Here is a 72,089-nt window from a genome sequence, read left to right as displayed (position 1 = left end):
ACGCATCAAGGCAACTCAAGGTTCATGAAAAGAATTATACAACTCACGACCTCGAGCTTGGTGCAGTTGTTTTTGCCTTGAAGATCTGGAGACACTACCTTTATGGTACTAAGTGTATCCTCTACACTGACCATAAAAGCCTTCAGCATATCTTTGATCAAAAGGAACTTAACATGAGGCAACGCCGATGGAACGAACTCATCAGCGATTACGATTGTGAGATCCGGTATCATCCTGGTAAGGCTAATGTGGTAGCCGATGCGCTCAGCCGAAGACCCTGCCAGCTTAACTGTATCTTGCCGCGCACCCAGCTTCACTTCGCGCCGATTCAAAGCAACCTTGAATCGCGTATTCGTGACGCGCAGCGCGCATCCATCAGTAATGGTAACCTTCGCGCCGAGTTAGCGTGTGGCGCGGAAGCACTCTTTGTCCCTAATCTGAGTGGAATTCTCTGTTATCTTAATCGCATCTGGATTCCCTTTGATGAGAATCTTCGCGCTGATATCCTGAGTGAAGCGCACAAATCTCGATATTCTATTCATCCTGGCGCTGATAAGATGTACAAGGATTTGCGCATTACTTATTGGTGGCCTGGCATGAAAAAGGATATTGCTGTGTTCGTAGCTAAGTGCCTGACTTGTTCTAAAGTTAAAGCTGAACACCAACGCCCATCTGGTTTGCTCGAACAACCAGAAATTCCTACGTGGAAATGGGAAGGTATAGCGATGGACTTTATTACCAAGTTACCTTTGACAGCAAGCAAACATGATAGCATTTGGGTAATAGTGGATCGATTGACTAAATCTGCTCACTTTCTGCCCATTCGTGAAAACTACCGTGTTGAGCATCTCGCGCAGCTTTATGTCAAGGAAATCGTCTGCCGCCATGGTACTCCTTTGAGCATCATATCCGATCGCGATGGCCGTTTTATATCTCGCTTTTGGAAATCTCTCCAATCTGCGCTAGGAACTCGCTTAGACATGAGTACGGCATATCATCCTCAGACTGACGGTCAGTCTGAGCGAACTATTCAAACTCTCGAGGATATGCTCCGATCTTGTGTTCTTGATTTTGGAGGTAATTGGGATTCACACCTGCCTTTGATCGAGTTTTCTTATAACAACAGCTATCATTCCAGTATCGGTATGGCCCCATTTGAAGCACTTTACGGTCGTAAATGCCGCTCCCCGATTTGTTGGAGCGAAGTGGGTGAAACTCAAATCACAGGACCCGAACTTGTTCAAGAGACAACCGATAAAATCGCCAAGATCCGTGATCATTTGCTGACTGCCAGAAGCCGACAGAAGAGTTACGCAGATCGTAGGCGAAAGCCTCTCGAATTTCAAGTTGGTGATCTTGTTCTCCTCAAAGTGTCGCCTTGGAAAGGTGTTGTCCGCTTTGGGAAGAAGGGTAAGCTTGCTCCTCGTTATGTTGGTCCATTCAAGATTCTCGCGCGTGTGGGAAAAGTTGCCTACAGACTTGACCTGCCGCTCGCGCTCAGTAATGTGCATCCAACGTTCCATGTTTCCAATCTCAAGAAGTGTTTAGCTGACGAGAACCTTCACATTCCACTTGATGAAGTTCAAGTTGATGAATCCATGCATTTCATTGAGAAGCCTGTTGAGATTATGGATCGCGAGGTTAAGCAAACCAAGCGCAGTCGTATCCCTATCGTGAAAGTTCGCTGGGAGTCCAAGCGCGGAGCCGAGTTTACATGGGAAAGGGAAGATCAAATGAAGATCAAGTACCCGCACCTGTTCTCTGCGCAACCTACTTCGAGATAAATTTCGGGACGAAATTTCTTAAAGTTGGGGAGACTGTGACATCTGCCCCGATCCGACCCGACCCAGGTACCCGTTCTCTGACCCGATCTCTCTTTTATTATTTAATATTTATACTTATATTTTACTTTTAATAATAATATATATTTTCCTTCCCGCCTCTCTCTCTCTTTCTTTCCGCCGTCCCGTCCCTCTTCCTTCTCTCTTTCCACCTTCTTTTCCCTCTTGTCGCCGTCCCACCCTTACGCTTTGTTTCCCTCTTCTCTTTGCTTGTCCTTTGGTTCTTCCCGCCTAAGGATGTCTGCAGCTCCACGCGCCAGACTCCTTACATGGAAGCCTGCGTGAAGACATCTTGTTCCTGCGATGCGTGAAGAGAACTCTTCTCGCAGCGCGCTAAGAATGCATGTTCTTCCCGCAATGCGCTAAGAATGTATGTTCTTCCCGCGATGCGCTTAGAATTCTTGTTCTCACGCAGCACGCTAAGGATTTGTGATTCTTCCCGCAGTGCGCTAAGGATTGTTGTGCCAGCCTTCGCGCTCGCGCACTCAGCCTTCCCGCGCTTAACCCTTGTATCTTCTGTTTAAATCTAGCCGTTTGCTTTTGTGTTGTCTTATCTTCTGTGCTGTTGACCTAACCTATCTAATGTCTGAATAGTTACTTTCGGCGCAGCATGCGTACCAACCCCCATTGGTTGGTAGAAAAAGTGACTGACATTATCTTTTGAGATCTGCTTTTGCCAAGCTTTATCCAGTACCTTTATCTGAACCGCCCATGCCTGTTACTGTTTCCCTGACAGCTTTATCTTGCCCCTGCAGCTGCCATATCTTTTGATATCTTTTGCTTTTGGATTCTTATGCTTTTTGATATCTTTTGTTTTTTTTAAGATCTTTTCCCCTTTTCTAGGGATTATGTCTCCTAGGGTTTTTCTATAAATAATAGTAGTATTTTCTTAACACTTCACACACTACACTTATTATCTCTTCCTCCCTTTTTGCTCTCTGCCGTTGTCCTCCTGCCGCCCCCCTCTCTGCCTCCGTCTTCCTCCTTGTTCTTCCTGCTTTTCCGGTAATATATATTATATATAATAGTTTACTTATTAATTATGCTAACTTATAATCAAGACTTAAAACCAATCGTTAAAACAATAATCTTATTTATAGGTTAACTTGTGCTTGTTTAAAGTTGGTTCTTGCTTTATCTATCACCGCATCGTTTATCATGTGAGTTATCTCGTATCTAATCCCTTTTTATTTTAAATGCTTTGGGATGTTCATGTGTTCATACAAAACTTGAGTCTTAAACTTGTTTATGAACTTTAGTCGCGCAGTATCCCATGTGTTGAGGACGTTTACTTGGCTGTTTATTTGTATGTGTGTATCATTAACCGCTTTGTTCGGCCTATTCCGCAGTTCCGTTGGTACCATTAGTTGAACACGGGAGACCTATCGTTTACGGTTTTCTTTGTTTACACTTGCACAGATGTTTTCTCGTTTTTATGCTCAATTGGGAGCATGGATTGAACTATGATCTATGAACTATCTTAGGCTTGATCACAATCTGATTACACCCTTGTTAAACTCTAGACATACACGTGTTGCGCGCAGATTTACTGTGATTATCTATGATTATCTATTAAACTTGATTTCTCACCAACACGCAAGTGTTTGACGTTTATTTTAACACATGTTCAGGTTTGCAGTAGCTGTTTTGGAGCTTGTGGACACGTAGGACGTTTTTACTTTTGGACCTAGAATTAAAATGTATCAAGACAAGTTAATGTTGTTTGAATGTTATAATTTATATTATATTGATTTATGTTTGATTTATGTTCTTTATTTTCCCCGCTGCGCGTGCGCGATAAAATGTGTATTAATAAATATTGACACCAATAGTGTCGCGAGTAATGAAGCAATATGTGGCGCCCCGATGTATAATCCGCCTTTGGTCGGGGTGTTACAGTAAGGCGGCGGTGGTGGCTGCGTGTGGCCGGAGATGGGGATACGGAGGACGACGGTGGTGGCCGTGAGCATGGAGAAGAAGAAGATGAAGAAAAAGATAATAGGAGGAAAGGGTTGGGTAGGGTTTTTAAGAAAGGGGGTGTTTGGTTGTTGGTTATAATAATAATAAAGAATAATAATAATAATAATAATAATAATAATAATAATAATAATAAAAGTAATACATAATAATAGTAAGGAGACTAGAACTTAGACGGAACACGAACCCGAGACTCGACTCGTCTAACGACCCGCGAACCGCCTCAAACGAAGGAATGATAGTTGAATAGGAACCCTCCCGTTAAGGAAACATATTTATTAATGGAGCTAAGTATGGACCCGGCACGACCCGGACTCGCTTAAGGACGTTAACTTACAAACACGTTAAGAATGTGAATTAATAATAATGAAGTGAGTGTAACATAAATAATGGAGAAACAAGTATAAAAAAATATATAATTATATAATAATAATAAATATGAATAGTAATGAAATAATATAATAATAAACACGAATACGATAACAATAAATATCTTTAAGAATGCAAACTAATGAATTCGGTTCGTTAATGAAATGAAGTTAAGTATGTTAAACTAATACGATCGGTTTTAGAAGGTTACCTGTCGGTTCAGTTAACTTAAAAGTTAACCCCGTTAACTTTAGAAAGGAATAACAAGAGATTATAGAGGATTAATATGTGTACATTATTAACAGTTAGTCGGGCACAGTTGAAGAAATGAATTACTATTAACTGTGAACGCAACAGGATTCAGGTGAGTTCTAGCCCCTTACACTGTGACATTTTTCAGGGCTATGTACATACTCCTATGTGATAGTTAAATTACTTATCCTAAGCGATAAGTATAAGATACGTGTATGACTGTGCATTGAATGTTATTATTATATAATGATTATATGAATGAATATGTATATATATATTATATACATAAGACATGTAAAGTATGCACGTATGATGTGAAAGTATGGATAGTTGACGGAACATGTATGGTTGTATGGTAAAGTGAGACAAATGGACCAGACCCTAATAATATCTGAGATTGTGATAGAGGGACCAGACCCTAACAATATATGAGATTGTGATAGAGGGATCAGACCCTAATAATATCTGAGATAGTTGGGATCAGACCCTGATAATATCTGAGATTAGAGGGACCGGACCCTATTAATATATGGGATTGAAGGGACCAGACCTTGAAAATATCTGAGATTGAGGGACCAGACCCTGGTAATATCCGAGATAGTAGAAGTAGGATAGTTACGGTATGCCATAGGAAATTAGGAAAGAAAATGTGTAAATACGCATGCATGCATGTAAAGTATATATGAATGAGTAATAGCAGGTAAAGTACGAAATACGTATCTTCGTACGCGTATAAGTATGGATGTGAATGTATTGTATGTTAATTGATTAACTAGAACTCACTCAGCGTAGCTGACTTTTAGTATGCACGCAGGTGAGTAGGATGAGACAGGTTGCATAAGGGAAACACGTGGCAAATAAAAGAAGACTAGCATCGTAGAAAAGAAGAGTCACGGCTTATTTATATTTAATGTTTAGAACTTATGTTATCTTCGTTTAAGACAAAGTATTTATGTTATGTAAGAATGGTTGACTTTTATTCCGCGAAATGTTTTAATTAACTCTGATTTTCTGAATTATGTGAATGAGTAAATCCAACCAGCGAGAAAGTAGGGCACCCGGGTCGGGGGCCTTACAGGTTGGTATCAGAGCATAAGTTCGAGAGAATAAGCATCCTTCATGCTTAGACTCGAACAGAGAATGGAACGGAAAGAAGAAAAGAAAGAAGATGCCAGTCAGAGAATGCTATGTGTCACTCAAGCAAGCTTAATACGAGAATTTCCTTAAGTATAACGTAGGGATAAGTAAGATGTTTAGATGAATTGTTAGAGATAGAATTGTTTGCTTATATTTGAAATGTTTGACTGTTTAACTGCCTTAAGTAGAACCGAGCACAAGTGGACTCACGAAAGGAAGTGTATAGGACACGGAGGGTAACGTGAGCAGCTAATCCAGCTGGCCACTGTTATTACCTACAGCCTTACTATCCTTGTACTAAATAGTTCCTCACATAACGATGTTTGTGTTTTTCCTTTAGAATTCAAATGGCTGGTACTAAGACTACTGGTCAAGGAAGACGCAAGGGACGCCGTAGTAGGCCACGTGCTACCGGAGTACCCTCCGAAGAACCGATTACTGAGCCCAGTGTAGAAAGATGCACGATTGTGAGAGAAGAAGAGTATCGGCTAGATCCTACCATTCAAGCCACGATTACTCAAGCTGTTGCTGCTGTAGTGAAGAATCTCCAATCAGACAAGTCTACTGAAAGCCGTACTAAGACTGTTGAGAAGACTGGGGAGAGTAGTAAGAAGGACACTGAGACTAAGAATGAGGTATCAAGCGAGGATCGTTATGTGAAAATGAATGAGGGAAAGAGAGGCCGAGGTGGTTGCAACTACAGAACCTTCAAAGGTTGTGACCCAACTAAGCTAACTGGTACTGGTGACGCAATTGCTACTCTGTAGTGGATAACCGCAATGGATAAGGTTATCCGCATTAGTGAATGCCGTCCCGACCAAGCTGTGGGCTTCGCTACTCAGTCGTTCGGTAATGAAGCCATGTTCTGGTGGGAAACTGTTGAACAAAGAAAATCTGCTGCTGGGATTAAGGTTATGAGATGAGGAAGTTCTGTGCTGATGCTGAGGTTGAACGTGCAGAGATGAAGTTTCTGAATTTGAAAGCGGGAAACATGACGCACCGTGAGTACACTACCGAGTTTAACGTACGTCAAGACCCGTGCCCGAAATGGTGAATACTGAAGCTAAGAGAATTATGTCAGAGGACTGCCACCGAACGTCCGCACACTGGTCAGTGCAAGTAGACCTGCTACTTTTGATTCCGCGGTCGAACTCGCGGAAGTGGTTTACGAGGACCTAGAAGTGAATGAAGCAGTGGTTGAGGTGAAGAAAGACAAGAAGTGGTATGCTCAGGGAAAGAGGCACGGTACTCAGCTGTGGAACCCGAAAGACAAGGAACGTAAGGTGTGGGAGAAGAGGCCATGTCAGACTTGTGGGAAATTGCACGATGGTGAGTGCAAGTGGGGAAAAGGTACTGATTTATGCCATAAGTGTTTAAAGGCTCATGGTGGAGAATGTAGACTGGGATCGAATGTATGCTATAAGTGTGGGAAGATGGGACACTATGCTCCGGAGTGTAATGCTAAACCCGCGTGTTACAAGTGCGGAAAGACAGGTCACTTCGCGAGGGAGTGTAATGAAGGTGAAGTTGGAGGTAGTGGAAAGGGTGATGCTGAGAAGAATAGGCCGAGGACCAGGGAATACAAGCTGACTCAGGAACAAGCCCAGTAGATTTCCGGCGAAGTGACAGGTACATTCCTAGTAAATGGTATTTCCGCTTTTGTTTTATTCGATTCAGGTGCTAATAGAAGTTTCGTAGATGTAGCATTCCGTAAGTTAGCCAAAATGACATGTTGTCATGTGCCTGAAACTTTTATGGTAAAGGCGGCTAGCGATTCCTTTGTTAGGATAACGAGAATGGTCAAGGACGGTAAGGTAGAATTAGGGGGACGTGAGTTCTCTGTTACTCTTTTGTAGTGACTATAGGAGGATTCGATATGGAAACAGAAACACATCACCATGGATTTCATAACTAAGCTACCGCGTACAAGCTAAGAACCATGATGCCATCTGGGTGATTGTGAACCATTTAACTAAGAGTGCTCACTTTCTGCCTATACGAGAAGCTGTCTCGTCAGAAACGTTAGCGAATGTGTTCATTAAAGATGTCGTAACGAAGCGTGGAGTGCCATTGTCGATCGTATCCGATAGAGATACCAGTTTCACTTCCTGATTCTGGGAGAGGTTCCATGACGCAATGGGAACTAGATTGAACATAAGCACGACGTATCATCCTCAAACAAATGGGCAGTCTGAGCTGACTATCCAAACCCTTCAGGATATGCAACGTGCATACGCATAACATTATGGAGGAAATACGTAAGTCCTGCACGCAGTTGTTATGTAATATACAGGTTTTGGGGATGAAATCTCTTTAAGGGGGAGAGACTTGTAACGTCCTAGTTTCGTTAAGTAAATAAATAAAGTAAGTCGGTTTATTTTAATAACCGTGTCGCGAGATATCGTTAAATTAATTAAATATTATGTAGAGTATGGGTAATATTAGTAGGAGGTTAATGGACTTGGGTGAGATTATGGACCAAAAGCCTTTGGGCCTTGCCTATTTAAACCCCTAAACCCTAATTTTATCTTATCCTTATCATTCCATCATCATCCACCTAATCATTGGCACACCTAAACACACAACACATAAATCACTTGCACACAAACATTCCAAATCCAATCTCATCCATCAAGATATTCAAGATCTAGTTCAATCACCAAAAAGGTAAATATTATATTCATCTCGTTCTTTGACTCGTTAAGATTATTAATTTGAAACCGAGCCAAACCGACACAACAATAACGATAAACAAATGAATCTTTAAAAGTCGAACATAAACGAGCCAAGAATAAATGAGTTTCAATCAGATCTAACAAGGTAAACAATAACATAAGTTCAGTCAGTACAAATAATAATAACAACCAGATACTGATGGATTCAACAAAACCCGATTCCCAAACCAATCCGCCCAAAAGCGAACGGAAACCGAGTCAGAAGCTTGAAACCGAACCCAAAGAAGAGTCGAGCCCAGATCTGAGCAACGGCGGGATCTGGACCTCTAAAAGGCTCGGACCCAACCCGGAATGAAACCCGAACCAAACCCGTCTCCGTTGAACAACGCAGACGCAGAATTCCGGGCATGCGAATTCCGGCGTGCGAACTTGGTATGCGAAGTTCCCTTCATGCGAATTGATGGTTTCGCATCTCAAGCGAATCGACGGTTTCGCGTCTCGTGCGAAACCCCATGCGAAATATTGGAACCTTTATGCGACTCCTTTTCATACCCAGCTCTCCTTTCCCGTTGTCACGGTCGCCAGAAGAAGAAACGGCGGCGATGGGTTGCCGTAAAGTAATAACAGAAAGGAGAAAGGAGTAAGGCGGCGGTGGTGGCTGCGTGTGGCCGGAGATGGGGATACGGAGGACGACGGTGGTGGCCGTGAGCATGGAGAAGAAGAAGATGAAGAAAAAGATAATAGGAGGAAAGGGTTGGGTAGGGTTTTTAAGAAAGGGGGTGTTTGGTTGTTGGTTATAATAATAATAAAGAATAATAATAATAATAATAATAATAATAATAATAATAATAATAAAAGTAATACATAATAATAGTAAGGAGACTAGAACTTAGACGGAACACGAACCCGAGACTCGACTCGTCTAACGACCCGCGAACCGCCTCAAACGAAGGAATGAGAGTTGAATAGGAACCCTCCCGTTAAGGAAACATATTTATTAATGGAGCTAAGTATGGACCCGGCACGACCCGGACTCGCTTAAGGACGTTAACTTACAAACACGTTAAGAATGTGAATTAATAATAATGAAGTGAGTGTAACATAAATAATGGAGAAACAAGTATAAAAAAATATATAATTATATAATAATAATAAATATGAATAGTAATGAAATAATATAATAATAAACACGAATACGATAACAATAAATATCTTTAAGAATGCAAACTAATGAATTCGGTTCGTTAATGAAATGAAGTTAAGTATGTTAAACTAATACGATCGGTTTTAGAAGGTTACCTGTCGGTTCAGTTAACTTAAAAGTTAACCCCGTTAACTTTACAAAGGAATAACAAGAGATTATAGAGGATTAATATGTGTACATTATTAACAGTTAGTCGGGCACAGTTGAAGAAATGAATTACTATTAACGGTGAACGCAACAGGATCTAGGTGAGTCCTAGCCCCTTTCTCTGTGACGTTTTTCAGGGCTATGTGCATACTACTATGTGATAGTTAAATTACTTATCCTAAGCGAGAAGTATAAGATACGTGTATGACTGTGCATTGAATGTTATTATTATATAATGATTATATGAATGAATATGTATATATATATTATATACATAAGACATGTAAAGTATGCACGTATGATGTGAAAGTATGGATAGTTGACGGAACATGTATGGTTGTATGGTAAAGTGAGACAAAGGGACCAGACCCTAATAATATCTGAGATTGTGATAGAGGGACCAGACCCTAACAATATATGAGATTGTGATAGAGGGATCAGACCCTAATAATATCTGAGATAGTAGGGATCAGACCCTGATAAAATCTAAGATTAGAGGGACCGGACCCTATTAATATATGGGATTGAAGGGACCAGACCTTTGAAAATATCTGAGATTGAGGGACCAGACCCTGGTAATATCCGAGATAGTAGAAGTAGGATAGTTACGGTATGCTATAGGAAATTAGGAAAGAAAATGTGTAAATACGCATGCATGCATGTAAAGTATATATGAATGAGTAATAGCAGGTAAAGTACGAAATACGTATCTTCGTACGCGTATAAGTATGGATGTGAATGTATTGTATGTTAATTGATTAACTAGAACTCACTCAGCGTAGCTGACTTTTAGTATGCACGCAGGTGAGTAGGATGAGACAGGTTGCATAAGGGGGACACGTGGCAAATTAAAGAAGACTAGCATCGAAGAAAAGAAGAGTCACGACTTATTTATATTTAATGTTTAGAACTTATGTTATCTTCGTTTAAGAAAAAGTATTTATGTTATGTAAGAATGGTTGACTTTTATTCCGTGAAATGTTTTAATTAACTTTGATTTTCTGAATTATGTGAATGAGTAAATCCAACCAGCGAGAAAGTAGGGCACCCGGGTCGGGGGCCTTACATTACTTGCGTAATTATCGAAGTGCGTTGTTTGATACAACTGGAAAGGACCTTACTTGCTCGTTTATCACTTGTCCATGAATTGTATGATTTTTATTTATTATATAAAACTGTGTGAACTCATAAACTATTTCTATAGTTGACATTATTTTATGCATATGCTACAGGCATAAGCATTAGTGGATGATCCTTGGAGAAGACACAAGACTTAGGACATTTAATTAAATGGACAAAATGTTTAGTTGCGTTTATTTTTCTTGTATTTTTTGTTACAAACTTGTGTACTTGACTTGTAAATTAATTAATGATAATATTGTCACTTAATAGTGTCACATGTGTTTTGAACAATTTGTACGTCACACTCGGACGTTTCCGCTTTAGTCAGGGTGTTACATATATGTTTATTAGAACTCAAATTATTTGTATATATAAAGTATATCCTTGTATATATATGTATATATGTAGTTGTATATAATATATATATGTCGGAAAAATGTCCGAAAAGTAATAGCCCGGAGTTCGGTTTTGCTAAAATATTGTTTATTTATCCTAACATAATGGTTAAAACAATAAAAAAAACAAGGAAAAAAAATAAGAAAAGCTGGGCCTGGGGGGTTCGAACCCGCACCCCATGCCGGTTCTATGTATTAAAGGATTTTGCACCTACCACTGGGGCAGGTGTCTAACTCAGGTATAATGTCTATCAAAATTAAATATAAACCAACATGAATGTTCATCCCCAAACCAATAAACCATAGAAATCCGAATTGGTTGATTCATTATTTTATTTGACTAAATTCAGTTAGGGTTATTGTTCTTCGATTAAAAACGAATTAGGAGCATATAACAATTACCGTAAATCTTAACGAATTGAAGATGATTGGCTAGCTAGGGTTTTGCATAAGAATGGAGTTCATGAAGAAACTTAACAGCTTTGTAACTAGAAATTACGTTAGGTTTTAGTGTTGTGATAGTGAGTGTATGGTGAGCGCAAGTTGAATTGTAAATTGATAGAGTATATATAGTGTTTAAGGGATGGATTAGCCACGGTTTGTTAGACGCGCCATTGGCTGTCAATTTAACATCGATTCTCTAATTAGATTGTCGGTAGGATCGATATTTAGTTGCTAATTGATTTGGTGTAATCAATTTCTCGAATTAACCCGTGAATTATGGAACAAGCAAGGTGGGGTGTGTGGGGGGGGGGTGTATTACCGCCGACGGGAAGGAGGGAGAGGAGGGAAGGAGATTTGTGTTATTTTGGTTAATTTGCAATTTAGTCCTTGAATTTAAGCGGTGGGTGTAAAAGTGGCAAAATGTTAGTTTAAGGGGGTGTCTGTACATAATTCATAGTTAATATCAATAAATAAATAAATAAATAAAAGAAATACCTATATTTATTCAAATGCGAGATTTCGTTAATAACGAAAGTTCGAATAATGAAAGAGAGAGAAAAAAACAATAAACAGGTCGGGTCTTGAGTTTTTGAAAAAATCAACGAATGTAGTATTTACAACTTTTTGGAAACTTCATCCCGAAATTAAAGGAAAATCATAACATAAAGAAAAGAATAAGTGCCAAGAAGAAATCATCATCATTTTTTTAATAAAAAAATAACACATATTTTCAAGTGACCCGAATAACGCTACAAACGGAAAATATGACGAGGACACTTATATATAGGATGTACCAGCGGCGTATCCACCATGCCCTTATCACATCGATATTTGTACCGTTTCCCAACATCACCCTAGGTTCTAGGTTATGACACACCACCGTATTCACTATGTGTCTCATGAGAGGATTTTGATAATTATGCTTGCACTCATAATTATTTAGATCGTCGCATGATGCACATAGTTCGTCCCATTGTGTGGGTTCGAAAACAAGGTAAAAGGAAACTTTTAAATCAATATTTTTATGGAATTAATTTGATCAAGAGAATGAAACTAAATAAATGAGTGAAATTTGATGATCACAAATTATTATCAAACAACTTGCAAAATATAACGAATGGTTAAAGTTAACAATCAAAAGTAATAACAACGAAATAAATAAATAAATAAATAAATAAATAGGTGGGCGAAACTTTGAAATTAGATGAATAATTTACACATTAAAGCATAGGAGTACTTGGGATAACAACAAAAGGAAATAAATTAGATGGAAGGAATTTTGAAATTAGATAAGTAATACACATTCGATGTATAGTATACTTGCGATGACAATAATATTCACAAATATGCATTCACATAGATAGGTTCACACCACAAACGAATCACGTGATTAAAGAAATATAATAATAGATGAGACTTAAAATCAAGATTATAAAATCAGATGAGAAAAGGGTACCATGAGGAGGAGGTGAGTTTTGGGGGATTTGGGTAGTCATGTATTAAATATCTAAATAAAACTTGTATATGTGACTTCTATTAGATAACTATGTACAACACATGTTCATAGTTCCAATTTCTAAAACAAAATGTTTGTAGGAAATTGGTCATAGGTAGTTCATGATACAAATACGGTACTATTAGATAACCATGAACATCACTAAGCACATAGTCCAGGTAAATAACCGATCATAGACCACTTGAAATGTGATAATAAATTGTGTGACAATAAATAGTACAATAAACGATATAATGTGAATAGATGAGAAATCGAATTCAATAATAAATAACCATGATTCTCATTCATAACAAAACTTTATTTAATTATTCAGAACAATACTTGAGATTAATTCATTACACTAGGTTTAAAACAAAAAGAATTCGATAAAATAAACATCTCTTGTGTAGCATGTATTCTTGAAGGGTGAGGTTTAGACTTGGGAACCGTTGGTGTAACACGCATGTCCATGAGTACCTTGAGCAACTTGGTGATATTGAGGTTGGTCGGGTGGGTTTTGGTTGGCTTGGGTATTGGAAATATGTTGGGCTTGAATTACTTGAATGGGTTGGGCTTAGATTGGTTGGGGTTGATTCACTTGGGCTTGGTTGAATTGGGTAAAATGGGTTGGATGAACTTGGGCTTGATAAGATTGATATTGAGTGGCTTGGGTTGGGTAAGATTGAATTTGGTTCATGTGTGCGAGTCTTAGGCATGCATTGAGGAAATGGCTAGGATCTCCATAATTGTAACAAGCTCTAATAGATGTTTGGGTTAACGGTTGGGCATAAGGTATAGCTTGGGGTTGGTTAAGAGGTGAGTAAGATGGTTGAATTATGGGCTGGTTGAGTTCACGACATGTGGTAAAGAGGTGACCAAAACGACCGCAATGAGTGCATTGATGACACTTGAGGTTAGGCGAATGGTGGAATTTACACATATCACATAAAGGATGGTGTCTTGTGTCGGGCTTCTTGGTGGATTGGGCTTGTTGGGCTTACGATCGGGCCAAGACATAATTTTGGGAATTTGACTTTCTTTTGTTGTTGCGGTAATGGGGTGAGTTGTTGTTGTTGTGTTTGGAAGATTCAGGCTTAGAGGATTCGGTCTTGGATTCTTTGGCGGGCTCGGATGCCGGCTTATCATTGGGCTTTTTGGAACTCTTTCACGTCAAGGTCCCGGCCTTAACGTGGTTTTCGGTGAGAGTGCCGGCTAGGGTAATGGCATCATGAAGATCCTTCGGGTCACGGCTTAGGACGGAATCTTGGATTTGTATTGGCAAACCCGTGATGTACTTGGCACGCTTCAAGGGAGTGACCATGTGTGGGATGGGGAAGCTCAATTCGTGGAACCGGTCGTTGTAGGTGGTCTTATCACCACTGTCTTACTTTGCGTTCGAGCGGGGTGACCAAGTGAGGAACAAGAGTGCTCAACTTGTAAAAACGGAGTGAGTTGGTGGCGTTATCACCACTTTCTTGCTTAAGTTCCCAAAACTCGACTTCGAGCTTTTGGAGCTCGTGTTTTGGGTAGAACTTCTTTATCATAAGTTCTTTAAGCTCGGTGCATGGGAGAGCCATGGCGATTTCCGCCCCTTGGAGATGCATAACACTACCTCACCATGTAAGAGCGGTTTCCTCATATATGCTCGAAGCGAAATTAGTTTTCTTCGCTTCGAGGCACTCGGTGTGTCGGAACACACTTTCCATCTTTTCAAACCATTGCAACAAGGTAGTCGCACAGTTCGTACCAAGGAATTTGGTTGGGTTAGCACCGGTAAATTGTTTGTACAAGTAGGGAGCGGGTTTGGGTTCAACGGGTGCAACAACGGGTGCTACAACGGGTGGAGGTTGGTTTGCTTACAAGTGAGTTAGGAGTTCGGGAATCACAGCGGCGACTTGTTCGGCTACTAAAGCGGCCATCTTGCATTTGGAGTCCTTGCGGTAGTGGCGTCGTAGCGGAGGCATTCTATAAATTATAAAGAATTGTAGTGAGTTTGAGGGCATTGAGTTTAAAATAGAAGATGTATGTAACCATTGTTTTTACGTGAATCCTAGTGTCATGAGGATGAGAATGTTAGTAGAAATAAAGTTTATACATAAACCAAATAATAAAAACGTATATATAAGTATATGTTTCAAAGTTTTGAGAATTTAAAATTTGGACGTTTTGAAGTGTTGAAATTTGTATACAGTCGGAAAAATCGTACATGAACCACCATGATTTGATATTCCGAAAAAAAAATAACAAAATTTCTTGTAAACATATATATAGTTGGGAAAATCGTACATGAACCACCATGATTTGATATCCCGGCAATAAAAACTTATGTAAAAGTAATATATATGGAGTCGAACATGTGCACGTATCACCGCGTCTTTCATGTTGTTGACTCAAATCATGATACTAACATACAATAAAACGGAGATACAACGGGATGTTAAAAACACTTGTCCACGTATCACCGTGGCTTTTATGTTTTCAACACCAAAAATAAGGAGGCGACTGGAACGCTCGCATTCGACAACTTAAACTGTCGGTTCATATAAATCGAGTTGCTTGACCTAGAAACCAACACTAAACCCAATCATCCCAGGTAAGTAAATCACCTTCGATTCTTGGAATCTTTTTGTCAAATGATCAAATCAAGTGTTTCGTTCCCTACGGTCATCACAAAACAAATTATAGAACCTAGCTTTAAGGAGATTGTAAACAATGAGATCCAAGTTAAGTTTGTGATCCATAAAACACAATATAAATACTAATGTTTTGTTTTAAGGTAAAAATACCTTAGAATACTATTGAAAGTGTGTGTATGTGTACATTTATGATGCGATAGATTTTTAAACAAGTTTAAATAATTAAATAAATGCAATAAATAATCAAGTAGGGTAAACACGTATGAGCACACATATAGGGAACCCTGGAGCGTAAACTATACTAGGCTGTTACGTCTAACCACCTATCCTATAGTCGATGGCTCTGATACCAATCTGTCACACCCCGACCAATGAAGGCGGAAACGTCGAGGCGCGACAATATTGCTCATTGCACAACGACACTATAAAGTTATAATATTTAAACAACTCATTTAAATCCATATCATCATAAATAACACAACAATTGTTCATACAAAATGCCAAATAGATAGATAAACAAATAACTTGTTCTTTCATTTTCTAATATCCTAAAGCCAAGATGATAAGTTTCTTCAAGTAATCCAATCAAGCTAACATCAAACCTGTAACATTTGCATAAAATGGAGTTTGTCAACACAAAGGTTGGTGAGCAATTTTCATAGTTTTGGACAATAAGTATATAGTATGAAATCCACAACTAGTATATGAAAACAATAAATAATAGCAACAATTTAAATAATAAAACCGTCAATAAGAATACATTGACGAACCGTCAATAAGAATATATTGACGATAATAATGAAATCGTCAATAAGAATACATTGACGACACCTTTCTATATGGGGATACCATATATACTCGGAATTAACGTATGATCGTACGTTGATGAGGCTACCCGCCTTAGCATTCAAGAATTTGCATATAATCATGTAAAGCATATAACACCAAATCGAGCATTTATTTAATTAAACCTATACAATAAGTGTTGTGGTTTAAGACTCAAGTATAAATCATTTGAATTTGAATAAGTATGCAATGCCACCCCCAAAACGAAAGAGGAAAAATGGGGGATGAAAAAGTACTCACATTAACAAGTAACTTGAAAGATAGTGTCGTGAATAATCGGAGAGATCGGTTTAACGAGCAAGACCTATATTAAACTGGTCTTGTGTTAGTAAGTAGTCTTGGAAGGGTTTAAAATAAAATACATGACAAATAAAGTAAATAAATAAAGTTTAGGATTTAAAATGTAAATATTTGAGAAATTAAATAAACGAGTTTTGTAAAATAAGTTTACTTGAAACCGGGTCTCGGTATTCTATTCATTAGTTCTTTTTTCTTTTTTTTTACTCAACCTATGTTATGTAATAATGTAGGTTAAAATGCAATATTGCAAAACCCTTGGTTATAAGAATACCAAAACGAGGTTTAAACGAGTGTTCGGTTTTGTCGGTTCGAGACTTGATAATTGACCAAGCTCAAAGTTAACTTCCCAAAATAATAAATGTTATGAGATAACTCAATAAAATCAAAATAGACTTAACCAAGTATGTAGTTTTATTGTGAAGAACCTTAACGTTCGTTAAGCGAGTACGACTTTATCGGTCCGAACTTGTTATAAGATCAAGTTGGTTACCGACATGCTAAGTATGTTTAGAAATTAACTAAAATTGATTTAAAATACAATCTTGAAGAAAAATATGAGTTTTGGTGGCTAAAAACACACTTGTGTGTCTTAAGCGAATGAACTCGGTTTAGTTCGGTTTTTGGTTCGGTCCTTGACTCGGAATAAGACTGAGGATGGTTACCACATACCCAATTACCATGGAACTTGTAAAATAACTTATAAATAATAATACTCAAGTTTTACATTCAAAAAGTTAACAATAAAGCTTTTAAACGAAAGTTCGGTTTTTGGTTCGGTTCTCAACTCGGGATGAAACCGAGGCTAGTCACCACATACCCAATACCATGAAACTTGACAAATATGATCAATAAACTAAAATATGCAGAAGTTAAGCAAGTATAACAAGTTATATGGTTAGATTTGTTAAATATATAAACAAGGACTACAAAGTCCTCCATGTAACCTTGCCTTACTAGCCCGACATTTCAACCGGCCGAGACCGGAGAAATGAAAGACCGAAGGTAAACAAGGAGTGTATATTATATATATGTTGTAACATCAAGCTTTAAGTATTAAAAAGTTAGTTAAAATGAAAGATTAGCTTATGAAGAACAACCTTAGAATTCAAGAATTTGAGAGAGAAATGAGGAAATGAGCAAGCACAAATTAAGAAGATGGGTGTGTATATATAGGGTAAGTTGAATGGGTCTTTCATAAAGGGTGTTGCATGAAAATGGGTTGGTTATAGACCCAAGAAAGAACAAACTACAAATGGGTCCTTTAAGTCTCCATTTTGGTAGTTTTAGTCCCTGGAGTTCGTTTTGAGTGTTTTCGGGGCATTTTAAGAACCGAGAAGGGTGTTTTTTTAGATCCAACAACTATAAAACAAATATGTAACATAAAATTCATCATTTTGATAATATCGAAAGGTTCGGGATATAAAACGGGTCGGGTTTACATTAAGAATACAAGTATAAAATAACCCGAAATTGACAAATGTCACACTAAGCATGCTACTAGGTCGTTTTATCTAACCACATATCTTATAGCCTTCGGCTCTGATACTAATCTGTCACATCCCGACCAGAGGTTGAACATGCCGGGGTGTAACGTATTGATTGGATAGTAGCTCAAAAGACACTAATTAAAGCGACAATAATTATTTAATTTCATTAACATTAAACAAGTACACAAATTCAATAAGTAGAACTAACATATATCATAACTTGTAATTTGAATTAAATATCCTAAGGTAAAAACTAATCTCTTCAATCTTGAGTAATATTAATTACTTGTACATGTAACATGTATGAAAATAAAGTTTGTCAACACAAATGTTGGTGAGAATACATAAGTTTTAGTTGTGTGTGTGTGTGTGTGTCTATATATATATATATATATATATAGGTAAATCACAATTCATATGTAAATTGTGAGCATTACAAAACTTGAGAAAATGTAAACAACTAAACATATGTGGACCTGTTCCTGTTGATACGAAATCAATATACTTGGGTAAATGTATGATCATACTAGATAAGAATAGATGAGGATGAGATACCAACCACCAAACATAAAATAAACACTTAAAGCACATAGATCATAATAAAAAAGCATGCAATAATCACATATAGACATAAATTGAATTGTGTTTTGAATAGATGAGGAAATAAAATATGAGTAAAGTTAATAAGGTATACATGCTACCCCCAAAATATAAAAGATGGAAAAATGGGGTATGTAAACTCACTTTGATGAGTGGATTAACGGAGATGAGATGACGATAAAATTAAGATAAAAGCGGTTGAGTTCCTCGGGATACATTGACAAAAGTTCCTAATATGATGAAATTTATCAATTAAATGAAATAATTATAAATGAGACTTGAGGTGGGTTTTAGGCTTCGATCGGGTTAAGTAAAAATTTGACTAGTTTAACTATCAATATTACTATAACTACTATATTTGTTAATGTTGTTGTTGTTACTATTATTATTATTTAGCATTTATTATATTTATTTATTATTATTGTATTTATGATTGATAAATAAAATAAGTGTCAAGATATTATCTACATGTATGTATTTATAAATAACCATTATAAATACTTAATTAATATTAATTAATTAATTATTATAACATCTATATATATATATATTAATAAAAAGCATAAATGTTAATTATTGATGAAAATGTTATACACATATATATTAACAGGAAAATTGTTTAAATCTTTAAGCTAGTTCGGTTTGTTTTTATATAAGTGGAATATATATGTTTATTAGAACTCAAATTATATGTATATATAAAGTATATCCTTGTATATATATGTATATATGTAGTTGTATATAATATATAGATGTCGGAAAAATGTCCGGAAAATAATAGCCCGGAGTTCGGATTTGCTAAAATATTGTTTATTTATCCTTACATAATGGTTAAAACAATAAAAAACAAGGAAATAAAAAAAAGTAAGACAAACCGGGCCTGGGGGTTCGAACCTGCGCCCCAGGCCGGTTCTATGTATTAAAGGATTGTGTACTTGCCACTAGGGCAGGTGTCTAACTTAGGTATAATGTCTATCAAAATTAAATATAAACCAACATGAATGTTCATCCCCAAACCAATAAACCCTAGAAGTCCAAATTGGTTTATTCATTCTTTGATCAGTTAAATTCAGTTATGGTTATTATTCTTCGATTAAAAACGAATTAGGAGCATATAACAATTAGCGTAAATCTTAAAGAATTGAAGATGATTGGCTAGCTAGAGTTTTGCGTAAGAATGGAGTTCAAGACGAAACTGAACAGCTTTGTAACTAGAAATTACGTTAGGGTTTAGTGTCGTGATAGTGAGTGTATGGTGAATGCAAGTTGAATTGTAAATTGATCGAGTATATATAGTGTTTAAGGGATGGATTATCCGCGGTTTGTTAGATGCGCCATTGGCTGTCAATTTAACATCAATTCTCTAATTAGATTGTCGGTAGGATCGATATTTAGTTGCTAATTGATTTGGTGTAATCAATTTCTCGAATTAACCTGTGAATTATGGAACCAGCAAGGTGGGGGGGGGGGTGTATTACCGCCGAAGGGAAGGAGGGAGAGGAGGGAAGGAGATTTGTGTTATTTTGGTTAATTTGCAATTTAGTCCTTGAGTTTAGGCGGTGGGTGTAAAAGTGTCAAAATTTTAGTTTAAGGGGGTGTTTTGTACATAATTCATAGTTAATATCAATAAAAAAATAAATAAAAGAAATAACTATACTTATACGAATGCGAGATTTCGTTTAATAACGAAAGTTCGAATAATGAAAGAGAGAGAGAGATAGAGAGAAAAATAATAAACGGGTCGGGTCTTGAGTTTGAAAAAAACAAACGAATGTTACAGTTACTGCAATGGAGAAGGATATAGATGACATGGTTGTCAGCTTGGTTGAGTTCTCCTTTAGGATGTACTGTTAAGGATGGTATTGGGTTCTTGAGAGGAACCGGTTTTAGGAGAAAGGAGACACACAAAATTGTTATGTGTGTGTGGTTAAGTTATGATTTTAATCTTTATCTCTCTTTATATACACCTAAAGGGAAACCCTTTATTAGCTAGCAATGGTAATATGGCACATTAACAATTACCAAACTAACATAATAAAGTATAATTTAATATTTTGATCTATTATTATATAAATAATAATGATAACCATATAAATAAATAGATAACATATAATTATTCTTACATTTATCTTATTTGGGTTACCCTTGTAATTCTTTCTGAATGAGCCACATAATATTTATAGTTCACTTTTTTCTTTATGGTGAGTCTAACAGCATGAAAACCCAAAATTAGATGCTACAAAAGAACAAGTAAAGTTGTAAACTCTTAGGCCCTGTTTGGTTGAAAGGAATTCAAGGGATTTCAATGAAATTAGAATTTAAATTTCATTCTTTAGTGTGTTTGGTTGGATAAAAAAAGGATTTAAAATTAGAATTAATTCTAACCAAATCACACACTTGATGGAATTCAGATTCCTCCATTGCTTTTAAGGATTTCATTGGAATGCGTGTGAATACCGAAAATAACCCTGTCCCATACCAATAAACCGAAAGCACTAATCAACACTACCACCCGTCACCTACCACCAACCAACGTAGTAGCCAAGTCACCCGCCACCGCCCGTCGCAGCCCCTCCCTCCACCAAGCAGCACCGTCGCCATCGAGGTCGATGGCAAACGGCCGTCGTAGATGTCAGCAACAATTTCTCCGGCCCCTCACCACCACCAACAACGATATTCCGGCCACCTCCACCTCATAATTATGATGATATATCTGTCACATGTTTCGGATCAAAATATTCAGACGACAATCGATTATGAGATGAGAGAAGAGAGAGATAGGTTGAAGTGAGAGATGGGTAGGTGCTGGTGGTTTCCGGTGATGGTGGCGGTGGATATTATAGGAGATGGTGGCTTGAAAGATGAAGAGTGAAAGATTGGTTGAGATTTGAGAATATAACATCTAGGTTTTTTCTTTGATTCATATTTATTAATTAGAGCAATTGTGTCTTTTTTAGCTATTCTCATTTCAATTTCATTAACAAATGTATAACCAAACACATAAAGGATTTGCAAAGGATTACTTAAATTCAAATTTCAATTTCAATTTCAATTTCAAAACAATCCATGAACCAAACGCCCCCTTATCTTATTCTTCTTCGCATGGTAGCTGAAATGATAATAAATAAATAAACATAGTAGGGTCGGATAATCATCACCGGAAAAAAAAAGGTTTCAGCTTCTGCATCTCTCTCTAATATTGAAGAATGAGTTATTATTAAAAGAAAAAACCATAGTCACGAAAATCTATTAGGTACATTCTATATACACGCAAAAATTCGCTGTAGTCCCTCTCTCCAATATTGAAGAATAAAGTTATTGTTAAAGAAAAAAACCATAGTCACTCGAAAAACTCTTAGGTACACTCTATATACACGCAAAATTCGCTATAGTCCTTCTCTCTAATATTTGAAGAATGAGGTTATTATTAAATGAAAAAAACCATAGTCACTCAAAAAACTCTTAGGTACATCTCTATATACACGTAAAAATTCGTTGTTGCCCCGTGACTCTGTAGTGCTACGTAGGTCCACCCCCTGCGCATACCAAGTCATATAATCAAATTAATAAATCCTTGATCAATTAACTTAATGCATGTCAACAATCTAACATTGCATATAATTCGTTAAGGAAATATGGTCAACAATTAACATTGCATAGAATGCATGTTAAAGTTTACAACACTCGTGATTGTGGACAACTAGACATCCCTTAAACATAACTACCGAGTGTTGTAGACTTTAACATGCATTGTATGCAATGTTGATTGTTGATCATATTTCCTTAACAAATTTAAGCAACCGGAAATCCTTGATATTACGTTGGTTGGCCATATATCCTTGAACAGCCATAGGCATGCATTCATTGTATTCTTTGTTGATCATCTAACAAAGCATGACTGAACGTATATCACAATTTTAGCTCACTAGCATTGCTTCTCTATATGGTTGGATATCCTAATGACTTGTTCCTTGATAATTTTGCTTTGACAAAGAAACAGGAGTAACACCCCAATTTAGATTTTTACGTTGTGTGCTGCTTATTTTGGGGATAAATAATCTTTCCCATTTATTTTACTTAACTAACAGATCTTTTGGGGATAAGTGCTATTTTACTCAATGAATAGCTTGAATTTAATAGTGTTATGTTTGAGTATGCGTACATTGTTTAAAGCGTGGGCATAAATTAATTAATTTGATACCGATAAATTTGAGTATAATCTAAAGGAGGGTTATGCTTTAAAATTATATAACACCAATACACCATCCTTAAAGTTTTATATTGGGCAGCTTATATGTGTGGGTGCTTTTTATATTCTTAAGTCGTCTTATTTTGATGTCATGTTCCTATAAATTATAAGAGTTGCTCACTTACCCCAAAATATAAAAAATCTAAAAAATTTATGGAAGTACATTAAGGTTTCGTCACGCATTAATAAAAATTTTTAGCTTTTTGTTTAACATTGTTTTGTAACAATAACACGATGATAGAAAAATTAATTTAAATGATGACAAAATCGTTTGTATATAATATTTTATCACTTACAAATTCCATAAAACTACCAGATTTACAGTTTCAATCATGTTTCAACTTCAATCTTATTTATGATGAATTTTCTAAGAAAAAGTGTTTGCTTTTCGATTACATTGGTTATAGTTTTAAAATTAAAAAAAAAAGGATATTGGATTTTAATAATCCAAATGATATTTATCCCAACTTAAAAAATCCCCTTTAATCCCAGTTTTTTCTTCCTATTGGCCTCCACCATCGAACCTTAACAGAGACTAGCCCAGCTACTCAAAGAGGATATATCCATGCTACTCAAGAGGATCAAGAGCTTACACGGACTCTTCCACTTAAATTAAGTCAACTCACCTTATGGCCGAAACAACTCGCTCATCGTACTCGCCCAACTCACCACCAACACCTTCTGCCAGCCTAACCCAAACTACCAGATCATGGCGTTCGATGCTATTCCTATCCGCCGTTTTCACCATTCTGGTAGCTTTACTTCTGGTCCAGCTCGATAACTTCGATGCGGCTCCTTATCCCGTTGATGAGTTGGCTAAGAAGCCCATTCTCGTAGCACCTAAGACCAACCCACAGGTGCTGCATGGTTCTGAAAAGATTGGGGAGGGTCGGTTGTTTGGACCCGAAGACATCGTGCTTGATGCAAAGCTAGGGGTTATTTACACGAGCTGTGGTGACGGGTGGGTTAAATGTGTGAGGGTGAATGACTCGGTGGTCGAGGACTGGGTTAACACTGGCGGCCGGCCTCTTGGGATCGCTCTTGGTTACTCTGGGGAAGTTTATGTCGCTGATGCATTTAAGGTTAGTAATTTGTAAAGTTAGTAAACTAGGAATATCAGTTGTTAATTATATACATTTTTTATTTTATTTTACCATGAAGAGAGTTTTTGAAATAACATATTTTAGAAAATAATTGCAAAAAAGAACACGGGAGAATTTTATAAATAAGTTAAGTTTTGACCAAAATTTAGTGAAATAGCATACTGAATTTTGGAATTACAAAGAGAATGATATTAAACATACTAGTTTAAACTATAAAGTCGAAAAGTAAAAACAAAGACTTATAGTAATCTCACAGATCTTGCCAAAATTATATATACACGATTTTGTATCTTTCAAGTTTGTTTATATTTTGTGAGCTTTTTAGGAATTAAGTTGAATAGATGTTACGAATATTTTCTAGCTAAACTCACATTTTGTAAGGATTTTTTCTGTAAAAAAACTGTTTAAAATAAAATAAATACAGAGAAAAGAAGAAAAATATGTTTTTTCTAAAACATGTTTCGTGTGTTCAAGTAATGAACGAGCGTTGTCTAAGAGGATACAACCGACAATATGAACTTGTGAGCCCGAAGTAGATGTTGCACATTGCATGATGCTACAAATTCTTGTGAGGTTTATATGGTTCATATAAAAACAACTGTGTAAAATCATGTAATTCTATCAAGTGGAAAATTTAAATTGCATTAGCGAATTTAAAATGCAATTTTAGCAGTTTAAAGGATGGTTACAAGCTTATTTAAGCGCCTTTATCCTTTAGTTGTTCGGGCCTAAACTACATCGGTTCATGGTATTTAGCCTGTTTTCTAACAACGTGTTCCAACCTGAACTACACCAGCTTAGGTGGTCTGTTGAACACTGCATAGGCCATTGCGGCTTTAATGCATTAGAACCAATATGAACCAACAAGACTTAACTAGTCAGCGGTACAAGTGTTGGCCAACAAGGCTTCACTTGCTAGCAACTCGATCACCTTAGTTTAGAACAAAGAAACTGGTATGAAGAAACACTAATCGACCCTGGGCAGATTACGGATAATCTGGGGGTTAAGTAATGTTTCCCACGAGGATGAGGTCCAGCAAAGAAGGTTGTTCTTCAGGTGACCTGCAAAACAGACACCGTAAGCTCGTCACTGAGAAGGGGGGGGGGGTTCCTCCTTGTGACCACCCTCCGGCGTGAGAATCAGACTAGATTGCTCTGAATATAAGTGTATATTAAGAGATTGCTAGAGAAGATAAGATAATGATATATCAGATGATGTCCTTACCATTCCAAGGTGTTGGAGTATTTATAGCCGAAGGTAGGTTTCCTAGAAGGTACAGCCGGCTGAATAGTATTCATGTTCTACCAACAGTGGGCTACGCACAAGCCATGCTGGTTGGTGGATAGGCTGCGGCCGATAGTGACAAGGTCGGCTGTATACTGTTCCTTTACTGCCGGCTATGCACTGTTCCACCAACTGTAGGCTGCGCACGTCCCATAGTAAGGGTTGGTGAGTAGGCAGCGGCTAATAGTGACAAACAGTACTAGAGGGTGCTCCTCCTCGTACTGTTGTCGGTGAGCTGTCACCCTGTGATTGGTTCATGGGCTGTTTTGGTCAGATCGTCTGTTTTGCCCCTACCTTGGCAGGTATAGTACAAAAGATCTTCCAAAAGCATACGGACTGGCTCATTGGGCGGGAGTATTCCCGCCTTGCTCATTCCTTCAGGTGACTACTGAAGTAGCAAGAGTTAGTGCCTTGTGCGTGTAGCCTTGCTATTAGTGCGGGTAGCCTTCCCTGATGGCTTGTATCCGCAACTGCGGGAACAAGCGGGGTACTTCACCATTGGGAGGCTTTCCCTGCGGGTACAGCTGGCGTACTGCGCGTAAGGTCTTCTCTGAGCATGGTGGGTCCTGCGGAAGCAGTTGGTCGTTGCGCAGACGTCCCTCTTCAAGGTGAGTCTTGCGGGTCCAACTGGGCTCTGCTGGGACCTACCTCTTCAAGTCCCCCCAGTCCAATGTTCTTCTCATGAATTATTAATAAGTGAGGTGAACTTTTGGACTGGCAAGGGGTTTTGAAAAGGGTTTTTAGTTTTAAGGTTTTCCGTGGGGATTCTTCCCGCGGTTTTCCTAATGTCACGCAGAAATTCCCGACTTTTCTGCTTGATCTTTGGGTATGAAGCGGGTAGGCCTGTAACCTCCTCGCAAGTCAGGAGCGTTGAGTCCCACTTGTTTGGATTCTCCATGGGGTTTTGGTAGTTTTCAACATAGTGATCAATTATGTTAAAACCACCAATTCCATCTTGGAGTTTCAAACAATATAGTTCTCGACGTTCCCGCCATGCGGGGATGTTATTCCCGTTTCCGCAAGCATGGCCCAGAAGATCCTTCTTGGTTTGAATTCCCTGCGGAGCGCTAAGTATGTGAAGGGTTTTGCCTTGACACTGTACCGCACTCGTCTTACGGTTACTTTACTTCCAAGGTATTCCTGGCGTCAATTCCCTGCGGGTGCTAAGTATGTGAAGGGTTTTGCCTTAACACTTTACTCGCACCTGTCTTATAGTTACTTGGTTGCCAAGGTAAGGGGTATTTTCCCGCTTTTGAATCTTTTTAAAATTTTGAAATTCGAAGAGTTGGTGAAAAGATAAGAACAGTCCAAACTATTGAAACGTCGTCCGACGGTTTCTTCTGACAGTGTCAGGACGTGCAGGAAGTTATGGCGACGTGACAGTATATGGTCATTCCAGGCGCTTTTTCAAGCGCGTGGGCGCGAATTTTCGGGCGCGTGGTCGCGAAATTACTGGCACGCGTCCTTTCAACAGCTGTTGCCAGCTTGCTTTTTGCCACGTGTCATAGTTTCATTGCACCTGCGATTTCTCTCTCTTCCGCATAAAATTCATCGCATTAATTGCGATTAGTATATAAAGGGGGAGAGGGTCATTTGTAATCCACACTTTCACTTTTCTTTTCATCTTCAAAACGATTTCCGGCGAATACTCACCTTTTCAGTCGAGCATTCTCTTGAAATCGTTCTCTTTTTCATACCTGCAAGATGTCTTCTGTTCACGATCTTGAGGCTACAGCCCAGGAGGCTGGGGTGTACGCCGAGAACCCGTCATCCACGTCCGACAAGGATGACAAGAGTACTGCTGGCGAGTGCCAGTGTGCTCTGCCTGTCGATCTATATCAGTACATCGTCAGGAAGTTCATGCTCGAGTCTCTCGAGCCTGAGTTTCCTGAACCTCATCAAACGGTGTATGATGCCCCCAGAGGCAAGATCGGGGTATATGCCGCATTCTTTGTCTATGGGAATCTTAGGTTCCCTTTGACGAAGTTTGTGTACCGTGTTCTGGAGAGGCACGGTGTACACCTGACCGAGGTACACCCGATGGTGATCGCAAAGATTCGCCACTTCGAGTGGGTGTGCCGGATTCTGGGCGTTGAGCCCTTCGTCGACCGCCTGATGACCTTCTACTCTTGGAGGTGCATCCAGGGGTGGTATACTCTGATAACCCGGATCAAGGGTTTGAAGATTTGCGCAACCGAGCGCAGTCTTCGTTCATGGAAGCGGGAGTTCTTTTATATCTCCGCTCGCGCCATCCCTCTTGCCATGAAGTTCAAGAATGGGCAAGCACTCCCCAGCCTTCACGCCTCCAACTACCAGGAGGCGGAATGGTTCTCAAAGATATCCCGAGTCCAATCTCCGGTTTACCGCTTTGCGGAGTCCGGGATGGTGATGCTCGGGATGAGCCGGGTGTGGAAGGATGCGGAGGCGCAAAGATCCCGATCGTCCTTGAATACGGCTTGAACTCTGTCCCTTACGGTATGCTCTGTCTTCTTTGTTTATATAGGTTTGTCTTCTAACTGTTTTTCTTTTATTTCAGAGGGGAACGACTTGCAGTCGCTCCTGTATCCGCGGGAGGCTGATAGTCCCGCTCGGATGGGTACTCGTGCTCTAGATGAGAACGAGTTGCCCATCCTTGAACAGACGGCGGATCGGTTCGTGGAGGTCTACCCGCCAGGCCACGAGATCCTTAGCGCCAGGCGGCCAGGTAAGGCGTTATTCAACCCTCGACCCCTCAATGCTGAAACCTCTGCTGGAATTCCTCTAATCTTGTGTTCTGATGAGGAATCCGCAGATGGTCCTCTGTTGGTGCGGAAGAAGAAGGCTGCCGGCGGGAAGGGGAAGGCGAAGGTAGCCTCCACTACCGATCCGGTGCCTCGGTCTGATTCAGAGACCGAGAGCGAGGAGGTGGCGGGGAACCCTGGTGGTGATAAGACCACTGCTCCGGAGGCTGCGACGACTGTCACCTCCGGAGAGCCCAGGATGACGACAGTGAGCGGCGCAAAGAGGCCGGCTCCATCGGGTTCGTCCCCGCCTGTCCGCACTTTTAGGCTCAAGAAAACCCGTAAGTACAAACTTCCTTTATTTTTAACTTCATAGCTTTCCATCATTAATACTTATCTTCCTTGTGCAGGCGTGGATGCTACCGCATTCCAGGGTGGAGCGGGGAGGAGTACCTCCGGACCCATGACGGTAGGCTTGGTCAGCCTACCTGAGGCGACGACTCAGGCAGCTGCGCCTGTTTCAGTTGGTTCAGTTGCTCACCCAGTTGAGCCAACTGTTCCAACTGTGATGACATCACCGCCGGCTGTCAGTGCCATATTTATCGCATCTTTCACTGAGCCGGCGGTTACTTTTTCTGCGGACTCCGCAGCGGCGACCACGGTTGTGAGTTCACCTACGGTGAGTTCACCTCCGTTGGTTTCTACTACCGCGGCGGCATTCACCATGCCTCCTCCGTCATCGGCAACGACGGCCGATCCTTCAGGTATGCATGGGGCTTCTCGCCAACCTCTGCCTCCTTCCCATCTACCTGACCTCTTGGACGGATTTCCCTTGGGTTCAGGTGATGGGTTTGGCGGCTATCGGCCTGTTGTTGACCCTACAGGTGCGTAGGGTTCTTTTGGCCTTTTTTTTTTATTTTTTATATCATCTTTTCCTAACTGCTTTTTGTTTTTTGCAGTGTCGGATTCCAATGAAGTGTATGTTCCACGATGGAACATCCGCCGAGGAACAACCCTTCGCACACCTGTGGAGTGCGTGGAGTGGGCTCGTCACGCAGCTCCCAGTGGTGCGTTGGGGGAAGCCATGGCTAGCTACCAGGAGGGTAGGCTAACCAATGAGCTTCGGGTTCTCCTGGCCCGGATGCAGCCGCGCGTCGAGCTGCTTTGTCGTGAAAACGACAAGTTAAAAGCAGCTCGTATCCAAGAAGTAGCTCAGGCGCGGGCTGTCTGGGAGGAGAATAGGAGGCTCTCCGCCGCTGCTGCGGAGAAGGAGAAGGCGTTCAAGGCCCTTTAAGTTGAAGTTCAGGCCCGTCTCGAGGCCCCTTCCAAGGCTGCCCAAGCTGTTAACGAACAGCTTCGGCTGGCTAAGGAAACTGCTCGGAACGCAACTAAAAGGGCCACCAAGGCTGAAGCTGTTGCTGAGCCTTTACGCCTCGAGAATGAGGAACTTAAAGCCAAACTAGAGGCGCTCCAACAGGCTCATGATGCCTTGGCGATGGAAGACACGAAGAAGCTCCAAGAGATCCTGGACCAGAGGGGGGTGCTTGACCAGACTGAGCGGAAGCTAAAGGGCGTTGAAGAGGCTGCGGCTAAAGAAGTGTTGCTTGCCAACCTCAACAAAAGTGAAGCCGAACGCGCCCGTAACCAAGCTCAAGCTGCCCTCCAGGAAGCTCTGGTTGCCAAGGAATGGCTTCTTCGAGAAGCGTTGTCTCAGGTATGCGTAATTTCATATCTTTACTCTTTTCTTTGCACATGGAAGAGATTTTGACACTTGTATTTTTTCTTGTAGGTTGTGCATCGAGTCTTCACGGACACATCATACGACGATGCCATGAGCGCAGCCCTCAACGCTTCTCATGAGGATGGGGAAAAGGCCGGCTTCCTGCTTGGTCTAGGGTTCGTTGAGAAAGGCATCCCGCCTTCCAACTTCCCTTTGTACGATGTGGATACTGAAGCTGTTTATGACCAAGCAGTGAACCAGTATGCCGCCTTCCCGCATCCGGTGGTGGAGAAGGTGAACGAAGTTGCTGCTGCTGATGATGGGCTAGCTATCCTTAAAGCTTTCCTTGAACCGCCACGCTCTACTGATGGTGCGGGTCCAAGTGGAAGTGGTCCTGAAGCTTGATCCTGAAGATCCCTTTCCACCATTAGCGTAGATTTTTGTTTTTGTATAGCTTCTTTTGTATGCGGGTATGCACCCAGCAATCTTTGTAATATTTGAATTTTGATGGAATAAAGATTGTGTTAATTCCTTGCCTTGTTTATTTTACGCATGTTTTGATTTAACTTAGCAATTTCTTTAGTACTTAGATAAGTTAACTTTTTAACGTGGCAAATTATAAGTTTGTTTCGCTTCCTCTTTCATGATTGTGCGGGTATGACCGTCACTTACACTTAGTAGGATGGCTTAACTTTACTTATATCTGACCTGCGTGGAAGTTTTCCTCATATTTTCCTTTGAAATTTTCTAAGTGTTTAAAATAAGTTAACCTTTAAACGTGGTAGATAATAGGTTGAAGTTTTGCCTCCTTGTTCGTGATTGTGCGGGTAAGACCGTCACTTGCACTTAGTAGGATGGCTAAACTTTGCCTACATCTGACCTGCGTGGAGGTTTTCCTTAAAACTTTTGAAATTTTTACCGTTTTGTGTTTATGCGGGTTTTGCCGCCTTCCACACGTAACGACTTACTTCTCATATTTATGCGGTGAATACCGGCACATCAGTGTGGGAAGTTCATAAGTATAAAGGTAAGGCTATCAACACATTGTGAAAGGAGAATCATTTCCATTAGAAGTGGCTCTAGGCCTTTTCTTTACAAGTTTGGAATTGATCTACATATAACATTTGCGTAATTGAGCTCCATTCCATGTTCTTGGGATGGGAGTGCCATCGAGCCTTTCGAGCCGGTATGCGCCCTTTCCCAGAACTTCTTTGATAATGTATGGCCCTTCCCAAACCGGGGCCAGTTTTCCTGGGCGTTGTTGGTTCGAAGCCTCGTTGTTACGCAGTATGTAGTCTCCTACATTGAAGTTGCAGAGTTTTACCCGCGTGTTGTAGTACTTTTGCATTTGTCGCTTGTAGTTCTCTTCACGCACTGCGGCTAAGTCTCTGCGTTCCTCGGTTAGCATAAGGTCTAACCGTCTTTCCGCATCATTGTCTTCTGGCTAAATCAAGACCCTTGGTGAGGGTAAACCAATTTCGACCGGGACCATGGCTTCAGTGCCATAAGTGAGACTGAATGGGGTTTCTCCCGTACTGGCCTTTTTCAGCGTTCTGTTTGCCCAAAGGACGTGCGGAAGCTCGTCCACCCAGCCGGATCTGTGTTCCAAGAGTCTTTTCTTTATGCCTTCGACGATGCTCTTATTTTCTCTTTCTACCTCACCATTACCCTGCGGGTGCGCCACTGAGGTAAAAGTGTGGGTGATTTGAAGTTCTTCCAGCCACTTTTGTAGCTTCTTGTCAGCAAAGTTGGTGCCGTTATCGCTCACCAAATTCTGTGGAAGTCCAAAACGACAAATAATAAATTCCCAAATAATTTTTTTGATATGTTTCGCGGTTGTTTGGGCTAAGGGTTTTGCTTCTATCCACTTGGTGAAGTAGTCGATGGCTACCACTAGGAACTGAATGTTTCCTGCTGCTGTAGGAAATGGGCCTGTCACATCGATGGCCCACTTCTGAAATGGCCATGAAGAGGTGACTGGAACAAGTTCATTCTTCGGGCGGTGCGTGTTGGGTGCGTAGAGCTGACAAGACCTGCATTTTCTGATGTATGCCAGCGCATCCGTATGCATCCCTGGCCAAAAGTATCCCGCGTTGTTTAGCTTAGCTACAACAGCGCGTGGACTTGCGTGTTGTCCACAGATGCCTTCGTGTACTTCCCTTAGGAGGTAGTCAGCATCTTGGTTGTCCACGCATCTTAAGAGTGGGCCAAGAAAGTTACGTCTGTAAAGGATGTCATCGATGAGTTGATAATTCAGTGCTTTACAGCGTAGTTTTCTTGCCTGTGTTTTTGACTCTGGTAGTGTACCTGCCGCAAGGTATTTTATTATTGGTGTCATCCACGTTTCTGTGCCGGTTTGGATGACACAAATTTCCTTGTGCGGGACCGAAGGTGCCTCGAGGAGTTCAATGCGGATGTCCTTTCCCAAGTGGGTGAAGGCTAATGATGCAAGCTTGCTTAACGCATCCGCAGATTTGTTTTCACTACGCTTGACGTGTATGACTTTGCAATCGTTAAAATCGCGCATAAGGGTTTTTGCTTGTGCGAGGTACAGGGCCATTGTGTCGTTCACGGCCGTGTACGTCCCGTTGATTTGATTGGCTACTAACATGGAATCCACATGGGCTTCCAAGTGTTTCACTCCCATCTTACGCGCAATTCTCAGCCCGGCCAAGAATGCTTCATACTCGGCTTCGTTATTCGTACTTGGAAAATCCAGTCGAATAGCGTAAGTGTATTCTTGGCCTGCTGGGTTGGTTAGTTTCAGCCCTGCGCCTGAACCCTCGTTACTGGCTGCTCCATCAGTGTAGAGTCGCCAGACATCATTGATGTCCTGTGCTGGAGAGGGTTGAGCCTCTTCCTGGCACTCTTTTTCCCGCGATGCAGGCACTTCCGCAATAAAGTCGGCCAAAACCTGGCCTTTTATGGCTGGTCTTGGCTTATACTTTATCGCGTATTCCCACAACTCAATTGCCCATTTGGCTAGGCGTCCCGATAACTCGGGTTTGCGTAGAACGTTTGCAAGTTTGAAGTTGGAGAGAATGGTGATTGGGTGACCCTGGAAATATCGTCTTAACCTGCGTGAAGCGTGTATAAGTGATAAGACTAATTTTTCGAGGGTAGAGTACCGGGTTTCTACGTCTGTTAGGATACGGCTGACATAATAGATTGGCATCTGGATGCTTTTCCGTTCAACTAGCAGGACCGCCCCGGTTGCTCTATCTGTTGCGGAAAGGTATAGGATTAACTCCTCTCCCGCTTTTGGTGCTGTGAGCGTTGGGAGTTCGATCAAGCGTGACCGAATCTCCTGAAAAGCTGCTTCCGCTTCTGGTGTCCAGCGGAAGTGCGTTTTCTTTAAAAAGTTTCTCAACGTTGACACGAAAGGAAACGACTCATCCGCGTGGTTTGCCAAAAAGCGATTAAGTGCCACTAGTCGTCCATTCAGTGTCTGAGCCTGTTTGATGGTAGTAGGTGATTCCATTTTGATAATGGCTTCGACCTTTTCAGGGTTCGCTCTGAAGCCATCTTTAGTGACGATGACCCCCAAGAACTTCCCTTCTTCCATTCCAAAGGCACACTTGCTCGGGTTGAGTTTCATGTTTATCTTCCTAAGCGTGTTGAAAGTTTCTTCGATGTCTTTCAACATCGCTTCTGCGTCAGGGCTTTTGATGACCAAGTCATCCATGTAGACTTCCAAGTTCCTCCCAATTTGGGCATGAAACTGGTTGTCCATCAGGCGTTGGTATGTGGACCCGGCATTCTTAAGTCCAAATGGCATCATTTGGTAACAAAATGTGCCATCGGGCGTCCGAAAAGCGGTTTTGTCCTGATCATCAACGGCCATGTGGATTTGATGGTACCCCTTATACGCATCCAGGAAGCATTTAAGGCGAAACGGTGCTAACGAATCCACCTTAAGATCAATTTCGGGTAACGGATAACAATCTTTGGGGCATGCTTTGTTTAAGTCCTTGAAATCTATGCACATGCGCCATTGTTTGTTATTCTTCGGTACCATAACGGGATTTGCAACCCATGTTTGATATCTGCTAACGCGTACGATGCCTGCGTCAAGGAGTTCCTTGACTTGGGTTCTACACGCGTTAGTTTGTTCTGGCCCCATTACTCTGCGCTTTTGTACGACTGGCGTAACAGCCGGATCGCACTTGAGCTTATGCTCTGCCTTACTTCGGGGTACACCAGTCATGTCAGCTGGTGTCCACGCAAAGATGTCAGCGTTTTTCTGTAATAAGCGTTTGAGTAAGGTGCGTGTGGGATCAACAACTGTTGGGCCAATGGAAATGGCCTGGTCAGGGTATTTGCCGTTGAAGGCCCATCTTTCCGGTTCGGTGATGGTTGGTTTAGCCATCTTTGGTTTGGGTTTAGATGAGACAGATGCGATGCATACCTGGGGAATGCCGGTGATCATCGCTACACCCTCAGCTGTTGGCCATCCCATCATGCCGTGGACTGAAGATACCACGGCGTTGAATCTTGCCATCCCGTCTCTTCCGAAGAGATTGTCGTATGTGTGGTGTGGCTTCCTCATCACGACAAAATCCACGTCTTCTGTGCGTGAGTGATTCCCGTCCGTAAGAGTGACGGGGAAAGATAGGATACCCAGGGGGGTGTTTGTGCTGCCGTCGAACCCTTCCATCGAGGCGTAGATCGTTTCCATGCATTCCTTGTCTTCGTCATCTAGCTTGTCGAAGAACTGCCTATACATCACCGTTGACGAGGCGCCGTTGTCAGCAAGAGTGCGAGAAGTGATGTAGTGCCCCAGCTGGCTTTTGATGACGATAGGGCCTTCTTTGCTGGGTCCTCCTGGCACTCGCGGGAAGCGCACCTCAGCTTCCTTCCACGCGCATGGTTCTGTTGCTCGCCTTTTTCTTCCTCTGATCTTGCCATGAACCATGTTGATGCTGATGTCAACGGGCTTTCGTCCGTTGCCTCTGTACCGGTTATCATTCCTTCCTCCCTTCTTGATTGATGCCACAAGGTGTGCAAGTCTTCCATCCTTGACGAATGTTTCAACAATATCCTTCAAGGATGTACACTCCTCCGTACTATGACCTTTTGTCCCGTGGAAGTCACAGGATTTGCTTTGATCCGCATTAGGTCGCTGCCGGATCATTGGAGCTTTTGGCCATGGTAGTTTTTCAGTGGCAAATATCTCCGTGACGCTTTTGGTGAGTGGCGTCCACCGGTATTTTCGGCTTGAAGGGTGTGTGTTATCTCTTCCGCCAACAAGAGGGTGAGAGCTGGATGAGGTGTCAAGGTTTACCCTTGACTGCCAAATACCTAGCTTCCTCTTTTTGTTCTGCCGGGCGATCCGAACATTGTTTTCTCTAGTCCTTTGCGTGTAGAGGTGTGTACTCTGGGGAAGATCCCTTCCCAGTTGCTTCTCCGTCTCGGCAAAGCGCTTGGCCGCCGTCATGATGGCATCCCATGTCGATGGCATGCCGTCCTTACCCGTCAATGTGCGGATAAGCTCTGGGTATTCGGCGCCCTGGATGAAAGCGGCTCGAACAAGATCTTCACTTATGTTGCCAGACTCAACTTTTTGGAGTTGAAGCGAGTAATGAAGTCTAGTAAAGATTCATCCTCCTCTCTAACGCAGTTGAGGATCGTCCACTGTTCTTCAGTATATTTCCTCTGTTGGCTGAAGTGTTGGCTGAACTTGTTCTGAAAGTCCGCCCAATCATAGATGTGGTGGACTGGTAAACTATCGAACCATGCCCTGGCCGCTCCAACCAGAGTCATCTGGAACATATAACACCACGTGGGTTCCGTCCAGTTACTGACGGTTGCCCCCGCAATGAATCTGTTCAAGTGGTCGTCTGGGTCGGATAGACCATCATAAGTGCCGATGTTGGACATTTGTTTGGCACTTTTCGGGGCGATTGCTTCCGCAATGTCCCTTGCAAACTTGGACTTTCCTGCATTTGCAGCAGTTGGTCTAAAGGTTTTGGAGAAGTCACGTGGGTTTCTCCCCGCGTTCGTTGGTTTAAAGGTTTCTCCAAAATTCCTTGTCGGTTGGAAGTCCGTTTCCTTACGCTTCCCTTTTGCCTTATGGCGAGGGTTTGCGTCGGTATCGGATTCTTCCCGCTCATCGTCCGAGTACTCGCACTCACTGTTCATGTTGAGATGTTGGCGAGTACTGCCGAATTCGTCAGCCTGTTGAAGTGAACGCAAGCGTTCATCCAACTCAGCTTGGAACTCTTTCTGACGTGCTTCGGCCCACGCCTTAACTTGATCGAGTGTTTGGCGAGGGACCCTCGTCCGTTTCTCCAACTGGGTATCAGTGAACCCCAGTGAAATATTGTTTACTGCACTTGTCCCGGCTTGGGTAACCGGGGTAGTGTTCGTAAAATTTGTATAACCGCCGGTGTTCCCCCAAGTTGCTGGGGTTGTGGTTACCGGGGTTTCTTGGTCACTTACTGGCTTTGGGACCGGAGTAACGTTAACCATTTCTTCAGAAATTTTGAAAAAACTAAGAATTAGTTCTAGCTTTTATGCACGGATGGCGCCAATGAAGAAACACTAATCGACCCTGGGCAGATTACGGATAATCTGGGGGTTAAGTAATGTTTCCCACGAGGATGAGGTCCAGCAAAGAAGGTTGTTCTTCTTGTGACCTGCAAAACAGACACCGTAAGCTCGTCACTGAGAAGGGGGGGTTCCTCCTTGTGACCACCCTCCGGCGTGAGAATCAGACTAGATTGCTCTGAATATAAGTGTATATTAAGAGATTGCTAGAGAAGATAAGATAATGATATATCAGATGATGTCCTTACCATTCCAAGGTGTTGGAGTATTTATAGCCGAAGGTAGGTTTCCTAGAAGGTACAGCCGGCTGAATAGTATTCCTGTTCTACCAACAGTGGGCTACGCACAAGCCATGCTGGTTGGTGGATAGGCTGCGGCCGATAGTGACAAGGTCGGCTGTATACTGTTCCTTTACTGCCGGCTATGCACTGTTCCACCAACTGTAGGCTGCGCACGTCCCATAGTAAGGGTTGGTGAGTAGGCAGCGGCTAATAGTGACAAACAGTACTAGAGGGTGCTCCTCCTCGTACTGTTGTCGGTGAGCTGTCACCCTGTGATTGGTTCATGGGCTGTTTTGGTCAGATCGTCTGTTTTGCCCATACCTTGGCAGATATAGTACAAAAGATCTTCCAGAAGCATACGGACTGGCTCATTTGGGCGGGAGTATTCCCGCCTTGCTCATTCCTTCAGGTGACTACTGAAGTAGCAAGAGTTAGTGCCTTGTTCGTGTAGCCTTGCTATTAGTGCGGGTAGCCTTCCCTGATGGCTTGTATCCGCAACTGCGGGAACAAGCGGGGTACTTCACCATTGGGAGGCTTTCCCTGCGGGTACAGCTGGCGTACTGCGCGTAAGGTTTTCTCTGAGCATGGTGGGTCCTGCGGAAGCAGTTGGTCGTTGCGCAGACGTCCCTCTTTAAGGTGAGTCTTGCGGGTCCAACTGGGCTCTGCTGGGACCTACCTCTTCATGGTACAAAGCAAACCTAATTGCGATAAACCGAGAAATTAGTCCCAACAATCATGCACACACATGCACTTCCAACACAACACTATTTCGAACAAAATGAACACTCCATGTGTGCATAGGCAATTAGGCATACAAGTAAATACATTAGACATAGTTGTTCAGTTATTAGTTTGGTCATTTGAAAAATATATAAGATTTATCTAATCTGCCTCAAAGTATTGGAAACGATGATTAAAGTTAAAACACTTTGTGGTTTAATTCTTTTTTAGGGAATACTTAAAATAACCAAAGACGGTAAAATAGAAGCATTGACAAACGAGGCCGAGGGCGTAAAATTTAGAATAACAGATGCTGTGGCGGTTGCAAAACATGGTGTATTGTACTTTACGGATGCTTCTTGGAAATACACTTTGTACGATTCTGAATTAGACTTTTTCGAAGGTCGGCCTTATGGCAGACTAATGAGCTTTGATTTATCCACAAAGCAGACTAAAGTGATCGCTAGGGATCTCTACTTTCCTAATGGTGTTGAAATGTCTCCAGAACAAGATTTTATTATTTTTTGTGAAACCCCGATGTAAGTTTGGTAGCTAATTTATTTTAACTAATCCAAAACCAAAATGGTCAACGTAAAAGGGATGAAAAGTAAAGTATATGTTTATCAAATGTTTTAATCTTCTTAAACGATTTTTATCGAAACATATTAGATATCATTTTGATAGAATGCTATACTATATATAACATTAATTATTAGTACATTAAATCATAAGAAAATTCTCAAAGTAAACATTGACTTTTTAAATGCTCAAACGGATATTCACTTTTACTTTTAGTTCAAAAAGTCAGCTACAGCCTACATGGAGACGGGAAACATACTAGAGACTTGATATGTGTACTCTTTGTGTGAAAATAAAATTATTTTATAATATTTATGCTCAAAAAAGATTTTAAAATCTTCGTGCATATTGCACAAAGAAATCAACGTCCACCAACATTTTAGCACAAACGAAGCAATGGCTGCCGACATTTTCACTAAGATTTCTAATTGTATTATTATTATTATTATTATTATTATTATTATTATTATTATTATTATTATTATTATTATTATTATTATTATTATTATTATTATTATTATTATTATTATTATATAAAGCATGGACCGAACCGTTTTAACATGCATTACTTGAACATTTTCCATTAAGGTGGATTTATTCTGATCCATCACTCAATCGGTTTCTTTGTCTTATGTCGGCAAATACCTTTAAATGTAGAGATTTGACATGTTGGTGATGGAATATGCAGGATGAGATGTAGTAGGTACTATATACAAGGGGAAAAAGAAGGTTTGATAGACGTGTTTATTGATAGATTGCCCGGTATGCCGGACAACATACGTTATGATGGCGAGGGCTACTATTGGATTGCGATTGTCACGGTAAGTCAAACTTTTATACAAATAGAAATAAGTTAAGTTATTCTATATATTACAATCGCATATTGTTGAAACTAAACATGTCAATATGGGTGGTTCATGTGAGTTATATAACGGGTATTGAAACCATTCAGATTTAGTGACACTTTTGGTTCATTTTATAAATAGTTAATATGTTAATAATTATTTAAAAACTACATTACATTACATTACATATCGTTAGCTACATATGTATTGTATATGTACGCATTAACAATAATAACAAGTTACATTACCTAGCTATGTGGTCATAAACTGTTTCAAACTGTTACAAACGTACTATCAGAACAATTTTACAATCCATCAACATAACTATTAGTTTGTTTATTTGTTTTGGTAGGAGCATGTATACGAATGGGATCTTGCACGTAAATATCCATATATCAGGAAGCTTTTTGCTTTTTTATACAAGTACTTGAAAACACCTTCTTCGATAGCGAAAAACTCAGGGGCAGTTGTTGTGGATTTGGATGGGAATCTGATCGAAAGATACTACGACCCAACATTGAAGTTTATTACTACTGGGATAAAGATCAAAGAACATTTATATCTAGGAAATCTGTTGGACTCCTTCATTGTTCGCCTCAACCTTGCTCAATATCCTGCTACTGCTCAGTCTTCTGCTAACTCATAATCACTTGTATTTTACTTGCGAAAGATAACATTGATAATTATAAGAAGAACCGATATATGCAACACATATGTATGTAGGGGTGTGCACAATATATAACCAATTCGTAGCATAGAAACACTTGATTAAACTGCATAAGAACCTCTGCTCATCAAATGTGGTGGGAAAGAAAAAGATGTCGTTAAATAATCGTCTTGTGGATTACGTTCACTTTAGCAATATGTATAACTACCTATATGGGTTATCTATTATAAATCGGTTGTGCATTTAACGTGCGTGTGTATATTGGATTTTTTTAGAACATGATCAGGTGCTGGGCATGTGGTCATCAAGAGGTATCGTGGCAAATCAGCTAAGCCAGAGTTGACACTTGAGATCTCCTTTTTTTTTAACTAATATTCTACTCTTAAATTCACCTAACCCTCGGATCCTATGTGACTCAACCCTTGGCCTCCAAAGGGAGTGACCATGCACCAATTACACCACGAGATACTAATTGGACAAATGCCGTGTGGTAAAGAAACATTAGAGTTGGATTTCTTGATGGAAAAACAATGTTTTGGGAAGAGGCTTGGGGCTTGGGAACAGTTAGCGATAGATAAAGAGAGAGATCAAAAAATTTGTGAATGCATCAACCGGACCCCTTGCCCACTATTTTCAGGCTGTTCGTGGACCCTTAGCATAGCGTTATGTGTTTTGGTAGCGGTCCGCTGCCGCCTGAAGTTGATTGATTAGCGGACACGTGTCGTTTTCTACGATCCGTGTCAAATTTTGGGTTAATGGACCGCTACGTCAAGGGTAACGATCAGCTACCAACTGATGAGTCATCCGGCGCGTGTTAGCATCGTGTTATGTCCTTATCCACCCATGGCAAACCACTAATTAAGCTATGCGGTGACAGTCCGCTAAGCCTCATTTATGGATTATGTTGACGATTACGAGATCCTCTAACTTCATATATTATGGTTTCTGTAACGCATTTCCTAGCTCGAGATATGCTTCAATTTTGAGTCTTTCTCATATGATTTATCACGTTTTAACGTTTGTTCTAATACCGAGGCTAGGGATGATGTGTTATCTTTCCATATTTTCACACTTAAACCTAGACTTGAACTTTGGCTTACCTACAATATAAGTCATCTACTTTATAGATGTTCAAATTAGACCCAAAGTTTTGAGAAGTGACACGTATATATTGATATAATTTGACACTAAAATATAAGTTAGGTATGTTTAGCAAAAAGCTTTTAGGAGTTTTTAGAAGCTTTTAGCTATAAGTTTTAAAGAAAAAACTCATATTTAATAAAAATTCTTATTCGGTTGGAGTAGCTCAAAGCTTTTAGGTTAAGAGAAAAATCTTGAAGCTAAAAGCTCAAACTAATAGCGTTTGAGAAAAAGCTTGTAGCTTTTATATTTGAAAATTTTCAAGTTTGGTACTTAAACCTTCAACAACTTTTGTTAATTTATATAAGGACAACTTTGTAGAATAGTAACCAAGTTTCAAGTTTGTTCTAATTAAGTCATTCATATTTTATTGTGTCTTAATTAGGTCACTCAACTTTCAATTTTGTCTTAATTAAGTCACTCAACTTTCAGTGTGTTTCATTTAGGTCACTCAACTTTCAATGTTAGCTCAATTAGGTCACTCAACTTTCAATAAATGTTCTAATACTATCTTTCTTACCTTCATATTATATGTTCATAAATAACTTAAACGTCATTAAAACGAACATTTTTTTTATTTTTTTATGAGTAAATATATCACTTATGATAATATAGTAGTTGTCCCTCTCATTTTAGAACACAAATTGAAATTTAAGTGGCTAATTGAGACAAACTGAAAGTTGAGTGACCAGATTGAGATAAAACAAAATATGAGTGACTTAATTGGAACAAAGTTGAAACTTGGTTACCATTCTATAGAGTTTTCTATTTATATAATAGTTATACATTTAACCCTTATTCAAAACCAACTACCCCCACGATTTATTAAGAGGCCATAACTTTTTCGCGCATAATGTTTTTTTTTTAAATTACATCATAAAAATGAGCATTTAGTTCTCTTTAATTTGAGTATGATATTGCTATACTTCTTTAACTTAAAAAAATTAACATATTTCATTATTATTGGTTAGGATCGGCAACAAGTCGAGTCAGGCAAGCTTGGGTAATGTGCAAGACAAAATTAGGGTCGGAACGAGTCGATACAAAAAGGGTTAATTTAGTTCGGTTCGTGTCAGTATTGTTTTGAGTCAAAAGATGACAGATCAAAACATGTTTCAAATTAGAACAGTGTTGGGTCGGAACAGAATTCGGATCAAAACAGGTTGGTTTAAAAAATTATCTATTTAAAATTATTGTATATTTCAGCTTTGCTTCTTGATTTTCGCCACCTGTTGCATGCGTACTGCCTTGCACGAATTACACATCTACATTTGGGTTATGTGTGCACTGTCATCAGGTGAATCATGTACCGACACTTATTAAGCGGTTAACGTCAGGTTGCACTCCCACTACGCCGCACCGCTTGGGCACCCAGCTAGTGTTATTAAAAGTTCAGTTACTCTGTCAAACACCTAAATATATCTAAAAAGCTACAGCTAACAGCCACCAGCTAGTTTTGCCAACATACCCGTTATATTTTAACTTATGTTCGCCATAAAAAAATCAAGTATTTGATTGGAGCAGATAAAAGTTGGGGAAGAAGAATAAAGAATTCCATAATAATTTCTCAATACATTTAACAACACATATCATGTGATATCCCATTATCCTATACAAGTGGAGTGTGTAAGAAACAAATATACTTACTTCATTATATATAGAGAGAGAGAGAGGTGTGTTATAGTGAAAACTCTTCTTAAAGAGAAAACATAAAAACTCTTAAAAACTTCTAAAAACACTATTTTTAACTTTTAAAAATTTTTTTTTTTGAAGTTTCTTTTTTTTTTCCATTATTCTTATATGTTGTTATTGGTTACAAAAAAAAAAAAAAAAAACTTGTCGATAACCTCATCGGTATAGTGTGCTAAAAAGTGTTTGTATTGCATAGAATACAACACTATTGCATATATTTAATACACACCATTGTATATATGCAATATAAGACTAATACACACATCAAATAAACATTAGTACGTATGTGTAATACAACATTAACGCACATGTGCACCACATCGACTTTTATTTTATTATTATTTTTTTTCCATATAATACAACACTACTACACATAACAATACACAAATATTGAATATATGCAATAAAACACTATTAACCTAAAAAATACATAGTAATACATATGTGTAATACAACGGTATCGCACAGTAATACGTATGTGCATTACAGCGGTTTTTTTAATTTTTTAATTTTTTATATTTTTTGAATGAAATATAAGATAATATAAGAATAATGGCTAAAACAAAATTTTGAAACTATTTTTTTTAATTAAAAATAATTATTTAGGAGTTTTTAAGTTTTCTCTCTAAAAGTGAGTTTTCTCTTGATACACTCCCTATATATATATATATATATATATATATATATATATATATATATATATATATTAAAAAGCATTATTTCCTCAACTCATATATATAACCGTTTATTAATGCACAAACAAACATTCTGAAACACCCAACTTTTTTTTATAATTTTAATACTTTTTCAAAATACATATCAGAGTAGGTCCCAGATTACATCCGAAATATGTCACTCGTGGTGACGTATTATTTTATGAAAATATATATTATACAAGAAAATATATATGTTTAACAACAAACTTTATTATACAAACTATTAAACACGAGAGTGTGGTTCTCTTGTCAGTCCAGTCACGTCCATGAAGCTTCAACCATCTAGGGGTGCTTTTCCTGAAAATATTTTATCAACATATTTTTATTAGCTTTCGCTAAGTAAGTACACCAATATATAAAAATATGTTTTATTTTCATATGGAATTTAACACCAAAATTCCTTGGGATTTCAATACCCAAAATCCTTATTTTTAATCCTCATTATTCTTTGGGAATTCAACAGCTGAATTCCTTATGAGCTCATTTTAACCCATGAGGGTTATTAACTCCCCCTTTTATTTGGAGTTCAACACCCGAACTCTTTGAGATTTCAACTCCCGAAATCTTTTTATATATAATATCAAAATTTTGGAGTTTTTCATTACTAAAACTCTCGGGACTCGTAACCCATATATTTTTACTGGTGCTTACCACCATATTTATTTCAAAACTATAACCCCCTTTTAAGCCACCAATTCATATACTTGGAACCATAATCTCATAAATCATTTTCCAAATAACCATATATTTGAGTACTACATGAGCACGTATAGCAAGCTATAAAATAACATGATTATGGTTTCGTGTACTTACCTATTGATGTAAGTAACTCAAGTGTAGACGACAAGTCGCTAATTATTATGGTTGAAATATTTTCCAAAATATGTCATAGCTCCTGTTTTCTCTTTCTTAGTTTCTTAGACTCACATGCCTCTACTCATTAATCGACTTGCTTATTATTTACCGTTGTTATGTTTTATTTTAAAACTCTTGTATGATGAGTTTATATACACAAAGTTTTCTTGGCCACTAAGGAATCTTCATCGAGAAGTTTTCAAATATAAAATAGATAAAATCTTCGATGTTTAATACGGTGGGTATAATATTTTATCTTTAATGGAATATACCACTAGTAAGTTTACTTGTTTGATAAGGTTACCACTCATTCTATTATCCACTCATTTACTATATTCTTAATATTATTATTATTTTTAAATCCTATTACATGAACTTTCAAAAATAAAACTTGTAACAAAAACAATATTTTGTTATCATTGTTATTTAGAAACAAACACAGAATCACACGAGCACTTTTGAATATTATTATCATTATTAGACATATTATGTCTTTTAAACAATATTAGTTAGAACCGAACATTTTTTGGAACAACTCATATTTCAATGGGTTGGTTCATTCACGACTTTACTTGTCTAAAATTATCTGAAATATCAATTTCAAATATTTTATTTTTATCTACGAAACGGGATGTTACAATTCTCCCCCACTTAATTAGGTTTCGTCCTCGAAACCTGTTCATACCTTGAATAGCTCAGGGTAATATTTTCTCATTTCATCTTCGGCTTCCCACGTGGTATCTGAACCTCGCCGATGTTTCCATTGTACTTTCACTTGACTTATATCTTTATTTCGAAGTTGCTTAACTTTATGATCAAGAATCGCTACTGGCTTTTCTATATGGTTAAGCTTATCATCTACCTCGATATCATTTAACGGTACACATGCCGTTTCATCAGCCAAAATTTTCGTAAATATGACACATGAAATGTGTTATGTATGCCATTTAATTCTTCGGGTAAGTCAAGTCGATAAGCCACTTGCCCCACACGAGCAATTATCTTAAATGGACCAATGAATCATGGACTTAGCTTGCCACATTTACGGAAACGAATCACTCCTTTCCAATGAGAGACTTTTAACAATACATAGTCGCCAACTTGAAATTCGATTGGGCGTCTCCGTTTATCAGCATACGACTTTTGTCGATACTGAGCCGCTTTTAAATGTGCTCTAATTTGATCAATCTTTTCATTCGTTGCATTTACGACTTCTTTATTTGCAATTTCTCTTTGGCCGACTTCTCCCCAACACACTGGAGTGCGACATTTCCTACCATATAGCATTTCAAATGGGGGCATCCCTATGCTTGAATGATAACTATTATTATAAGAGAACTTTGCTAGGGGCAAATACTTGTCCCAACTGCCACCAAAATCAATAATACAAGCACGAAGCATATCCTCAAGAGTTTGAATTATTCTTTTGCTTTGTCCGTCGGTCTGAGGATGTATGCCGTACTGATCAATAATTTGGTTCCCATTTCCTCCTGAAATTTTCTCCAAAATCTTGAGGTAAAGCGGGTGTCTCTATCGGATACGATAGATACTGGCATTCCATGTCTTGACACCACCTCATTAATATATACTTCCGCCATTTGTTCTGAAGAATATTTTTCATGAATGGGTATAAAGTGTGCACCTTTTGTCAAACGGTCGACAACCACCCATATCGTGTCATGTCCTTTGGCAGTTTTTGGAAGTTTCGTTATTAGGTCCATCGTAATGTGTTCCCATTTCCATAATGGAATCTCTAGTAGTTGCATCTTCCCATATGGCTTTTGGTGTTCAGCCTTAACTTGTAAACAAGTCAAACACCTTTCCACATATTTAACAATATCTCTTTTCATACCAGGCCACCAATAATTTTTCTTCAAATCATTGTACATTTTGGTTGCACCAGGATGAATTGAGTACTTTGATTTATGGAATTATCATTTTAATTGAACAAGACTTAGGAATCCAAATTCGTCCAAAACGAACCTTAATTCCTTTGTCATTTTCTTCCAAATGTCGGACTTGACCGAAAATTCTTTTGCGCTTTCAATTTTCTTCTTTTAGCGCCTCTTTTTGCGCATTTTTAATTTGATCAAATAAGTCTGAATTTACATTCAGTTTATATGATTGTACCTTAATTGGAGAATAACTCACTTTTCGGCTTAGGGCATCAGCCACAACGTTGGCTTTGCCCGGGTGATAGAGTAATTCACAGTCATAATCTTTGACTAATTCCAACCACCGCTGTTGTCTCATGTTTAATTCTTTCTAATCAAAGAAATATTTCAGACTTTTATGATCAGTATAAATTGTGCATCTTGTTCCATATAAATAATGCCTCTAGATCTTTAGCGCAAATACTACTGCCGCTAATTCTAGATCATGAGTAGGGTAGTTTGCGTCATGTGATTTCAATTGTCGCGAGGCATATTCTATCACCTTCCCTCTTTGCATAATGACACAACCCAATCCAATACGTGAGGCATCAGAATAAACCACAAAATCTTCTGTTCCTTCAGGTAAAGTAAGTACCGGAGCTCTAGTTAGCTTTTCTTTCAAAATTTGAAACGCCTTTTCGTGTTCTGGGCTCCATTCGAACTTGTAATTCTTTCGAGTTAGCTTAGTTAATGGAGAGGCTATTTTCGAAAAATCCTGAATGAAACGTCGATAATAACCGGCTAAGCCTAGAAAACTTCTTACTTCAGTTTGGGTCTTTGGAGGAGACCATTGCATAATAGACTCTATTTAGCGGGATCCACTAAGATACCCTCCTCGTTCACCACGTGACCCAAGAATTGAACTTCTCGAAGTTAGAATGCACATTTAGAAAATTTTGCGTATAGTTTCTCTTTTCTTAAGATTTCAAGAACTTCGCGAAGATGTTGAGCATGCTCTTTCTCAGTTCGTGAATAGATGAGAATATCATCGATGAATACGATGACGGAACAATCAAGCATAGACTTACATATACTCGATTCATAAGATCCATAAAGACAGCTGGGGCATTCGTTAAGCCAAATGGCATCACGACGAATTCATAATGCCCGTAACGAGTACGAAAAGCCGTCTTAGGTACATCTTCTTCTCGTACCTTTACTTGATGATATCCCGACCTTAGATAGATCTTTGAGAACTAACTAGCACCTTGTAGTTTATCAAAAAGATCATCAATTCTAGGTAAAGGATACCTATTCTTGATGGTTAGTTTATTCAATTCACGTTAATCAATGCACATCCGCATACTACCATCTTTCTTTTTAACGAACAAAATAGGTGCGCCCCAAGGTGAAACACTTGGTCGGATAAAGTCTTTATCCAACATATCTTGAAGTTGAGACATCAATTCCTTCATCTCGTTTGGTGCCAGCCTATATGGCGATTTAGCCACTGATTTTGCTCCTGGAACTAGATCAATTTTAAAATCGACTTCCCTTTCATGTGGAACTCCCGGTAGCTCGTCAGGAAAAACGTCAGGGAATTCATTAACAATAGGGACTTGATCAAGTTCCTTTCACTTTTCCTTTGCGTCTATCATGTAGGCGAGAAATTCCTCACCTTCGCCATCGAGCATATTATGATATCATTCTTCCTTTCTCCATAAACGCAAACTTGTTTTCCAGCCGATGACAGAAATTTAACGATCTTTTGATTGCAAACTATCGACGCATGATGTTGGGATAACCAGTCCATCCCAATAATGATATCAAATTCCCTTAGATTAATGGGAATTAAGTCGATAGAATATTCTTCTCCTTGAATATTTATTTTACAATTTCGACACACTTCGGAGACGACAAAGCTATCACTAGCGATTTCGACTTCTAAGGAATTTATTAATTTACTTCTACTAAAGGATTTATGGCAAGCAAAAGTTTTGGATACGAAGGATCAACTAGCTCCGGAATCAAATAAAACATAGGCAGAGAGTGAATTTACGAGAAAGGTACCTGTTACGACATCAGGTATAACCTTCGCCTCCTCCGCGGTGATTTGAAAAGCCCTGCCTCGGGGTTTTGGAGCTTCTAACTTCTTTACGTTCTTTGCAGTTCTTGATCCTTCTGCCGCCTTTTCATTCCTTGTCCTCAACTCTGGGCATTCATTTTTCATGTGACCCGGTTTATAGCAATTATAACATAAGTTCACGGAACTATTACACTCTGGTGCTGTATGCCTGAGGCTTCCACACTTATAACACATAGGGTCTTAACGGCATTCTCCTAAATGTCTCTTTCCGCAAAACTGACAATTACTAAACTCCTTCTTAAAGCTAGGTATCTTAGCAGGCTTAAAAGTTTTCGCTTTCTTTGTAGGTGCTGCAGGTATTAGAACATCTAGCTTCCGTTTCCCATCTCTTTCAACTTGTCTTTTTAGCTCCACCTCTCGTTCACGAGCCCAATTAAGAAGCTCCTCAAGACTTCCACACTTTGATGGAGAAATAAATTCTCTAATTTATGTTTTGAGTATTAGGTGGAAACGAGTCATCCATGCTTCTTCACTAGTGAAGAGAGAAGGGCAAAACTTTGCTTTATCATAGAAAATTCCAAATATTTCATCCACCGTTTCATTGCCTTGATGCATATGAAGGAGTTCCTCAGTGATACAATCAATTGCAACACGGGGACTAAAGTATTTTAGGAAAATTGGTTTGAAATCTTCCCAAGACATATTTCTTATCGTTTCTCTACCTTTTTCCTTTTTGACCATATCCCACCAGTCTTTAGATCTTTCAGAAAGCTGGTTTGTTGCGAACATCACTTCATCAGTCGCGTCGCAGTGGCACGTATCAAAAATAGTTTCCATGGCTGTAATCCACCTTTGGCTGACCAAGGGATCTATTTCTCCCTTAAATTGTAACAGCTTACAAGCCATGAAATTTTTATATGCACATCGATGCGTTTCTACCTCCACTCGTGGTGCCGTCCCCATGTTCTCGAGAGGCTTTTCCACATTCGTTTCATTCTTTTTCAAATTTTCTTCCAGCATAATTCCTATAGAATTTTGCATTTCAGCAAGAAGATATGGAATATTGGCTTCGAACGCCTTCCACACCTCAATTGCTATCTGCTTGCGAATTTCGTCGGGGACAAAATTTGCAGTATCGTCTTGACGAGGTGAAGACGCAGATTTTTCTGAAGCATTATCTGCTTGCTTTTCTACTTTACCACTTTCATCACCGTGTATAATATTTTCTTCCGCCATGTTTGTTTACTGTGACGAATAATTTATTTATTATTACTTTCATTCTTTAATTTATCCTTTTCAATGTACTTATCTAGGGCCTTTATACTCCTTATTTATTGTTAATTCTAACAATTTATTTAAGGCCATAAAGTACTCTATATGCATGTATGATGAATTAAATACAAACAAACACATCATTATATACATATTTACGTTTCCCCCACTTACTCTTTGTTGTTTCCAACACAATATAATTATTGGGAATTCATAGTGGTATGATACATTTGCTCTCATACTGGCCAGGTATGAAAGAAATATATTACACTCATTCTGATTCCCCAACTACTATATTGTCTTCTAAACATACAAATTTCAGTTTTCACATATTTTCCCCTTTATTTTAATTTATGCACCCATACAAAACTCCCCTTTGTAGCTTCCGTGGACCGCTTCTGGACTGAACTCTCTCGTTTATATATCAAGAGCACCTATGGTTCGAGTCTAAATATTTATCTTGAATACTTAAATCTCTCAAACCGTGCTCTGATACCAACTTGAAACACCCAACTTTTTTTTATAATTTTAATACTTTTTCAAAATACATATCAGAGTAGGTCCCAGATTACATCCGAAATATGTCACTCGTGGTGACGTATTATTTTATGAAAATATATATTATACAAGAAAATATATATGTTTAACAACAAACTTTATTATACAAACTATTAAACACGAGAGTGTGGTTCTCTTGTCAGTCCAGTCACGTCCATAAAGCTTCAACCATCTAGGGGTGCTTTTCCTGAAAATATTTTATCAACATATTTTTATTAGCTTTCGCTAAGTAAGTACACCAATATATAAAAATATGTTTTATTTTCATGTGGAATTTAACACCAAAATTCCTTGGGATTTCAATACCCAAAATCCTTATTTTTAATCCTCATTATTCTTTGGGAATTCAACAGCTGAATTCCTTATGAGCTCATTTTAACCCATGAGGGTTATTAACTCCCCCTTTTATTTGGAGTTCAACACCCGAACTCTTTGAGATTTCAACTCCCGAAATCTTTTTATATATAATATCAAAATTTTGGAGTTTTTCATTACTAAAACTCTCGGGACTCGTAACCCATATATTTTTACTAGTGCTTACCACCATATTTATTTCAAAACTATAACCCCCTTTTAAGCCACCAATTCATATACTTGGAACCATAATCTCATAAATCATTTTCCAAATAACCATATATTTGAGTACTACATGAGCACGTATAGCAAGCTATAAAATAACATGATTATGGTTTCGTGTACTTACCTATTGATGTAAGTAACTCAAGTGTAGACGACAAGTCGCTAATTATTATGGTTGAAATATTTTCCAAAATATGTCATAGCTCCTGTTTTCTCTTTCTTAGTTTCTTAGACTCACATGCCTCTACTCATTAATCGACTTGCTTATTATTTACCGTTGTTATGTTTTATTTTAAAACTCTTGTATGATGAGTTTATATACACAAAGTTTTCTTGGCCACTAAGGAATCTTCATCGAGAAGTTTTCAAATATAAAATAGATAAAATCTTCGATTGTTTAATACGGTGGGTATAATATTTTATCTTTAATGGAATATACCACTAGTAAGTTTACTTGTTTGATAAGGTTACCGCTCATTCTATTATCCACTCATTTACTATATTCTTAATATTATTATTATTTTTAAATCCTACTACATGAACTTTCAAAAATAAAACTTGTAACAAAAACAATATTTTGTTATCATTGTTATTTAGAAACAAACACAGAATCACACGAGCACTTTTGAATATTATTATTATTATTAGACATATTATGTCTTTCGAACATTTTTTTGGAACAACTCATATTTCAATGGGTTGTTTCATTCACGACTTTACTCGTCTAAAATTATCTGAAATATCAATTTCAAATATTTTATTTTTATCCACGAAACTGGATGTTGCACATTCATAAGGTACAAGTTGTTAAAGCCTGTTAATTTCTTGGTTACTTACATGTCCACGTACCATACAATGGTATGTTAAAATGTGTGGTTGTTATGTTTGACTGAACAAATATCTTAGATAGAAACTTTCTTCTCCACTTTTACGTTTCACACCAACCTAAAAATCTTTAACACAAATCTAACTTTTCACACACTCAGCCAACCTGATGATTCACCCAACTTGAATACACTCCGGCATTCACGTAACATCAGGTACTTAATCTTCCCCATCTTTGCTTATTACCTTGATGGTTGGGTAAAAAGTAGTTTATTTTATATATTAAATTAGTTAGTTTTAGTTAAATAATCGAATGAACATTGGTACTTCAAGCATGTTTATGTGTTTTCAGGACATTGGAAGCTATGGAGCTTAATGAGGATCTTTACGAGCTTGGAATGAAGATTGAAAGGTGAGAGATTGGAAGTGCACGCATCACGAGGCAGTCATGAAAAGAAAATAATAAAATCTGAAAAGTTGCATCTTCGCGATACGCGAAGATGTAGGGGGGAACAACTTCGCGATATGCGAAGTTGCAAGATCCAGACCCCGACTATTTTGTCCTTCGCGATACGCGAAGAAGCAAGCCTATCATCTTCGCGATACGCGAAGATGCTCAAAGTCGGCAAAAATTAGGGTTTTCCTTATATAAACCCCTTAATGTAAAAACGTTATACGAGCCAGGAATCTAGTCGCAAATCGATACGTTAGGATCGTGTGCATACATTAATACGTTAATCAATACATTATGGAGGATGAAGATACATTATGGATGAATATATTAGATGAGAGGAAAATCCGGCACGGTAACAGTATACGAATAAGTTATGGCATAGATCTCTCTGCAAACTAACTATGGAAGGCCTATTTATAGGCTGGGCTCATTTGTTAGAACTGTAGTAACGAATGAGACCTCTCAATCGTTAACAAGGTTAACGAATAAGGTCTTTCCATAGCCCATTCGCTAAACAGGCTTAGCGAATGGGTATACCTTAATGAATGAGCCACCATTCGTTACACTATAGTAACTAATGGGCTCTTAACTTAACTAATAGCCTAGTCTTTAGCGAATGAGGCCTCATTCGCTAAACATGCTTAGCAAATGAGCCTATATACATTAATTGTAAAGACTAAACTTCCCATATCCTCTTCGAACAGCCGCGGACACCAAATCCGTGCACTTACAGACTCCCCCTTTTCCGTAGCTGTCGAATGCTTTCCAATACTTTAGCATCCAATACTTTAGCAACGAATACGTTAAAGTTGAATACTTTAACCGTTAATACTTTAACTGCATATCATCAGCCGTACCACCAACCTCCCCCTTGGCTGACGATTCTCGGGCTTGTGCAAAGAGACAAAGTATAACTCTTTGTAAGCAAACCAACAACTTGTAGCTACTCGCATCAGATCTCCCCCTCAAATAAGCATCGCCAGGTGATCATTCCGATAATCCAACTGGCATATGATATGGATCAATCTAACGAGTCCATCCGCAGCAAGTCATCGACTATCTGTGGCACTGGTAAAGTAAAAATGTCTTTACGTTTCACCTCGTCACACATCTTCATGAACAACCCTATCATTCCACATCTTTCACATCGGTCTTCACTCTCTCGATAACATCTATCCCAAATTATCACTCTTTGAAGCTCTTCGGCAACCAATACGCTTGGATGCACTAATGCTTTGGGCATATAATTCTGAGTTCCAACCTTCGTTAATCAATCTGGAACAATCAGATTCTTCAATCCAATAACAAGACCCGTATATTCCTTAACCACATCAACCCATTCAAGAATGTCCCCTTCAACAGAAGCAATCAGTTAAATACTCGTAGCCAACATAGTCAGGATCAAAGTCCCTCAGAAAGAAGTAAATGGACAGACACTCGTATCCCACATAGTCAGGTTTTAGTCTTGAACAAATCAATCACCAATCGAAGAACAAACACAGTCTTGAACTCGGTCAAACATAGCTTTGCAATCACATATTATCACCCGAATTGCAGTAATTTTTCAAGAAATCCTTGCAAACGTAGGAAATATACCAATCGAATAACCTCTTTGAAATTTTTATCTCCCCCATTTCTTAACAAATTAGGCAAGGTCTTGAACAATTCTTCGAAAATCTTCAATAAACGTCTCGTTAACTTAACCGGTTACCCCCCTCGATCCCTCGGTATGCGTGAAAAGTCGGCCGGAAAATATATCACCAAATTTTGTCATAATAGTATCCCGCATATTTAGAATATCCCCGAAAAATTTTGTTTTAAGAAAATTTTCCGAAAATACTCTTTTTTTCTTCTAAGAATCTCATATATTACCTGGTCTCTTTTGTTAACCAGACTGTCTCCACATTCGTTAACCTCATACGTTAAACTTAAACTCCCTCATTCGTTACATTATAATGAATAGGTCATATTCTTTAACCTTGTTAACGAATAACCACATACGTTAGATCCCTTAATGAATGTCCACATACGTTACATCCCTCATTCGCGTGAACAGTACACGAATATGGTCTCATTCGTTGAGAAGTCCACATTCGTTATATTCCTTAACGAATGAACTCATTCATTAAAACTCCGTAACGAATGAGTTTAAATTAACGAATGGGTTGTTGGTCGCCGGAAAATTCCGTTATCTTCATCGGAAAAACGGGTTTCTTGCCGGAAAACTCAAATCTTCAACCTCTAACAATGGCAGAAACACCCAAACTTCATAATCAACCACCAAATTTCATCTGTATGCTCGGATTTTGATCAGGAACTCGAATTTAACAATCAATTCGTCATTTAAGCACTGAATCTGATCAAATTAGAATCAACCAATAACCTAAACATCAATGGCAGATGTTTTAATTTGCCATGATTAGCCAATTGAATACACTACATAGCTTCAGATTTGCATTCTGAACACGAATTCATCATCAATTTCATCAATTAATCAACGAATCCGGTACAAATCCGATTATACATGAAGAACACGAAGAACACGTATCAGGAGCAACCGCTGGCTCTGATACCAATTGTAAAACCCTTATACGAGCCAGGAATCTAGTCGCAAATCGATAAATTAGGATCGTGTTCATACATTAATACGTTAATCAATACATTATGGAGGATGAATATACATTATGGATGAATACATTAGATGAGAGGAAAATCCGGCATGGTAAGAGTATACGAATAAGTTATGGCACAGATCTCTCTGCAAACTAACTATGGAAGGCCTATTTATAGGCTGGGCTCATTCGTTAGAACTGTAGTAACGAATGAGACCTCTCATTCGTTAACAAGGTTAACAAATAAGGTCTTTCCATAGCCCATTCGCTAAACAGGCTTAGCGAATGGGTATTACCTTAACGAATGAGCCACCGTTCGTTACACTGTAGTAACGAATGGGCTCTTAACTTAACTAAAATCCTAGTCTTTAACGAATAAGGCATCATTCGCTAAACATGCTTAGCGAATGTGCCTATATACATTAATTGTAAAGACTAAACTACCCTTATCCTATTCGAACAGCTGCGGACACCAAATCCGTGCACTTACACTTAACCTCCCCATTCGGATTATTACTACTTCCAGAGGCAGAGGAGGTGTTCTAGGGCGACTTTCAGCCATCCCGAAGCTTCCGGTTCCATCATTGATCATATGTTCGTCAAGATAAGTGCTTTAACGATTATGTCGATGTCCGCTAATTGTGTGTGTTCGTTCTAGGCTAAGGTTTTGTGTAATGTACTGTTATGATCAGATTCTTATTGCTTAATGATTATAGCTTGATTGATTTTATATGAATTTGTCTTGCTTAATTAGTTATTTGGTTGATTAAAGTTTGTGTTTGCGATTATTGATTTGTGTAACGTTTGTTTGGTTGTTCATAAACATTTAGGGTTTAAACTCTTGTGTCATTGAACTAAAATCATCAAACCTTATCATTGAGTTAGTTGTCCTAGACATAAATTTGACAATTGTGGAGTCTGGGTTCATTTGTGTTAACAATTCGGTTAGGGTATCGTTTGTCATCATAAATTAAACCATTGGACTAGCAATTATTATAACAACAAAGACGAGGGAATCTGTGATTAACGTATGGAACACATAACCCGAACCTAGAATGAATACTTTTAATTAATATTGTTCACAAATCTTTTAAGTAATCATTAGTTTTAATTAAATCTTTTTCTAAAAACCGCTTGACATCGTCTGTCCGCTTAGATTAAATAATTAGTTATAAATTAAATAAACTTGCACTTTCCTTGAGTCCTTGAGAAGCACGACCTTACTTACCCGTACTAGTTATAGGTATTTAAGTCTTTAATTAATAGTTTTTGAGTAGACCGTGACAACCTACGTCATACCTTCATCTAACAAGATAAATTTTAATTGCAAACATACACTGAACCATTGGCCAAGAAAACCAAGCACTAAATCAACTTAACATGAATGCAGCATATGTTTTAGACAACCACAAACTTCTAACTAAAAGACTATTGGCATGCAGCAGTGAATAACACGTCTTTTGTATAGTTAACAGCTACTTATTTGTATAATGTAAACTAACTGATAACGATTGCCACATCTGTATCTTTTGTAGTTAGGCGGCCAATAAGAAACATGTTGTTGTGTAAAAGAAACTATTACAACTATTATTGTCCATATTACTTTCGTTTTACGCATCTCAACATATACAAATTTCCAAAAACACAAATATGTGGACGCCTAGTATCCACGCCCGTCGCAACGCTCGGGAAAAAAAACTAGTTTTTATATATTGAATATGATTAGAAAAACAAAAGTTATTACAATATCATCTTTCAAACATGTTTAAACAATTAAGAAATTCGTTTATGGGCTATGGCCCTTTAACTCGCATGGCACCTGTACGGCCAAGGATATAAGTATCGATTTTGCCATTGGGTTTTCATGAAGGGCATAGCACTTGCAAGATCCAAGTTGTTAAAACCCCCAAGTGGTGAAAGAATAATCCAGGTGCTCATACCCCGGATCACTTTGTATCCCTAAACGCCTATTGCCACAGCCCCGATTAAAAGTGGCGGAACATGCCGGGACATGACGTGATTGTTTCAATGCACACGACACTATTAAAGAGCGTCAACATTTAACACAAATTCATTTCATTTAACATAAAACACAACACATCTTGTTCATACAAATACAACCAAATACAAGAGAAATAAATAGTTCATTTTACTAATAATCCTAATGGTCCAAAATGAAAATAGCGTCTTCAATCTTCAATCAACCAACAATTAAACCTGTTACGTTACATAAATTATATTTTTTCAACACGATTGTTGATGAGCAATTCCATTGTGACATTTGAGCCAAAACAAGGTACACCTCAGTATGTATTTACCGATTAAGCAAATAAACGCCTTTTGCGTAACAAACAAACGATTAACCGAACGGGTCGGGTTATGACCCAGATATCTCTGGGGGGGCCATCTATAAGTGATATACGTTTAATACAAGCTAAAACATTAGAAATATGGCCTTAGTTTGATAGCAAACAAGTTAAACGAAAATATGCTCGTTTAACTACCCGCTATAGATTTAAAAGCGGAAGATAGTTACAAACCAAGCATTGTATCATCCGTTAAGCCGAAAAAGACTTACCAAACATTTATTTGAAACGTTTTAAGTGATCCGTGAAAATATTTTTGATTTTTACAAACATATAGTATGTTTTTATAATTTTACACAAAACTAGCCAAAAAACACTCGTTTTCGCTTTGTTTAACGCACCCGATAAGTTTTTCGCGCCAAAAACCGAACCCGAACTAAATTTGGACCGGGATTTTTGTATTTGGGCTTGAGGAATCAGAAAATTGGGCCAAAATGGGCCCAAGGTGGGCTCATATAATCCCGATCGCAAACAGCAACCCCCCCCCCCCCTTTGGTTCTTTCATATTTAAACTAGATCCAAGATATTTTTAGCCTCATTTTCTTGAAAAATCTGGACATAAGCTCTGTTCCAGCCAAAAACCTTCAAACCCTAAGGTAAGGGGCTTAAATAAGTAGCTTTTATGCTTGTTTAAACTTGTTTAATACCATAAAAACATGTCTTGGTTACTAAAAATCATTCCTAACCGTGTAAAAATCCTAAAAATGGTCCATAAACATTTTTTTGATCATACACATGGTAAGGAACCTGTTTTGATAATTTTTTTGCCATAAACACGGATTAAAGGGTTGAAACGACGTTTTTACGGTTCAAAAGTCCGTTTTTATGCACTAGCCGAAACCCTAAGTTAAGGGCTGTTATGTTGATAAAATATTGATTGTTTTGTGATATAGGACTTGTACCTAGCTTGCTTAGAAGCTCAAGAACCTGAAAACTTGATTAAAAAGTCAGAAACGAGCCAAACCCGCTAAGGTAATGCCGAAACACTCGCTTACGGGCTATTTAAGTTAAGGTTGTGATGTACATATTTTTAGGCCTTGAAATTATGCAGAGACATCAGGGATCATGTCAGTGAGTCCCTGTTCAAATTCGGTAATTTTTTCGACCATCCGAGAATATTTGGCGAATTTATTACTGAATTGGGACGTTTATTTGGGAAAAATAGCTAAAATACTTCAAAAATTATGAAATTTTTCTGGGAACTCAGATTTGATGTATTTTGATCACATATGAATTTTGGGATCATTTTGAGAAGTTTAAAGGTGTTTTGTTTATTTGCGTTTGTGTGAATTTTTACAGCCGAATTTGGGCCGAAAAGAATATTGCACGAGCTTTATACATTCTGCGATTGATACAGGTTGTTTTGGGACATGATTTGAGTGTTCAGGAATTTTTGTGGAATTTTTGGAAATTGTTTGGGGTAAACGGACGATTTTCAGGCGAAATATAGCTGATAAAATGAATTTTTATAAATTAATAAATCAGTAAATAAATTCCAGAAATATTTTTATAAAAATATAAATATTTTAATTGATAAGTGGTTAAATTTTCATAATTTAATGATTAACGATTAATTAATTATGCTAATTTGAATATTAAACAAATTCAGTTTTTATAAAACCCGGCAAGTTTGCGACTAGCGAATCTACGGGAATATCAAAACACCAAGAGTGATCAAAAGTCATATTTTTGGATTAATTAAGTAAAAACGAATTTTTTTTATGAGAAACCTGGACAATCCGGGTGGATTGTGCGCGTTTCTTCTTAAATCAAACTGAATAAACGGAAACGGGCCACGTGGCTAATCCGGAACCCCAGTATGTGATCTTTCTTTATAACTTAATCATTTTGTTAACCAATACATTTACCCAAGCTTATTTTCCCATAACTGTTTTCTGAACGTGTAAACGAACAACTTGGCCCAGCTGGGAAAACGGGAATCGGAGCCAAGTTCGATTTTAAGTATTAGACATTGAACAACATCACAACCTAAGCCTATTGCCACTTTCTGGACATTCCAACTATACCCAGATTAGTTATACAGCCCAGTTTCCAATTGAGATTATAATAATATTAAAATATTAATATTATTATAATATTAATTATAGGAACTACTGATAGCAGACCAAACAAACCATGAGCTGATACAGTACTGCGTATCTACTAAACCGTGAGTTTCATGACCCAACTTTTAAACTGTTTTACGAACTTTTGGGGTGAAAGCATATTTGATTACATATACATACCTAAAACATGTACTGATGTGAATTATCTAAGTGCTAACACACGAAAGTCCCCACGATCACAGTAATTAACTTCGAGCCGGTGGCTTGTGAATAGTACTATTGGTTTGACAAACCCAAACGGAATCGGCCTGGTTGCCGTGTCACATAGCGCCGTTTGCACATGACCATATTTATACAAACAGGCTATGTAGTGTTAGACATAGCTACCGGGGCATGTTGTGGGCGGAAAGGGGCCACAGTGGTTGATTGAGCGTGGGAAATGGAGGCACGCAGCACGAACAGTCAATGTTTCACTGTAGCTTAGCATAATTACATCTTTTACATACATACATACTTATTTCATGATTACAAGTGTTAACTTGTGAATACTCATTACTGTTTTCTTGAAACTCGTGAAACTCACCAACTCTAGTAGTTGACCCGTTTTAAACTGATTTTCAGGTGTACCTAAATCGGAGTAATTTGGTGATCTGTTACTTGCCTGAAGTGTGTGGTCGATGCTATGTGAATAGAAGCAAGGGTGTTAGTAGTAAGAACGTTTAGTTAACGAATTAGTTTTGTTTGTACCACCTAGACTGTAAAATAATGATAGAACAAAGAAATGTAATATATTGTAAATTAGTTTGTAATGTTTCTTTTTAAACAATGTGTTGATACCAGAGGTGTCTGTTACATTCCCGTTTTACGCTTCCGCATTGTGCTAGTCGGGGTGTGACATCCATGGTTTTTGTATATATATAATATGAGACAAAATCCACAACTCTTATGTGAAATTGTAATAATAATGACAATTACGATATATAAATCATAAATAAATGAAGCACTTTTCTAATAGTGTCACAACCCGGTCCAGGGCCTAGAAGTGTGACCAACAGTTGGTACATGTTTTGTAAATATATCAGAGTAGCGGGTTCATTTTAGCGGAAGTCTTTAAATATTAATTTACATTATCAAAATTTCTCGGGAATTAAACACTCTAGTTTCAGTTTTACAAAACAATGATATTAATTTTACAAGGATTTTATAATATTCAAAAACGAGCCATCTCGAGCGATCTTCTATGACTCCAATCCTTGTATTCCATCTATTGTCACCTAATTACCTGCAAGGGTGGGAAAAACACGTCAGCTATGTGCTGGTGACACGTTGACTCAATAAAACAGTTTATAACAGTCGTTAAATACAAATATAGTTTTCTTTTTCACAAACTCAGCAGGAACGCCTGTCATTCCCGGGATTTGTACCACTACCCTACACACACAATTCAAAGGTTCTCCGAGTACATAGCCCCTATTCGGAGACAACCTTCCCCTAGGCTATGTAACCCTGTTGGAGAACCGGTTATGATTGACTTTGTTTTGTCTGCCAACTATCAGTTATGTTTGGATCCAGACAATTACAAGAGTAAAATCAGTTTAGACAGTAAAAGGTTAACGTGTTCACCTTGTTTTATCAGTTGCAAATATCATATTCCTCAGCTTCAGTATGCTATCAACTTATATTTGTAATAGGCATGCATAAGTACCTAGTTGGTATTATTCAGCAGACTTTAAGTCTGTTTCAGTTCAGCAGGGTCGAGGTCTGATCAGCAGACTTGAAGTCTAATTCAGTTCAGCAGACTCGAGGTCTGATCAGCACACTCTTAGGTCTGACCTAACCATAGTATAGTTATAGTCGTTTTATGAAAATACTTTGGATTTACATATGACATTTGGAATAGCACGCTTTGGCCTAATAAAGCATATCACGTTGGCAAACTTCTCCAGGTAAGCAAACGGGTCCCGCGGTTGATTGGGATGTATACGAATTGCTTTCCTTAGACAAGAAGAGTCTACTAACGATATCCCCCTGTCAGTTACTACGTGCCCGTCAAAATATAGTTTTGATAACATTACTTCACGTGGAAGCAACGTCTTTGCTTTTTAAAACATTACTTAGAAAATATTAACAGTTTAACGACTATACCCTTAACTAAGTTATAACTATGTATTTAAAGTAACTAGTAAAGTAACTTAACCTTAATCCTGCCTTAAACGGTTAGTCGAAGTCAAAGACTAAGAAAAACAGTAGCACTTCAGCTTGTGCTTCGTTTACGTAATCAGTAGCTCGTTTAGCAACGTAACAACCTCGTTTCTTCGTGAAATCAGCCCTCGAAACCTAGGAACACCCTTGGCACAATTACCTAGCTTATGTGTGTGAAATGAAGGTGAAAATGGGATGAGAATGGCTGAACCCGTAGCTGCCCTTTTATACTTGAATTTTTGGAACCGTCGCGTAGCGTGATGGACTTTTTCCAAGGCCGTAGTGTAGCGCGACGCCGCAATTAATCAGATTGTGCCACATGTTGACACGTGGTTGGCCACGTGTCCTGGGTTACTTAACCTGGTCATCGCGTAGCGCGGTGGACCAATTGGGTTGGCCGTCGCGTAGCACGGGGCCCCCTTTTTTTCTTGAACTGTGTGATTCTCTTACGCGTAGCGCGACGAGTTTTAACAGAAGACCATCACGTAGCGCTATGGGTCTTAAAACTCAAATTTTCAATTTTAATCCCTAAACTTTCAAACTTGGTATGTTTAGCCCAAAATTAGCTGGGGTATTTTCACGGTGTTACATCCTCCCCACCTTTAGAAAAATCTCTTCGTCGAGATTCATGTAAAGAGATGTGGATACTTTCGTTTCATCTCGGACTCAAGTTCCCAAGTAAATTCCGGACCACGTCGGGAATTCCATCTAACTTTTACCAACTTCAACCTTTTACGCTTCAGGAACTTGGTTTGTCTATCTTCAATCCGTATCGGCTCCTCTACAAACTTGAGTTTCTCATTCACTTGTGCATGTTTTAATGGCATTGCGAGTGTTTCATCCGCTAAACATTTCCGTAGATTCGATACATGAAACACATCATGGATTCCTTGAATCTCTTCGGGTAACTCAAGGCGATAAGCTACAGGGCCTGTTCTTCTAACAGTCTTGATTGGTCCAACAAAACGCGGACTTAACTTCCCTTTCTTCCCAAAACGAACAACACTTTTCCATGGTGACACTTTAAGTAACACTTTATCGCCTTCGTTGAATTCTAGCGGTTTTCGTCTTATATCTGCATAACTCTTTTGCATGTCTCGTGCTGCCTTTAGTCTTTCATGAATTTGAATTACTTAGTCAGTCGTTCTTTGCACAATTTCAGGACCAGACAATTGATTATCACCGATTTCGGACCAGCATACAGGCGTCCTACATTTTCACCCGTATAATGCTTTGTATGGTGCCATTTGTATGCTTGTGTGATAACTGTTATTGTATAAAAATTTCACAAGAGATAGGTGAGTATCCCAACTACCACCCAAATCTATAACACAATCACGAAGCATATCTTCTAATGTTTGAATTGTCCTTTTGCTTTGTCCGTCGGTTTGTGGGTGATAAGAAGTACTCAAATTTAAACGCATTCCCATTGCCTTTTGAAAACTTCTCCAAAAGTTGGAGGTAAAATGACTGTCTCTATCGGATATAATTGATGACGGCACACCGTGCAATGCTACAATGTTGTCCACATACAGTTGTGCCAACTTGTCCATGCTAAACGTTTATTGGATAGGAATAAAATGAGCAGATTTGGTCAATCTATCAATGATGACCCAAATAGCATCATTTTGACGTGAAGTTTTGGGTAATTTCATAATGAAATCCATGGTAATCATATCCCATTTCCATATCAGGATTTTGGGTTGTGTCAATAAACCCAATGGCTTTTGATGCTCGGCTTTGACCTTTGAACATGTTAAACATTTTGCAACATACAAAGCAATCTCTTTCTTCATTCCAATCCACCAATAATCATCTTTAAGATTATGATACATCTTGTCATTTCCCGGATGCATCATATACTTGGATTTGTGAGCTTCTTTTAAGATTTTCTCCCGTAAACTCCCAACCATCGGCACCCAGATTCTTTTCCCTAATCTGAGTATTTCATCGTCGCCTTTTACCAGCTGATCTACCGTACCATTCTCTTTCTCGGCCTTTATATTCTCTTGTTCTAGTGCCAACTTCTGAGCTTCTTTAATTTCGGTTAATAGATCAATTTTGAGTTCTAACCTCAAAGCTCGTACTCTCTTTGGCTTGTCATGCTCTTTTCTACTTAAAGCGTCAGCCACCACGTTAGCTTTACCTTCATGATAAACAATCTCGCAATCATAGTCATTAAGCGTTTCCATCCATCGCCTTTGTCTCATGTTCAATTTTTTCTGATCAAATATGTGCTTTAGACTTTTATGATCACTATAGACAGTAAACTTTACACCATACAAATAATGTCACCATAGCTTCAATGCGAAAATTATAGCTCCAATTTCAAGATCATATGTGGTGTAATTCTTTTCATGAACTTTAAACTGTCTTGACGCATAAGCAATTACCTTCTTCCATTGCATTAAAACACACCCCATTCCTGTATGCGAAGCATCATAATATACAATGAAGTTATGTTGCCCTTCAGGTAAGGCTAAGACATGTGCATTTGTTAATTTCTGTTTAAGAGTTTCGAATGCCTCTTCTTGCTTCGGTCCCCATTCAAATTTAACAGATTTTCGGGTTAATGAAGTCAATGGAACCGCTATTCTAGAAAAGTTTTGTATGAATCTTCGGTAATAGCCAGCTAACCCCAGAAAACTTCGAACTTGCGTCGGGTCTTAGGTTTCTCCCATTTCATAATGGCTTCTATTTTCGCCGGGTCCACTTGAATACCTTTTTCATTAACAATATGTCCGAGAAATTGCACTTCGGACAGCCAGAACTCACATTTTGTGTAAGACCCCCGAATCCCAGGAATCCTATAGTTGGTGATCATACACGAAACTTACAAAATTCTTAAATCCAAAACAATTCATTTCATTTCGAAAACCATTTCAGAGTATAATTCAGTGGAAAATCATAATTATTAAAACAAGTTCCCAAAACCCGGGAATTATGCCCAAAACCAAACTTCAATATATTTAATAAAACTTTAAAAGAAAAGTGTTCATCATTAAAACTTCCGACTAAGTATGCCCTCCACTGTCCAAGTAGCCTCGTGCATGTCCAAGCGGAAACGCATACTCCTCCTAACCTGAAACTCACACTAACATGCACACAAAGTCAGCTTGAGCTGAGTGAGTTCAAGTTTTAATAATTGACATCTAAAATAATAATAGTCATAATCATTCCAAGAGTTTTAAAAATAAAACGGGTTACAACAGTTAGGCTATCATCAATAATAAGTAATCATCCTTGTATATGTATATAAACATCCTTATAATCATATATGAACATCCTTATAATTATATATAAACATCCTTGTAAGTATATATGAAATTACTTATAATTATATATAAACATCCTTATAAGTATATATGAACATACTTATAATTATATATAAACATCCTTATAATTATATATAAACATCCTTGTAAGTATATATGAACATACTTATAATTATATATAAACATCCTTATAATTATATACCTACATATACTTCATCCAAGTAATAACATCAGGGTCGAGCACACGTACAACCCGAACACGTAACATCTCATCCAAGTAATAACATCAGGGTCGAGCACACGTACAACCCAAACACGTAACATCTCATCCAACGTATGCAAACACAAAGTAGGCATACGTAACATCCGTAGTCGATAACGACTACTAACATCACCAAATATTGGCCATACAATAATACATACATACGATAATATCATCTCAAGGCCTACCCTATACAAGTAAGCCCATCCAAAATAATTTTAAACAATTCATCAAGCAAAATCGCTTAGGTGTGCATGATAGCCCAAAATCATAAAAGAGTAAAAAGGGGGCATCATGAACTCACCTGACACAAGACACGTATTCACCACGAACTAGATAATCCCTAAGTAATCCCAAAACTCAAACACCTGTCGGTTTACATACAAACATTACAAACGACATCGAACGGACTCGTTTATCCTACGAGATGTTCTAACATGGTTCGAGTTACCTAAAACCTTGACCTCATCAAACTCAATCATAACAGCACCCTCGGGGCTTTACATTCACCAACACGACCCTTAGATACTCCCGAGAATAAAGAATTCCCAATTTACCCCCGGAAGCACTAGGTGACACTAACACGCGCGTCTAAGAGTCGTTTAGGCCATTAACATCCAACTCAGCCCCGTGTGGACCCAACATGATAAAATCACAGCCAACAAGTCCACACGACGCTGCACGAGTCAAATGGGTCGGTAACTTGCAAGTACAACGCACCAACTGTTCAATAAACGCAATTGCGCGTTGTACCGACCCGTTTGAGCAACCGACAACCTATTCAGCCCCATAACTTATAAAAATTATTTTCCAACAGCCCGTACATCAAACCAAGTTCCCTCGAGCTGAATTGTTCGTTAATCACTTCGACCCTCGCGTTAAACGCATAAAACTACAATTCTAGTCAACCGAACACTAACAATCAAACTACAACTAGTTGACCAATCTAACGAACACCAATGAACATGTTTTAAAGTATGATATATGGGACATACCTAGGAAGATTTCAGTACAAAAACTCACTTCAAACAGCCCCGACAAGAACACAATAGAACATCCACCGGTTAAGCCTAAAACGAATTTATCGATCAATAACAAGTAAAACGTGCAGATTTTAGAATGCGAAGATGCATTTAATTACATGGGATAACCTTTGAAATAAATTATTAAATTTTTACTAGACTTTAATAAATGTCTTAGGTTTATAAAAATATTTTTATTATATTTTTCTAGTGGACAAAAAATCATAAAAATTCCTCAAACACAGAAAGGTATGTGCAGCTATTTCAGTGCGCAACAAAATGGTTTTATTTTTATAAAAATCATTACCCAGCCAAATTAAATGATTCCAATTGGGTTTGGTTCCTAACTCAAAATACTAACTTCCAGAAGTGGAACCAACCAATTCGGATTTGTTGAAAAAGGGTTATGACGTCAGGAAGACAGATCAGAATCCGTCATCCCGCATCAGCTTTGACACTCGATCTTATAAAATCATAAAAAGTATTCAAATCTATTCCAAAAATTACATATTATACCTTTCTGGAAACTAGACTCAAAGTAGAACATCATAGAAACAAGAATCGATCAAAAACAATATATTTTCATTGAGTTACAGACCAAACAATAATCGAGTACGAATCTGTCAGAAATCGTTATAACCAAAACTCAACCCTAACGACCAATAAGCGCGTTAATATGATCAATTAAGGTGTAAAAGACTTGTAGGGACATAGTACGAACCTTCAATTGAAGTTTTATGATCACACCTTGGCGGAAAAAAATGAAAAATCGCAGCTCCTTGGCTGCTCTCTTGTCCGATCGGGAATAGGGAAGGGAGGGAGCTACGGTTTTTAGTTTTATGATATAAAACAACAAGTTACACTCTAGCCCTTCTAATTTGAGAGATATGGCAACATGAAAGGAAAGTTTAAATAACTTAACGTACCGGTATGATGAAAAGGTTTCCGAGAAATGTCGGTTAAATCCCGAGGAATATACATACTCTACAAGCTTAAACCCTTTGAACCGAAAAATTAACGGGTGTTACACTTTGAGAATTTCGCGTAAAGCTTTTCTTTTCTCAATGTTTCCAGTATGGTCTTCAAATGTGCTTGATGTTCTTCTTTCATCTTGAAATATATTAGAATTTCATCAATGAAAACGATAACAAATTTGTCCAAATATGGCTTACAGATTCGGTTCATCATATCCATAAACGCTGTCGGAACATTAGTGAGTCCGAAAGGCATAACGGTGAACTCATAACGTCCGTATCTGGTTCTAAATGTCGTCTTGGATATATCTTCTTCTTGAACTTTCAATTGATGATACTCGGATCTTAGATCAATTTTGGAAAAACAACTAGCCCCTTTTAGCTGATCGAAGAGATCATCTATTCTTGGAAGTGGGTATCGATTCTTGATTGTTACTTTATTCAATTCTCGGTAGTCGATACACATTCTCATTAATCCGTCTTTCTTTTTTACAAACAAAATCGGAGCTCCCCAAGGTGAAGAACTTGGTCGTATAAATCCCTTCTCTAATAATTCATCCAATTGCTTCTGCAGTTCTTTCATTTCAGTTGGTGCTAATCTATAAGGAGATTTAGCAATTGGAGCCATTCCCGGAACTAAATCTATCTTGAACTCAACTTCTCGATCAGGTGGAATTCCAGGCAACTCATCAGGAAATACATCCTTGAACAATTGGAACCTCTTCTATTTTTTATACCCAGGTTCCTTGGTTACATAAGTCATAAATGCTAAGCAACCTTTACCGAAACAGTAACTTGCCTTTATTTTTTAAATAATTCCAATTTTACCAGAATCTTTATCGCCAGCTACACGAATAATCTTCCTATTTGGAGTTAAGATTTCAATAGCCTTTTCATTACATAATATTCGGGCTTGGTTGACGGCTAACCAATCCATTCCTAAGATAACATCAAAGCCGGCTAACTCCATAGGTAATAATTGTACTGGCATTTCATATCCGGCTAGGGAAATATAACTACTTAATACCTCAGATATTTTGATTAAGGATCCATTAGCCGTTTCGACTTCATATTGATTATTTAACTTAGCTAGAGGTTCATTTAATATATCACAGAATTTATAATCTATAAAACTTTGATCAGCTCCTGAATCAAACAATACTCTAGCATAAATGTTATTGATAAGGAACGTACGAGTAATCACGTCTGGTAATTCTCTTGCTTTCTGAGTATTTAGCATGAATGCACGCGCGTTCCCTTTCTTTCCATCATTTCTGGCACCACTACCACTGGCGCTTCCAACCACTGGTTTCTTCTTAGTGCATTCCGCACTTAAATGTCCCTTCTCACCACATTCAAAACAAATGATCAGCTTCTTTCTACAATCTTATTCTTTGTGTCCCGGTCTCTTACAAAAGTTGCAAGTCGAATATGGATCGAACTTGCGAACATCAACCTTGGGAGTAGGTTTCAAACATCTCCCTTCATGTCGCTTTCTACAATTTTTACACATCGGCCGATTAAACACATTTGATCTTTCCTTTCCCTTCTCAAACCTTCTCTTCTTCTCCACTACACCCTTCTTTTCTTCATTTTTGTTTCTAATCATGCTTTCCATTAAATACCCTGCTAATTCAATAGCAGACTCGATGGTAGCAGGCATGTGTGATCTTACATGATCACAGATCTCTTTTGGTAACCCATAAATATACCGCGTCACCTTATTATGTTCTGGTGTAACCAAATGCGGTACAAGTCGGCAATAGTCAAGGAATTTAGTGTTATATTCTTTGATATTTGTGCCAATGACCTTGTGATTCCAAAGCTTCGTTTGGATTTGATCCACCTCATGAATATGATAGAACCTTTGCTTGATTAACTCTTTGAAAGTTTTCCATTCCAAATTATACAGATTTCCTCTCCCTTTCACATCAATCAATGTATTCCACCATTCCAGCGCCTCTCCCTTGAACATCTGGGACGAGTACTGGATACTTTCTTCTTCGGTACATTTGCTTATAATAATTACTGACTCCATCTCTTCGAGCCAACGAAGCGTTGTTATTGCCCCTTTATCCCCATAAAATTCCTTTGGTTTATACACTTGGAAATTTTTGAACGTGCATCCCTTTCTGACTTTTACTCTTTTTATCTTGCTTAAGACATGTTCAGCAGTGGACCTTTCATAAACCTCATTTTTCTTTTCATTTTCATCTCTTGTCCTCTTTGATTCTTTTCTTTTCGAGTGCACTGACACACTATGGCTTGGCTGTTTTTGTTTTGTTGACTTTGATTTGGCCAAACTTTTTGAATTAGCCGTGTGGTCTTGCACCAATTTTATTAATGGAGTTACATGTAACATTCGTTACTTTTCAAACCCGAAAACCTGACTCACTTTAAATTTCGGTTTTGTTTAGTAATATATAATATTAATTTATATTGTATATATTTATTTGTCATTGCTTACGTAGTTGAGTTCGTTAAACCGATCCGTTTGGTAGTTTCGATATAGATTGTTACTCGTTCATCATTTATATTATATTCACGACAATTTACCATCATCGTTCGTTTGTTTTATACTACTTTCGATCAACTATTAAAACTTCGGGTTATAACGTTTAGTGAATCGCAAACTATCGGGTAGAATATCGAAATAATCCAAATTATATAAATACTTTTAACCAATTCATAACATTCAAAAGTTCAAGGTCCTCTTTGTAAATATAACTTAATAATTGTTTTAATATAACTTCAAAGTACAGGGGCCCTTAGTGTAAATTTATTATAATTTATAACAAAGTGCCCAGCTCCTTAGCCCACCCCCCTCGTTTTTCCGATGGGAGCTCCGGCCGCCGGAAAACGGCGCCTGCAGCCACGTAAATCACGTAATTCCCGCTCGTTAACTTGTTTAATGCATTGAAACGGCTTTATAACTTAATATTAATCCCGTAGAAATCAACTAAAACATATAATTTCGTTTAAACTCGCGTAATTCCATCCCATAACAATCGTCGGGAAATCGGCATAACTAATAAACACGAATTAACAATGGCTCGTTGCAATTATACCTATAAATATAGACCTAACCTCCTGCACAGCTCGCTCATTCCTCTCTCTCGCTCTCAAATTCTTTAAAATAACCATAATTCGAAGCTTAACGTTTCTGTTTCCGGCAAGGTGGTTCTCGGCCATATCAGTATATCTACAGGTAGTCGTAATATGCATAAGAATGGTTTTTAAACAACGATCAAAACCCCTCAACTTACTTCTTCGCGCATGGGGCAGCTTCTTCAATTGAAACTCTAGGGTTTCAATGAAGAAGATGATACTTATGTTGTTGTTATAGATAATTGTTTTCGAACATTAAATGAATGTCATTGATAGCTCAACTGGTTAAAACTCTGTCTTGCTAAACACAAGACCCGGGTTCGAAACCCGGGCCAACTGTTTTATAGTTTTTATTAATAATACTTAATATATCCTTTAAACTTAAAAGTATATTTAAACAATAAAAACCACACCTCTAACAAATATAACATGAAGACCCGGGTTAGACCACTACTTTTTTTATTTATATATCAACTTTATTAATTTGATAATTCTTATTAACTAAATAAATTTTTTATAAGTTATAATTTATCACTTCCAACTAAAAACCCAACTTCCATATTTCGTTCAACCATTAAAACTAAATTATATTCCCGTAACTTTAATTCGTTAAAATTGAAGCTTATAAATTCCGTTATGTTAGATTTAATTCATTTAGCTTTTAAACCGTTAATATTAATTCCTCGTTAAACTTTAATTTATTAACTTTAATCCATTTGCTTTAATTTGTTATACTTAGATTCCATAGCTTTTGTTTTCGTTAAACTTTAACCCGTTAGAATTATAATTGGTTTTTAACTTGTTAGCATAAATATTCTCCGAGAACATGATCGTTATTCAAATCCGTACATTGTAAAAACTATAATATTAAATTAATCCACGCCTTAAAATAATAAACGCGTCATCTTTAACTAAATAACTAAACCGTATAATTCCGTTAGTTAGTCTTTAAATTTTTGTATTTATTCTCATTTATAGTTCAAGAAGTTCAATCGTGTTGGATTCTTTAATTCATGTTTGGTCGCTTCGATTTCGTTAGCACGCTTTCGCTTTTTATTTCAAGTTGATCTTCAATTTCGAGGTGAGTTTTTCACCACCCATTTTTAATGTTTTATTGTTTTGGGGTAGCATACGTATCCGTATTAAAATTCAAGTATTGTTACTTCTATTACAAAACTACAATTCGTATACGGACTTGTGTGTTACTTGTATTACTTGCACGAATATTACTTGCATGTTGGGAAGCCTCATTAAGTATAATCATACGCCCCCCTTTGCACTCCGGTCCATTTGTATCGAGTGGAAAAGGGCCTCATTATCCAAGTACGTTGATTGTTATCATCTGGAAAGGACCTTACTTGTGCGATTACCCGAGTACGTTGGTTGTTACCAATTGGAAAGGACTTACTTGCTCGTTTATCACTTGTCCATGAATTGTATGGTTTTTACGTATGTACTTAAACTGTGGAAACTCACCGGCTATTTATAGCTGACTTTATTTTATACATATGTTACAGGTGTAAAGATACGAGGATGAAAGTTAGAAGACACATAGCATGCCTATAGGATATTCAAAGAACAACTTATCATTTGTTTATTTATTTGTTACAGCTTGTATTATTTGATAAACTTGTGTTACATGAAGATTGAAATGAAATAATGTTATTATAGTCACCTAATAGTGTCACGTGTGTTTGAGCAATCTGTACGTCACACTCAGGCGTTTCCGCTTTAGCCGGGGTGTTACATTACAGCTTCCTTGATTAGCGGGGAAACCGTTTCTTTTATCATATCACAAATGCCTCTAATATATTCTTCCGAAATTGAATTATTATTATTTTTAGGGGTCTTCGCTTTGTCAGCTTGACTCCCTCGACTTACTCGGGTTTCTTGTTGTTCAGACATTCTGTGAATCACATAAATACATGGATTTAAAACACAAAACACAGGCTTTTATTCATAACAGTACAGAAGGATATAAAAATACAACATGTTTAAACAACAACATTTATGTAATCCTAATCCTAGGCCCATTTCTTAACTAGGCTCTTCATTTTGTCACATTTCTTGATGATCTTGTTGCTTATATTTTTCTTTTTAACCCTCTCGTTTCTTAGTTCGTCCATCACCGAGTTAGGTGGGTTAGGATATCCTACTGGTGCGGATGCCGAAGGAAAAAGGTAAGCGGTTTCCTTTGGATACAAGTGAGGATTTGCTACATAAGCCTGCATTTCCTCATCCGGATATTCGTTGTATAGAATTCCTTGATGAGATGGGCCTCCTCCCGTATCTCGTTTGCATGTTCAGCCTCAGTCGGTATAGGACCTTGGTATGGTGGAAAACCAGGAACCTCATAATGGTTCTTGGGTTGGTCTTGCTATAATTTGGGCACCTGGTGGCGGTGATCCAAAATGCCACAGACTCTGGTTGGAATGACAATTCATCCAGCTAGAGGATTCAGTACTTGTTTCCTGTTTAACCCTACTCTGAACTTCCATATCGTATG

General features: G+C 38.3%; 2 protein-coding genes across 2 annotated transcripts; one reads left to right on the top strand and one right to left on the bottom strand.

The window, feature by feature from the left end:
- Window positions 1-23,805: 23,805 nt before the first annotated feature.
- LOC143540275 (protein STRICTOSIDINE SYNTHASE-LIKE 5-like) lies at window positions 23,806-39,624 on the top strand. Its single transcript, XM_077033384.1, has 4 exons — window positions 23,806-24,258; window positions 37,786-38,093; window positions 38,822-38,954; window positions 39,331-39,624. Exons 1-4 carry the CDS (start codon window positions 23,806-23,808, stop codon window positions 39,622-39,624), a joined length of 1,188 nt encoding a protein of 395 aa, XP_076889499.1.
- A 21,944-nt stretch (window positions 39,625-61,568) lies between these two features.
- On the bottom strand, window positions 61,569-62,036 carry LOC143540291 (uncharacterized). The gene has a single exon (XM_077033396.1). It carries the CDS (start codon window positions 62,034-62,036, stop codon window positions 61,569-61,571), a length of 468 nt encoding a protein of 155 aa, XP_076889511.1.
- Window positions 62,037-72,089: the final 10,053 nt, after the last annotated feature.

Source organism: Bidens hawaiensis, unplaced genomic scaffold (genome assembly GCF_021521415.1).
Source record: "Bidens hawaiensis isolate Kalapana, Puna unplaced genomic scaffold, B.hawaiensis_p1.1 tig00012186_1, whole genome shotgun sequence".
NCBI classification, from domain to species: Eukaryota; Viridiplantae; Streptophyta; class Magnoliopsida; order Asterales; family Asteraceae; genus Bidens; species Bidens hawaiensis.
Note: the sequence above shows the minus strand (reverse complement) of the source record. Positions and strands in the feature narration are given on the sequence as shown.

Excerpts from the sequence above, each read along its gene's own strand:
- LOC143540291 (XM_077033396.1), bottom strand. The coding sequence starts at position 62,036 with ATGCAAAAGAGTTATGCAGATATAAGACGAAAACCGCTAGAATTCAAC.
- LOC143540275 (XM_077033384.1), top strand. The coding sequence starts at position 23,806 with ATGGCCGAAACAACTCGCTCATCGTACTCGCCCAACTCACCACCAACA. Across the intron at positions 38,094-38,821 it reads ATTTTTTGTGAAACCCCGAT|GATGAGATGTAGTAGGTACT; the intron begins GTAAGTTTGGTA and ends TGGAATATGCAG. Across the intron at positions 38,955-39,330 it reads ATTGGATTGCGATTGTCACG|GAGCATGTATACGAATGGGA; the intron begins GTAAGTCAAACT and ends TTGTTTTGGTAG.